General features: G+C 43.1%; 3 protein-coding genes and 1 long non-coding RNA gene across 4 annotated transcripts; 2 read left to right on the forward strand and 2 right to left on the reverse strand.

Moving 5' to 3' along the window:
• Positions 1-422: 422 nt before the first annotated feature.
• hnrnph3 (heterogeneous nuclear ribonucleoprotein H3 (2H9)) lies at positions 423-4,917 on the reverse strand. Its single transcript, XM_038992066.1, has 11 exons — positions 4,820-4,917; positions 4,040-4,138; positions 3,761-3,916; positions 3,178-3,321; positions 2,525-2,663; positions 1,714-1,898; positions 1,499-1,591; positions 1,276-1,409; positions 967-1,102; positions 803-859; positions 423-697 (listed from the first exon to the last, which is right to left on the reverse strand). Exons 2-11 carry the CDS (start codon positions 4,125-4,127, stop codon positions 624-626), a joined length of 1,206 nt encoding a protein of 401 aa, XP_038847994.1. The 5' UTR covers positions 4,128-4,138; positions 4,820-4,917; the 3' UTR covers positions 423-623.
• Positions 4,918-6,847: 1,930 nt separating this feature from the next.
• Positions 6,848-10,114, forward strand: LOC120046669 (phenazine biosynthesis-like domain-containing protein). The gene is made up of 9 exons (XM_038992068.1): positions 6,848-6,991; positions 7,133-7,232; positions 7,484-7,582; positions 7,694-7,803; positions 7,943-7,972; positions 8,061-8,149; positions 8,225-8,400; positions 8,481-8,543; positions 8,904-10,114. The coding sequence occupies exons 1-9, from the start codon at positions 6,908-6,910 to the stop codon at positions 9,014-9,016; spliced, it is 864 nt and encodes a 287-aa protein (XP_038847996.1). The 5' UTR covers positions 6,848-6,907; the 3' UTR covers positions 9,017-10,114.
• dna2 (DNA replication helicase/nuclease 2) lies at positions 9,809-45,293 on the reverse strand. The gene is made up of 23 exons (XM_038992067.1): positions 44,944-45,293; positions 35,176-35,232; positions 33,491-34,542; positions 33,172-33,345; positions 21,203-21,386; positions 20,957-21,105; positions 20,145-20,276; positions 19,804-20,032; positions 19,569-19,686; positions 19,295-19,448; positions 18,987-19,181; positions 18,409-18,642; positions 16,736-16,852; positions 16,524-16,633; positions 16,260-16,369; positions 15,433-15,654; positions 12,545-12,738; positions 12,149-12,238; positions 11,785-11,992; positions 11,494-11,583; positions 10,823-11,005; positions 10,497-10,643; positions 9,809-10,293 (listed from the first exon to the last, which is right to left on the reverse strand). The coding sequence occupies exons 1-23, from the start codon at positions 44,971-44,973 to the stop codon at positions 10,240-10,242; spliced, it is 4,233 nt and encodes a 1,410-aa protein (XP_038847995.1). The 5' UTR covers positions 44,974-45,293; the 3' UTR covers positions 9,809-10,239.
• LOC120046670 lies at positions 30,063-32,362 on the forward strand. The gene is made up of 2 exons (XR_005476835.1): positions 30,063-30,538; positions 30,796-32,362. It is a non-coding gene; the product is annotated as an uncharacterized LOC120046670 (long non-coding RNA).
• Positions 45,294-72,089: the final 26,796 nt, after the last annotated feature.

Here is a 72,089-nt window from a genome sequence, read left to right on the forward strand (position 1 = left end):
ATATTATAGAAGTTCTTGCAGCCTTGTTAAATTCAAACACTCGAATTAGACAGAGGCATGTTTTCACATTAATTTGGATGGGGGGATTTATAGCCTAACATCAATGGTTTGACATTTTAGTCATTTCTATCATCGATAGAGCCTACACTTCTATCGCCGTTTTCAACTTCTAACATGGTAGAGATGAGGGAATTGTTTGACACGAGCAGCTGTTCACCGATTTGTCAGCTCATACCGCAGTGCCACAAAATCTGCTATGCAGATGTCGGCAGACACAGGTTAATGCTCAATCTGATTGAATCAAGCTGTAAAGCGTAGAAAAATGCAGACAGAAGTGGGGAAATTAGCTAACAATAGTAGTAATTAACTAAAATATGCATTATTGCTAATGGTCTTGAAATGATCTTAAACTGAGACACACAGAATTAAATATAAAATGTATTAAGTAAAATGTACAATAGTTGGTTAGCCTATGCAACTGCTCAAATATATACTTTTTATTCCACTCTTTGAGACTGGAAAATATTTTAAGTAGGTACTTTTTCTGAACATGTGAAAACATTCAAATACAAAACAAATCTTCAAGACTTGAACGTTTGGTTTAGAATGGTGATTACTCCTGTTTAGAACATCCCCCTCAGTCCACTCCGTCTCAAGCCCATGCCTCCTGAGTTACCATAGAAACCGCCGCCGCGGCCTAAAACCAACCAGGAAATAAATCCAGAAATGGCATTAAACATTGATTCAACCATTGTTGTCTGAGTGTTTTCTGAAATACAGGCAGATGAGAGAAGAAACTTACCCATTTCAGATGCTCCACTAGCAGTTGAGTTTAAGAAGAGCTCAATGTATCGATGTTCTGCAGAACAAAAACAAATAAATCACCTTAAAAATTGTTATATTTTATGGTTCATTTTGAGAGTGGGGTAATCATAACGGGGTAAAACAAAGTAGGGATCCACATACGCATGTGATTCTTGTCCTTCGACATAGCTGAAACAGCATCTTCATGAGACCTAAACTCAACATCGGCCTCGCCTGTGGATTTTCCATTTGGTCCAAAGTCGATATGAACTCGCACAGGAGTCAATGGGGAGAAGAACTAAACCAAAAAGGCACACGCATACACCAAAGAGTAAGGGGCTGCTCTGACCACCATGATTGTATAAATTCAAGTTACATAATTGGACTGTGAATATTTACTTTAAAATGTGTTGACATCATTGGAAAGAGAAATGGGAGTGATTATGGGTACTAGAGAAATGTGATTCTTACATTGGCTATGTCTCCCTCAGTGGCACGGAAAGGCAGGCCCCTCATGTGTACAAAATGGCCACTGTGGAAGCCGCTGTGGGAGCTGCTGTGGGAGCTATGATCACCTGCACCACCGTAGCCATGGCCACCTATAGCTGCAAGCCAAGCACAGAATACATTTTCCTGAGAAGGAAATGCAGGCACACCTTCAGTGTGACATTAAAAAGCAAAGAGCATATCTTACCTCTTCCTCTATCGCCCCTTATTCGGTCATCAAACATGCCATTGCCAAAACAGTAATTACTGAAGCCATTGTAGTTGTCAAATCCGCTATAGCCTACGTGAACAGACACAGAGAATAGGGAATCAATGATCATCTTTTCAGACCATTGGCCATCCTCAATCCAGTCCATTCTTAAACACTACATTGACTTCACTAACCAAAATTATTGCACATACCCCCACTGTAGCCTCCTCCACGCATTTGGTCCAAAAGAGCACCCCCCCGTCCTGGACCAGGGAAGAACCCACCTCGCTCCATCATGGGCCTGTCGTAGGGACTGGGTCTCTGCCCCATCATCCTTCTGGGGAGCTCATAGTAAGCCCGGATCTCATTCCGGCTGCTCTTAAAGATTTCTATGTACCTGAATGGGTTTAAATGCAGGTGGGGTTATGACAAGAACACTACATGGGACAATAGCCATATGGAGAACATCAGCAGACAAGACATTGTGCATGATTTCATATGGGCAACTTTATCTAAGCCAAATAGTTGGGGTCAAACAGATAGCTTTATTGTACATCTAGATGGGCAAGGAATAATACAATGTATTAATTTTAGCAATAGCAGTAACAATATGGCACAGCTTTCACATAATCTGCTAATATTGCAGCAGGTTTTGAATTTGCACTTTCATCATGATGCAGTATTAGAAGGCACTCTGACATAAATAGCCTAGTTCCCACAATTCAGCTATTAACAGCTCTATGGTGGTACTGTCATACAATATCTATTGTACTGTCAAGGCTCTCAATTCTGCAGCACTGATCTTAATTCCCTTTTCCCCCATTGCACTGCTTGACAAATCAATTCAATGGAAGACAATGCCCAGATTAAGCATGGTAACTGTCCAAGTAAAAAAAAAAAAAAAAGTATTCAAAGTGTGATTTATGAATGATCATACCATCTTTAACTTAAAGGAAAGATGCATGACCCCCCGCCCCATATTAGTCATAAAATTAATACCCAGCCCAGACTTTCCGTCCCCACCTGTGCCCTATTCTTTCCTTGTGTTTCCCCAGTGCCTTTTCTGCTATCTCCTTTGAGGCAAACTGCACGAAGGCTTCCCCTGTGCTCCTCCCCTGGTAGTCCATCGGCAATGTTATCCCATTTGGCACGATTTTCAACCCTTTAACCCAAGGACAAATAACCCCACAAGGGGAGACATGTTAAAAGCTGCAACATTCCCATATGTACAAAAGAAAAACCCTTTCCGCTTTTATTTGACTATTTCAATGTGATATCTCTTAGTGTTAGACACACCAAAAGACCCAAGAACATACTGCTGAACTTTATTCATGAACACATTGACTTCATGTTATTCAAAGAACAGTAACATCAGAGCAGCATCATGCCATCCAGAAGATGTGGTGACTTTGCATGTGGTTTTATAAACAGATATTTGTACATTTGTGTGCATGTATGTTATTGAACTATAAGAGATTGAATATCATGCTATACTAAGTCACCACATTCTTATAAAGCCAAATACGGATTTAATTATTTTGAATTGTATTTGCTTGTCATGCACTTACTTGAATGCCTGAAAACTCTAATCCATCAATAGGCCTGTTTTTGCATTCATAGTTTAAGACATACACTTTGTTCATAGACACCTTACTAAAGTAACGCTATGTATGTACCTGCAAAGAACTGCACTATCTCCTCCTTACTGCAGCCAAAAGGAAGTCCCCGGAGACGTATCATACACCCGCTGCAGCTGTCGTAGTCAGTAGGACCGCTGCGTTTCAACACCCAGTCCATCTCGCTACGGTTTGACTTGAAAACTACAAGACCGGACAGGAACGGCAAGGATTGACATTAAGGTCTGAAAGGTACTCGGTCACTGGGCAAGTTTTGGGGCTTTTTTGGTTGCCTGTCATGGGTATTCTTTGGTTGCCGAAGACTATGATCACTTGCCCGAAAGTATAAAATTAACTATTTCCACAAACACACTGGGGAGGAATCAGAAAGACCAGACTACTGAAATACTTTGTATTTTGGTTATCGTCAGTAAAAATAAATAAATAAAATCACCTGCCCAATGGGGCAACCTCTGAGCAGGCTCAACTTGTGCAACTGCTCAGGTCACTTGTCCCGGACAACCCTTAATGTCAATCCTTGAGCGGGCAACATCAGTCATAATATACTGAATCACAACTAGCTGACTGATTGATAAGTCTAAATGTGACAACAGACAGATTAGAGATCTGTCAGACAAAATACCTTCAATATAGCGATGACCCATGTGTTTCCTATCCTTTGCTATGGCTTTTTTAAAATCCTCTGCTGATTTCAGCTCCACGAAAGCTTCTCCACTGGGCCTTCCTTCTTTGGAAAACGTGAAGCACACTCCATTCACTTTCCCGACGATGTTACAATCTGCAAGAGATACACAAGATTAACTTCATTGGTGCCTTCTTCATTGACCAGCCAGGTGCAAACAAACGATAAAGTGACTATTGAATGCCACCACTTTCAGTTTTATGAACGTGGCCTACTCACCAGAGAAGAACCCTGCCACCTCTTCCTGGGTGCAGGACCAAGGCAAGCCCCGAATTCTCACCACATACCCATCATCATTCACAGACATAGTCTCTTCCTCTGGACCATGGTTAAAAAGGGCAATACAAGTCTTCATTAACGTTAGTAATACTGTGCATAAAACTTACAACATTACTAAAGTACTAGCTAGGCCTACATGTGGAATTAACATGAGCTAGCTAACGTTAATTGTTAACTAGTTAAACCAGCTAATGTTAGTTGTTTGCCTCAAGGTCGATTGCATCTTCTTCGGACTTTGGCGAACCTCGCAATTATTGACTAGTTTAACTTAACTAGTTACAAGGTTACCGGTCTTTTTTTGACTATACAAGTATTGATAGTTAACGTTAACTATAATGAAATCAGAGAGATTAATTTCTCACTCAAGCGCTGTTAATTGGGTTCTGTCATTATTGATGTCCTTGATAGTTTACTGACTGTGGCTAAATCACCAATTTCCATAAACTATCCAGATGGATAATGGTATGTTTTCGAGAATACATTATTAGCTATCTAGCTAGCCAGTCTTGTTCCGGAGTAGACGCTAAATACCGTTAGCTAGCTAGCTAGCCAACTCTTGCTAAGCTAGCTAGCTAGGACATCGCAACGGTCTAGGTCAGAAAACAAAACTGTCCATCCAGTTCCGAAAATATATCAATTTCAACGCGAATAAAAAAGCATTATATATTTCAATAGGAAGCCACAAAAATGTTGGGAATAAAATGATAAAACGCGTCTTACAATTTATTTTCCCCGGTCTCAGTTCTTCTCAGGTGACAGGGAGTTCCGCAGCAGGTAATGTCGCGAGAACATAAAATCTCTTCTACCAACAGCCGCCCTCTACCAGTTTCTAAACGCAGAGGCGCAACATCGCGAGACTTCTGGGAACGCTTACCAAATTTACCAAAGGCCCAGATTCACAAAACGTTCTTAATTGCAATTTTCCCTTAACTATACACTTAAGAAGAAAGTTAAGCAAAGTTGCTATTCCTCAAAAAGGTTCTTGGAAATGTTCTTATGTTTCTCCTTAATTAAACTAAGAAATTAGATTATTGAAAATAAAATTATTAATTCCAAGAAAGCTAAACCCTTGTCTTAAGCAGGGCAGTGAGAGAAAAAGCTCCTGAAAGCCATTGAACATGTTTAATTCACACAAACTTTATCTGAAAGTTTCACTATTGATTATTTTACACCCAAGAACATGTTTTAGAACAATACTAGATAAATAGCTAGCTAAAACGGTTGCCCAGCAACAACCACATAAGATTTGTAAGAAGATATTTGAGAAGTTCCTAAAAAAATCATTCAATATTAAGATACTGTTGAGGAATTGCACTTAAGAACTATTTTATGAACTATTTTATGAACTTCTTAAGTTTTTGCGTAAGAAGTGTTTGTGAATCTGGGCCCAGGTCGGGATTTGGGGTTTGAGAAGTCAATAAGAGAAGTGAAAAATTATTAATTAGTTGTTTATTTTATCTAAATCTAAAGGCACAACCTAGATTCGAGCCAATGTCTTAAGTAGTTGAACATGTTATCACTCCAACCTCGTTAAAGTGACAAACTGCCAAGTTTTCATTTTCGTCAAAAACAACTCTATATCGAAGGAGTGACTTTGATTTGATGATTTGCACATGCGCAGTTCGGCGCAAGACGACCGTTGGACCCGATGACGTGTTCCAACGAATGTTATTTTTTATATATTTTTTATTAACAAAATCAATACAAAAAGTACATGGGGGAACACAAGAATATAGAAAGAATATAGAAAAGACAATTGGGCTAGGGGGTACAATATCACATTACACAAGGACCTTAAGGGACATGCACACACTTAATTATAACAGCTTTTTTGTTGGTAGAATATTTAATTGTCTTAAAATTTTGTTCATTTTATTTTGTAAGGTAAGAAAATGTGTTTTATTTGTAAATTTACATTTGTGAATATGACATTTGGCCAAAAGAATAATTAAATGAATTACCTAGAATTGTTTCATATTGGCACTCCCCAGTAGGCGCAGTTCTCCATAGGAATTCATGGAATTCTACAGTATTTCAATTAAAATGTTTGAAAGACAAATTTACATGTATTTAGGTATATGTTTGTTGTAATGGGGACAGTACTTTTTCATGTTTTATTTTTATGTTTAGCTCACAATATGTAAAAGTATGCATTAAGGTATCTGTAATAGAATACATGTGGCAAAAATGTATGTAGACATTAATAAATATATTTCTATAGCCTCCAAAATATATATTTTTTACAGCGGTGAGGGAGTGCCAAGGTGGAGGCATGGTGGCTTTACACAATGCCCCCTATCTGTCATCTAGTGTATATATAAATAATTGACCGCAAAGGCTGTTGAAGAATGGTGCACACACGGTTTTGGGGAAATGTGTCTTTCAGGACAAACCGTCACATAACCTAGCAAATGTGGAATCAAACTGAACGCACCCCTGTTTAAGGTGGGTTGTTCTCCTTGTGATTTTGAAAAAATAAATAAAAATGAACCCAGGGCAGATGCGTACCGAGAGATAGCTACACCTGTCCGTTTCTATGAAATCAATGAAAGATCGTATTCATCTGCACTGCCTGAAAAGACAGACAAGAACAATATTTCAAGGTGGGCCTATTCTATGGGGAGATTTTTTAGCCAAGCCAGCACTATCAATTCAGTGCAGACGAAGGAAAGGAGAAAAGGAGAGGAAGCAATGGACTTTAGACTTTTGGGATGATACACCCACTGGTTAAAGTCCATTTGGAGGCGTGCAGCTGTTAAACTTCTGCACTTCTCACTGGGAAATCAGCATACGCCACTCTAATAAGTAATGGAGATTCCAGTATTCATTGTTGATGCATTTACCAATTTACCTTTCAAAGGAAATCCTGCAGCAGTTTGTCCCCTTTTACATGCAAGTATAATTTTTTATACATAATTACATCTTATTACATATTCTCATGTATTGCTGAATAATCAACATTAGTATTTGCTTTAAGTTATCTAACCAGTAATCATGCAAAAAAAATACTGTTGACTGTTCTCAACCAAACAGGAACTGCAGGATGATATGTACCAGAAAATTGCTGCTGAAATGAACCTGTCAGAGACTGCCTTCATCATAAGGCTAAATTCAAAAGATGACTTCAGCTCAGGTATCTTTTTCGAGACATTCTGAAATAGAGTTGAAACTGTACTCTATTTCTGTGCAGAAGTTTTCCAAATCTGCCATTTGGTGGTACTCTATTTTATTGCAATTAACCAAGAGGGGGTGATTGATGCCAATGAGAATGAGAGTAATGGAATATATGGGACTCAGGAAAGAAAAGGTAAATCAACTCATCACAACATCCTAAGATTACTGACATGGGAACTTGTATGTATTTTGGTATGTGTTGTATTGAAGGAGCACGCTTCCGCTTGCGTTGGTTCAGCCCCACCAATGAGGTTCCTCTGTGTGGACATGCCACCCTAGCTTCAGCTGCTGTACTGTTTTACAAAAAAAGTAAGAATGAGTCACATAATACAGTATCTCACATTTAAGCAAGTGAATGGCAACTAGTACAAACATATAGTGCAATTCAATTGTTTCTATCCCACAATTCCCTTCCTAAAGAAAATGTCAACACAACAGTGGTATTTGAGACTTTGAGTGGAGAGCTGTATGTACAACAACAGGGGGAATCTATAGTGATGGATTTCCCTCTGAACAAACCTACTCCGCTGGTAGGTGATGAAATCAATGTGGTACATTCATGTTCAACATATATATACACTGTACACGTTATAAGTATTGCATAAAAGCCTTTGCAAATTAATGTCAGAACTTCAGAATAACTTCAGAATTGAAACTTCATATCCACAGGGTCTCAATGAATTTAAAGACATAGTTAATGTAAGTGCATCATCCTTCTTACCACTGTTTCTATAATTTATGGTGAGGAATTAAGCTCATGTCCATCAGTCTGAATATGTATGTGCAGGCTGCTGTGGGAGACCAGTCAGTTGAAGAAGTGTGCCTCTGTGGCACTACCAAAAAGCTAATGGTGCGCCTTGCTGACACTTGTGACAGGTAAAAAAAATTAAAAACACTTTACTTTATACATTATCACTGAAAGCGATTGAAAAAGTGACTGTTTGGTTTTAGGTCAATGCTCACATCCCTGCAGCCAGACCCAGCAGTTCTTCTCAGTGTAAACACTGGCGGAAGGGTTAGGGGTCTGATTGTCACCATGATTGGAGCCCCTGGCTGTCAGCCTGGCTATGACTTCTACTCCAGAAACTTCTCCCCCTGGTTCGGGATTCCTGAGGACCCTGTGACTGGTCAGTACAGCGGACATTGGCAAGTCTTATTCTGTAGTCTTTTAGAAAGTTTAACTTAGTTTGTTTTTACATCATTGCAGGCTCTGCACATACTGTCCTTGCAGGCTACTGGTCTGAGAAACTGGGCAAGAAAAAGATGCTGGGTGGGTAACAGTGGAGGCTGCTAAGGGGAGGACGGCTCATGAAAACAGCTGGAACCGCACAAATGGAATGGCATCAAACACGTGGAAACCATGTGATTGATGTATTTGATACCATTCCACTTACTCCACTTCCAGTCATTACCACAAGCCCGTTCTCCCCAATTAAGGTGCCACCAACCTTCTGTGGTGGGTAATGTAAACAGCATTGCAACATGGAGTTCAAATTCCATTGCACAGAACCCAATCAATGAACAGATATTGATGGACAGGTACATCTTGAGTAAAATCCAATAAATAAATAATGTAAACATCATTCAAAGAACTACCACTAACACACTGCATTCTCCTCCTGTGTGACAGCCTATCAGTGCTCCAGTCGTGGTGGGGAGTTGGAGCTGGAGCTACGGGATGATGGCAGACTGAATATCGCTGGCCAGGCTGTAACCGTCCTGCAAGGGATTCTAACTGTGTAGAGGCTATACTGTTCACTTCGACCTAGCCAAATAATCTGTAGACCTAGCTGTGGCTACAGATTATTTGAGTTTGAGATTATTACATTGTATCAAGTTGTTATTAATTTAACAGATGCTCTTATCCAGAGCGATTTACAGGTTTGGGTTAAGTGCCTTGCCAAGGGCACAGGCAGATTTTTCACCAAGTTGGCTCAGGATTCGAACCAGCGACTTTTCAGTTACTGGCCCAACGGCCTTTAACTGCTAGTCTACCTGCCGCTCTAGTGAACATTCAGCATACAATCCTCACCATTTGTATTTGGACAGTAAAGCTTAACTTAAAATTTAGGCTCTATAGTCCAGCATTTTGGATTCAAGATCAAGTTTTGAATAGGAGGCGAGAATACAGAATGTCACTTAATGTGAGGGTATTTTCATACATATTGGTTGCAACACTATATACACTGAGAGCGATGCCATTCTTAAAATTACTTATTTAAGCTTTTGTTCATGTTGTATCTAAACTCTGGCACTGCAACATAAGCATGAGGAAGTGTATTGCTGGTTAGGGTAAGTTTCTGAAAACCAAGTGAAATCGCAAAAAAAGAAAGTGTCTGGACTACATAATGCAGATTTGGTTCCAATAAAGAAAACTTCTCCTTTAATAAGACAAAAGCCCTTCATGAATCGTGTCCCCCCCATTTTAAGAAATCAGAATTCGAATTTATAATTCATTTTCCAAATACATATGGTGAGGACTGTATTTCAACAGTCTGTAATTTTACTGACAGGGACACAAGGGAAACAAAAATGTACAACACTTAAAATGATTTATTCACGTAGACATTTTCAAAAATAACATCAATATAACAAGTAAAAGCTTGACAATCAGCACTGGCTCAGAAACAAGACTAATTACCAATCTTAATCTAACGGAGGTCTGTGAGGCAATGTCTGAGCAATTGCTACATTGCAGATTTACAGTCTAAATGGTGCCTGTACTTCAACTTTCAAATGGTCACATTCTGTTGTAATAAAAAGCATTAAAACAATAACACCAAACATAGCTGCCATGGATTCTTGTTAAAACATTAATTAAAAAAAATATATAGCATACTATCAACTATTTCAAGTCATTTTTCAAGTAATCAATATTGAGGAATCGATACATTGCTTGATCAGTCTAAAGGCTGATTTCCAGATGGTGAGTGGAGGAAAGGCACTGTTCTACCTCAGATGTTCTGTCACAGGTGCGTGGTGGGTAATACCTCATGGGCTGCTGGAGGGAGCTGGAAAACGTGGGCCAGTTAAGACAAACACCCTGAGTGGATTGAACAGTAATCATTATCAATCATCAAACAACAACTTAACACACATTGTTTAAACCTGTAAAACACGGATGTCTATACAATAAACATATTATAGCACCTCCACAGCATCCATTCACCACTGTATTTCTCTCAACCATGGTTAAGGCCATACTGGGCAGTGTAAAGGATATCATGCACTCCTGTGTGAGGTGGTTGAGGAGTTTTTCCAGGGGGGCGTAGCGGCGCAGGGTGGGGGCCGAGCCCACCATGAGGAGCTTGTGTTTAGCTCTCGTGATGGCCACGTTCAGCCTCCTCCAGTCCTTCAGCAGCTCACCCAGCTGCCAACAGACCAGGTCTCACACAGATCAAAAATGTCATGACGCATACAATATGTCCAATTTATATACAAATAACATGTTGAAATTTGCAGAAACTGTTTTAATTATCCATCCAAAAGTGAGGTACTTTGACCAAGGTCAAGATCTCAAGAGACATGGTCGGTTTAAGGTCCACTCACATTGCCTTCTGGGTGACTCCTGACAAAGGAAACGATGATGACGCTCTTGTCGCGGCCCTGGTACTTGTCCACAGTGTTGACCTCCACAGTGCTGAAGGCTGGCCCGGCTAGTAGGCCTGAGATGGCCTTCAGTTGTTGTCTGTAGGGAGCAATGACCCCGATGTCACTGGCCCTGCACCCAGCCTAGTAGAACACAAGGGTATAATTAAGCAGTAAGGCACGAGGGGGTGTGGTATATGGCCAATGTACCACGGCTAAGGGCTGTTCTGATCCACAACGTAACGCAAAGTGCTCGTACACAGCCCGAGGTGCCTTATTGCTATTATAAATTGGTTACCAACGTAATTAGAGCGGTAAAAATAAATGTTTGGTCATACCCGTGGTATACGGTCTAATATAACATGGCTTTCAGACAATCAGAATTCAGGGCTCGAACCACCCAGTTAATAACAGGTTAGTTAGTGTAGTACTACCTCTACATGTATCAATGCAGAGCAATCACAAAACAGAGCACTGAGTGACATTTTGAACCAAAGGGGTGGGGGGGAACAAAGACAGTTCTGCTGTTCTAACACAGTACATACAATCTTTGTCATTGCTGTGAGTCCAAGTAAATCGGATGAATTCATAGAAATTTGTGCATTTCATTTGACTTTTATTGAAGCTCCCACCTTCAATAGCAGACTGACTATGCCGTGCACCAGAGCAGCTTCTGTCTGGTTGCTGATTCCCCCTTGGTCAACCGTCTCCAGGGCTGGAACCTGTCAGTCAGAGCAGCAGTGAGGCACTCATAAAGAAGAGGCATGCATATACAGGTCGAATAACATACAAAGGTCCAACAACACAGTTACACACATCAAGCAAGCCACACTTAAATGCTTATTTAGGTTTGTGGTATCATGTAAAATATAGTAATCAAAATAAAGAGTATTGTAAGAATAACATTGGCGCAAGAGACTGACCTGGGTGGTGTCCAGGAAGCAGACAGGGTTGAGAGGCTCCAGAGCTGCCTGGACCCAAGCCAGGTCCTCCGGCCGGCCCAGACTCAGCTCCAGCTCCCTCTGGACAGAGCCCTGGGAGGGCAGGGTCAGCATGGCGCTGGCCGTCCTCTCTGAGCCACACTCCAGCCTCCCTCCGTACATCAGAGTGTTACTTAGGGACATGATTTTACTGTGGAGGCCACCACGAAATGAGTGTAAAAACGTTAGGTGTGACGAAAGGAAACAGTAACCATTGAGAAAAACAGATAAACAATAGAAAAACAAATTGATGCTGAAATAAATGTTTTAAATAGTTGACATGATTTTGTTAGAAAGAATAACCCACCTATTCATCCTGTACTGGACGTTCAGCTGGACTACAGCCTCACTTTTACGCTCGAGACGCTTGAATAGACTCTCGTCCATACCCAACAACCTGATGACGACTTGAAACATTAGAAATGGAGAAGAAACTCTACTCGAAGAGTCCACACTCTTACTGTACGTTTGGTTTCATCGACCCTGAAAGGTGGGGTCGGTGGTGGTTGTAGGGATGTGTCTACTAGGGCTGGGAATTACTAGGGCTGGGAATTTGTCCTCCATTTAAAAAAATGGACGACAAATATTTGCATTTTGGTGAAGGTACAGCAAGCTAGAGCAAAAATAATATTGCAATCTTGTCAAAACGATAACATCCCGGTGTAACTATCGATTTTTGACCCCATCACTAGAATCTACTCACCTAGCCTCTCTGTTCTGGACAATGGGGGGCAGCTGTTGGTGGTCCCCCACCAGGACAAATCGCTGGGCATAGAACAAGGGCCCAAGGCACACTGGCTGACTGATCTGGGACGCCTCGTCCACAATGCAAAAGTCAAAACGACGACGGGAGAAAATGGGGTGCTTTACACCCATGCACGTGGTGGCCACCACCAGCTATGGAGAGATGGGAGGGTTTATTACATAAAAGTTTTTGTATGAGAACTGTAGTCTCTCAATGGTTGTGTTCCGCCATCTTCTGAGAGTCCATTTGAACAATTGTAGATCATGGGATAGGACTGTGGCAGTCATAAAATTGTCAGCAGGTGATTGTCAAACAAATAACTGCCTGTCTCACAGTAATTGACAGTTAATTAACAAACACATTCAGGATCTCCTGGCTTCCACCCTTAGCCTACAAGCCACTGATGCAGACTTTTGGAAAATGTACATTTAAAAAGTCTAACAAATCCATGTAATATACCATCACAATAAATCCATTATTTCTTTAAGATTGGCCTAAGAAAATGTAGTCAATTTCAGAACAGAATAGCATACTCAGTTGTTATGTTAGGCCCTGATCTGGCTATGCCATATAGCTGTGGGCTACACTAGTTCATTTAGCAGACAAGATTTGCTTACAATTCCGTGTCATTATTTTATAGTATGAAGAATTCTAAAGGAAAAGGACAAAAGGAACACCTATGTGAGAATGCTATTCATTGACTATAGCTCAGCGTTCAACACCATAGTGCCCTCAAAGCTCATCAATAAGCTAAGGACCCTGGGACTAAACACCTCCCTCTGCAACTGGATCCTGACGGGCTGCCCCCAGGTGGTAAGGGTAGGTAACAACACATCTGCCATGCTGATCCTCAACACGGGGGCCCCTCAGGGGTGCGTGCTCAGTCCCCTCAAGTACTCCCTGTTCACCCGTGACTGCATGGCCAGGCACGACACCAACACCATCATTAAGTTTGCCGATGACACAACAGTGGTAGGCCTGATCACTGACAACGATGAGACAGCCTATAGGGAGGAGGTCCGAGACCTGGCCATGTGGTGCAAGGACAACAACCTCTCCCTCAAGGTGATCAAGACAAAGGAGATGATTGCGGAGGACCGAAGGAGGACCGAGCACGCCCCCATTCTCATCGACGGAGCTGTAGTGGAGCAGGTTGAGAGCTTCAAGTTCCTTGGCGTCCACATCACCAACAAACTATCATGGTCCAAACACAACAAAACAGTTGTGAAGAGGGCACGACAAAGCCTATTTCCCCCCAGGAGAATGAAAAGATTTGGCATGGATCCTCAGATCCTAAAAAGGTTCTACAGCTGCACCATCGAGAGCATCCTGACTGGATGCATCACTGCCTGGTATGGCAACTGCCCGGCCTCCGACTGCAAGGCACTACAGAGGGTAGTGCGTACGGCCCAGTACATCACTGGGGCCAAGTTTCCTGCCATCCAGGACCTCTATTCCACGCGGCATCAGAGGAAGGCCCTAAAAATTGCCAAAGACTCCAGCCACCCTAGTCATAGACTGTTCTCTGCTACCGCACGGCAAGCGGTACCGGAGCGCCAAGTCTAGGTCCAAAAGGCTTCTTAACACCGTCTACCCCCAAGCCATAAGACTCCTGAACAGCTAATCAAATGGCAACCCAGACTAATTGCATTTCCCCCCCCCCTTTTACGCTGTTGCTACTCCTGGTTATTATCTATGCATTGTTACTAACTCTACCTACATGTACATATTACCTCGACTAACTTGTGCCTCCGCACATTGACTCTGTACCGGTACCCCCTTGTATATAGCCCACTACTGTTATTTTACTGCTGCTCTTGAATTATTTGTTATTTTTATTTGTTATCTATTTTTTACCTGACACATTTTTCTGAAGTGATGGATAGGTAAAAACCTACAGCTGGCATTCCATAGATAAAATGTGGTGGGTGTCACCAAGATATAGATAGCCTGTAGGAACAGAACAAAGGCCTCAGTATTCCTAATTATCCTGGCATCTGGGAGACCACACAATAGGCAGATGACCACAGGATGTACCCAAAGTGACTTATGGTGCCCCCCAATCTATATGGAGGGGTGGAACCAAGCATTCTGGGTATCAGCTATATAAACTGCGCATTGTCTGTAAAGGGTAGGCTCTCGGCACAACAGTCTTCGGTTTCATTATTGCAATAATTAATCGATATTAAATAAAGATGATTGTTCGAAGAAATGACCAAGTCTCTCAGTACTGAATTTCCACGACAATAGCCTACAGAAATGTTGCGCAACATAAGCTCATGAAGTGTTTGATTAGATTTTTGATTACATTTTCTTGATGTCAGAGTGATTAGAGGTACAATAGAGTGCTGAGTACTAGGCAGTTAGCAAGTTTGGTAGGCTACTAATGACCATTGGGCTCCCGAGTGGCGCAGCGTTCTAAAGCAGTGTATCTCAGTGCAAGAGGCGTCACTACAGACCCTGGTTCGATCCTGGGCTTTATCACAACCGGCCGTGATTGGGAGTCCCATAGGGTGGCGCACAATTGGCCCAGCGTCGTCCTGTTTAGGGTTTGGCCGTCATTGTAAATAAGAATTTGTTCTTAACTGACTTGCCTAGTTAAACAAAGGTTAAATATAATAGATAAAAATGCAGCAGAGCTTGGAGAAGCCTAATTACCATGACTAAACGGGTCAAGCGGAATTTGACTGCCGTCATGACTCGTGACCGCCAGTGTGGCGGTAATACGGTCACCACAACAGCCCTAATCATGGAACTGCTCTTCCTTAGCCTGGGTTAAGTGCAGCATAGTTGGGTGGCAGAGCATCGCTCTAAGTTGGCTCTATCCCTCAGTTTAGCCCACTCACCTCCTTGTTGTAAAGATTCTCCAGCTCAGGGAGTGTGTGGATGCCGTTGGCCCGACACCTCTCCTCTGTGTAGGCCAGGATGTCTGGGTGGACCTTCTGGGCCCGGCCCAGACGCAGGAAGCCCACCTTGAACCTCCGGAGCTTTAGCAGGATGTTGTCCACAGCAGAGTGGGTGTAGCTGGTCAGCAGCACACTGAAGCCACATGCATGGAGAATACGCACCTGAGTAAGGACAGAGGAGACTCAACAACCATTCAAATGTTGATCATCACATTCACACATACATTGCACGAACAAGGGTCACAGAGGGTGTGTTCATAAATTCACTCTGGCTATCTACTCAGATTTCAGAGCACTCGTCTGAGTGTGCCAGAGTGCAGAATAACTGATGAATTTACAAAACGCTCAACACCCCTTGAATATGGCCGGTGTCATTAAACGTCGGCAAAAAAAAGCGTAATTAAATTGTTGCCAGCAGCACAGTTAATGCCACCAATGCTCTGGATAACATGAACAGCCTAACCAGCTCGTCTAGGGTGAGTAAAATGGTCAGTGAGGTGTTCTCTCATTTGTGTACGGAATTAGCTAGCAAGCTAGCCAACGTTAGCCAGTTAGCTTGGGTGCTTGACTGCCGTTGTGAGGTCAGAACGCTCGGGCCAACCCTACTCCTCGGGCAGAGTGCGCTCTGAACGCTCCGAGCTTAACGCTCTGAATTTACAAACTGACAATGTGACAACACTGAGCACACTCTGGCACTCCAGATTGAATTTACAAAATACACCCAGAGTATCTAAGTAGAACAGGGAAATTACAAACACTGCTCTTACCAGTGTGCATATAGTGGTGGTTTTCCCAGTGCCAGGCATCCCAACTATGAGCGTATAATCTTTGGAGAGCAAAACCTTCTTCATGGCCTGTTTCTGAGGTTTGTTGAGCCCTGAGACAGAGATGAAACACCAAGTTAGTGTTATAGTTCACTGGTGAGCTTTGAAATTAAGTTAGCAAATAAATTAAATGTTTATATAAAAAGGTAACAACTAAAGTGAGACAAAGGAGAGCAGGGAACAGGGGTAACCAATCAGGGGACACACCTTTCAGGATGTTGGCGACTGTGTCCTTAGCTTCCCTGGGCAACACACTGCTGAGGTTGTCAATGAACTGAGGAGGGTGGAAATCCACTATTAGCTCCCTTAGTCTTTCACTGCAAAGGAGGAGGTGGAGCCATGAGTTAATACCTACTATTAAAGAGGTATGAAGAAAAAATGTAAGTTATTTCCATTTCAGGCAGTAGTACTGAACAGACCTTGGAGGAGACCTTTCCATCATCTTGGAGAGGTTGACCAGATGGGTGCTCAATCCCATTACCCCTTCGTCCTGGTCCAGTCGGAACACAACATCAGAGGAACACTTCGAAAGGTCCCTATGGAGATGAGGGGAGCAGCTTCAACTCCAGAAGAATACACATACAAATAGCAACAAAAAAAACAAGCTAAAACAGATCTATATATACACAGTACCAGTCAAAAGTTAGGACAACTACCCATTCAAGGGTTTTTCTTTATTTTTACATCGTAGAATAACAGTGAAGACATCGAAACTATGAACATATGGAATCATGTAGCAACGAAAAAAAGTTAAACATTTGAGATTATTTGAGGTTCTTCAGAGTAGCCACCCTTTGCCTTGGATGACAGCTTTGCACACTTGTCATTCTCTCAACCAGCTTCACCTGGAATGCTTTTCCAACCGTCTTGAAGGAGTTCCCACACACGCTGAGCACTTGTTTGCTTCTTTTCCTTAACTCTGCAGTCCAACTCATCCCAAACCATCTCAATTGGGTTGAAGTCGGGTGATTGTGGAGGCCAGGTCATCTGATGCAGCACTCATCACTTTTCTCCTTAGTCAAATAGCCCTTACACAGCCTGGAGGTGTGTTTTGGGTCATTAATCCTGTTGAAAAAACAAATGATAGTCCCACTAAGCGCAAATCAGATGGGCTGGCGTATTGCTGCGGTAGCCATGCTGGTTAAGTGTGCCTTGAATTCTAAATAAAATCACTGACAATATCACCAGCAAAGCGCCATCACACCTCCAGTTTCACGGTGGGAACCACCCATGCGAAGAACAACCGTTCACCTACTCTGCGTCTCACAAAGACACGGCGGTTGGAACCAAGAACCTCAAATTTGGACAGATTTCCACCGGTCTAATGTTCATTGCTCGTGTTTCTTGGCCTTAGCAAGTCTCTTCTTATTGGTGACCTTCAGTAGTGGTTTCTTTGGAGTAATTCGACCATCAAGGCCTGATTCACATAAGTTCTTAAAATGTTCTGGTTTGACTGACTTTCCATGTCTTAAAGTAATGATGGACTGTAATTTCTCTTTGCTTATTTGAGCTGTTCTTGACATAATATGGACTTGGTCTTTTACCAAATAGGGCCATCTTCTGTATACCACCCCTACGAAAACGTGGATGTCGATTAAGACAGTCCCCCGCACCTCTCTGATTCAGAGGGGTTGGTTTAAATGCGTAAGACATATTTCAGTTGAATACATTGTTGGACAACTGACTAGGTATCCCCCTTTCCCTTACCTTGTCACAACACAACTGATTGGCTCAAACGCATTAAGTAAAGAAATTCCACAAATGAATAATTAATTGAAATGCATTCAAGGTGACTGGTTGAGAATGCCAGTGTGCAAAGCTGTCATCAAGACAAAGCATGGCTACTTTGAAGACCCTAAAATATAAATATATCTGATTTGTTTAACACTTTCGGTTACTACATGATTCCATACAGGTTATTTTATAGTTTATGTCTTCACTATTATTCTACAATGTAGAAAATATTTTAAATAAAAATCCTGGAATGAGTAGGTGTCCAAACTTTTGACTGGTTCTGTATATAGAAACTCACTAAACCTCCCATTCCCAGATTCCCATAGTGTTTTGAAAGACATTGATACTGCCATCTTACCGATCCAGCGAGCAGCTTACTGCAGTGCTGCTCCCGTCTGTGATGTATCCAGCTGCCACACCAATTAGCTGCAAATCATGGTCGCTCACCACAACTCTGTCGCCAACAATCAACCCCGTCACACCCTGTTCCCCGCCACGACGGCGCTCAAAACGGTGGATATACACACCGTCTGACTGGTTCTTCACTGGGCCAATCAGCTGCATGTTTCCCATACAACCCCCACTCTTCTCCCTGGACACCAAAAACAAATTAGACAGCGGTTCCCAATAAAAAATAATAATTCAGGGACCACCAAATCACTAGCAAAAGCTCGAGGACCACCAATAGGGGAGTTGAGTACATTTTGTCAGTGAATGTAACAGATTAAAGACCTACTATTACATATATAAATTGTTCAACAAACATCCATAGTGAACACTCATGTAATTTTTTCTAACAATTATAGCCCACCCCCCCAACACTATATTAGCTCACATATGTCACTGTCAATGTTCACAGTTCTGTAAGTCACATTGGATAAACATCTGCTAAATGACCACATTATCTGATACATAGACACGTGATTTCTTCCGGACCTCTCATGGGCAGACTGCAGCCAGATGTTGTGCCGGCCTCCCTTCCTCTCCATGGTGTGGGTCTCCAGGGCACAGAGGAGCAGCCAGTGGCTGAAGTAGAGCAGGTGTGCCTCTGTCAGGTGCTCACTCTCCTGCTGCACCAACAACTGCTGTGACTCACTGGAGTAGTAGTCTGGAGCCCTGCTCTCAATGGCCCTGTGCGCACACACACACACACACCAGCTGATTTTTAAGGGCATGAAGTTGCTGTCGTCCTGAATCTCCTATCAGCATATAAGTAGTTCACTCTGGAAGGCAGGCAGTTATACCTGTCATAGAGAGCACAGTTCCTGATCTGGGGACACCACTTGCAGATCTGTCTGTCTGTGATGATCCCTGGCAGAGGTGCCATCCGTGTCTTGCCTTCCTTCTCCATGCTATTGCCAACGTGATGCGCCAGGGTGTTCCTTAATTTCAACAGCTCTGAGAGAGAGATAGAACATGAGTCAACTATGAGGTCCTGTATCAAAAGAAATTAATAAAAAACTATGTTCCCCATGGAAAATAAAGTTCCAAACACATATTTTTGTGATCAGGGCTTACCTCTTCTATCCATGTGGTTCCCGACTATAGGATGCAGGTTGCCAGTCTTCAGGTAGAGCAGGAATCCTGCCTCTGCATCACTTCGTCTCTCTAAGCTCATCAGAGTGTAAAGGATGACCTGGACAATAACAATAGCTTTTATTGGTTTGAGCACTGTTGCAGTCATAATGCATGTATGGTTAATAGAGCTCAGTATTTGCTATCTGACTGCGTGTTCGTTCCACTGGTGCAGTACCTGGCTGCGGTGTTCAATGGAGTTGGACTCTTTGCCAGTCTTCAGCTCCAAAGGCATTACCCTGTTGAGTGGAGGCCTGCCCTTGCGATGAATACGCACCCCTGCTGTCACGTCAATTTTACCCTTCAGGCCAAAACGTGGCGACCAAATGTTTTCCTCGATGTCCACAAAATCTGTGACAGCGATGCTGCATGCGGAGTCCTGCCAGCTCAGTGCCCCATCACTTGGCCTGTGGGTGGGGAGGACCAACATTTTTTTAACTGCCAGTCTGTCAAAGATTTTTAAAGATATAGAATGGAGAATCAAATTAGTTAGGGGTGGGGTGAGTTGGTACTACTCACAATTTGAGAGTTAACAGTTTCTTGCCTGCCTGTGGAGAGGTGTGAAGGTAATCTCTAGCCCATTCTGTCATTGCAGGCAGGTACTCCAAAATCTCCTGCTTCATGTCCTCCTGAGTCAGTTTCAGGGTGTACCTATGAGGGTTGAGAAGAATTACAATAAAACCCACACTTAAAGCTGCAAAACGTAACTTTTTGGGGTCACCCACAATACAATGTGAATTTGGTCAGATTATAGATCTGTCATCCTCATTGAAAGCAAGACTAACGTGGTAAATCTGTTCAATGAGCGCGATATCTATGCATCCCATGCTTAAGTTTAGTTATTGTGTCTTTTACTTTCAGTTTTTGGTCACCAGCTTCAAAACAGGTGAAAATATATTTTTCACAGCAGTTTAGATGGTACAATGATTCTCTACACTGTTGTTTAGAATTTTAACAACCAAAGCGATTTCTGCATATTTCACCCTTAAAGGGATACTTTGAATTTTGAAGCCCTTTATCTACTTCCCCAGAGTCAGATGAACTCATGGAGACCATTTATCTGACTTTGCGTGCAGTTTGAAGGAAGTTGCTAACTAGCGTTAGCACAATGACTACAAGTCTATGGTATCTACTAGCATGCTAACACTAGTTAGCAACATCCTTCAAACTACGCAGAGTCAGAAAAATGGTCTCCATGAGTTCATCTGACTCAGGAGAAGTAGATAAAGGGCTTCATTGGCAAAATCCTGAAGTATCCCTTAAACATTTCCTAAGAAACTCCCAATGTCAATGTATGATGGCATTGTATGGTATAGTATAATGACTCTTACATGTCTCCCAGGTAGTTGGGGCTGAGCAGGGCTTGGTTGGCCAGCAGTTGCAGCCTTTCCATAGAGAAGTCTCCAGACATTGCAGCTTTCTGGAAGATGTCATGAACTATCGTACCGTTCAGCATCTGTTTGGAGCCTCCGTCAAAACGCTAAGGCAAAGGTGAGGATTACATATCATTACAATAAGGTCAGTCAATCAATTCATAAACAGATAGGATAACTGAGCCTGGTATTTCATGGTCATACCTTGAACATTTCACCCAGCACGGCCCGTCTCATGCAGCGGATCCCGCTGGCGATGCTAGTCCCAGATATGAGCACGTCAGGGAGAAGCACCAAGAATCCTGACTCCCTGTCTATCAGCCAGGTACCTGAGACACATTGGCCCTCCAGGTGAACCACATCACCCGTGGACACTGGTGTTGACTCCCTAGAGAAGGCAAGACGTACTATTATTTTCACATTATTGTTTGTCTGAAAGTAAACTTGAGCAATATTACCCAGAATCACGTTCTAAAATGTGCAAAAAAAATATTGAGTTCGATAAACTGTGTACAAAACTTTAAGCACACCTTCCTAATATTGAGTTCTGCCATCAGAACAGCCTCAATTAGTCAGGGCATGGACTCCACAAGGTGTCGAACATGTTCCACAGGGATGTTGGACCATGTTGACTCCAACGCTTCCCACAGTTGTCAATTTGGCTGGAAGCTTCGAGGCAAGCAACACTGAAGCATGCATGAGAGCACCAGCTGTTCCGGACGACTGCGTGATCACGATCTCCGCAGCCCATGTGAGTAAGACCTTTAAACAGGTTAGCATTCACAAGGCCGCAGGGCCAGAAGGATTACAAGGACGTGTACTCCGAGCATGCGCTGACCAACTGGCAATTGCCTTTACTGACATTTTCAACCTGTCCTTGACCGAGTCTAACACAAACATGTTTCAAGCAGCCCACCATAGTCTCTGTGCCCAAGAACACCAAGGTAACCTGCCTAAATAACTACAGTCCTGTAGCACTCAAGTCTGTAGCCATGAAGTGCTTTGGAAGGTTGGTCATGGCTCACAAACACCATCCCAGAAACCCTAGACCCACCATTTGCATACAGCCTCAACAGATGACGCAATCTCTATTGCATTCAATACTGCCCTTTCCCGCCTGGACAAAAGGAACACCTACGTGATAATGCTATTCATTGACTACAGCTCAGCGTTCAACACCATAGTGCACTCAAAGCTCATCACTAAGCTAAGGACCCTGGGACTAAACACCTCCATCTGCAACTGGATCCTGGACTTCCTGACGGGCCACCCCTAGCTGGTAAGGATAGGTAACAACACATCTGCCACGCTGATCCTCAACAGGGGCCTCTCAGGGGTGCGTGCTCAGTCCCCTCCTGTAATCCCTGTTCACCCATGATCGCATGGCCAAGCATGACTCCAACACCATCATTAAGTTTACCGACGACAACAGTGGTAGGCCTGATCACCGACAATGATACAGCCTATAGGGATGAGGTCAGAGACCTGGCAGTGTGGTGCCAGGATAACATCCTCTCCCTCAACGTGATCAAGACAAAGGAGATGATCGTGGACTACAGGAAAAGGAGGACCAAGCACGCCCCCATTCTCATCGACGGGGCTGTAGTGGAGCAGGTTGATAACTGAGTTCCTTGGGTGTCAACATCACCAACAAACTATCATGGTTCAAACAGACCAAGACAGTCAAGAGGGCACGACAACACTTTTTCCCCCTCAGGAGAATATAAAGATTTGGCACGTGTCCTCAGATCATCAAAAAAGTTATACAGCTACATCATCGAGCGCATCCTGACTGGTTGCATCACCGCCTGATATGGCAACTGCTCAGCCTCCGACCGCAAGGCACTACAGAGGGTAGTGCGTACGGCTCAGTACATCACTGGGGCCAAGCTTCCTGCCATCCAGGACCTCTATTCCAGGCGGTCAGAGGAAGGCCCTAAACATTTCCAAAAACTTCAGCCACCCTAGTCATAGACTCTCTCTGCTACTGCATGGCAAGCGATACCGGAGCGCCAAGTCTAGGTCCAAAAGGCTTAACAGCTTCTACCCCCCAAGCCATAAGACGACTACTGAACAGCTAATCAAATGGCTACCCGGACTATTTTTATTGCACCCCCGCCATTGTTATGCTGCGGCTACTCTGGTTATTATCCATGCATAGTCACTTTACCTCTACCTACATGTACATATTACCTCAATTACCTCGACTAACCTGTGCCTCCACACATTGTACCGGTACTCCCTGTACATAGCCGCATTACTGTTATTTTATTGTTGCTCTATAGTTATTCATTTTCTATTTTCTTCTGGTTTAAAAAAATATATATTTTGTATTTAATTCAGTTCATATAGTAAATACATATGTTTTAAAGTTTCTTAAACTGCACTGTTGGTTAAGGGCTTGTAAGTAAGCATTTCACTGTAAGATCTACACCTGTTGTATTCGGAGCATGTGACACATAAAATCAAATGTTATGTCCTTTGGGTGGTGGACCATTCTTGATACACGCGGGAAACTGTTGAGCGTGAGAAACCCAGCAGTGTTGCAGTTCTTGACCAAACCGGTGCACCTAGCACCTACTACCATACCCTGTTCAAAGGCACTTCAAATATTTTGTCTTGCCCATTCACCCTCTGAATGACACACATATGTAAGATAGCCAACAGACATGGAAGCTCTGCTTCTAGCTCCTAAGCAACACTGCAGGATTTTGTTTTTATGTGTTATTTCTTACATTATTAACCCAGATTTTTTTATATATTACATACAGCCGGAAAGAACTTTTGGGAATCAGAGCAGCGGTAACGCACCTCACGGCATTACGACCAGGAATACAAGTTTCCCGAATTTGATCCTTTGTTTGTACTCCCCAGGGCAATTGAACTTATCCCAGAGGCTGCTCCAAGACAACGCCGGCGGAGAAGAGGTATTCGGAGTGGACTTCTAGTCTGACTCAGGAGGCGTGCACACCATCCACCACTTCAGAGAATATTACTCGCTAATGTTCAGTCTCTGGACAATAAAGTAGACGAGCTCAGGGCGAGGATCTCCTTCCAGAGAGACATCAGGGACCGTAACACACTTTCACAGAATCATGGCTCTTTTCGGATATACTGTGTCAGTCCATACAGCCAGCTGTGTTCTCAGTACATCGCGCAGAAAGAAATAAAGAACTCTCCGGGAAGAAGAAAGACAGGGGTGTATGTTTCATGATTAACTACTCATGGTGTGATTGTGATAACATACAGAAACAAGTCCTTTTGTTCACCAACCTAGAATACCTCAAATAGTCACAGCCGTGTATATTCCCCCTCAAGTCGATACCAAGATGGCCCTCAAGGAACTTCACTGGACTTTATGCAAACTTGAAACCACATACCCGGAGGCTGCATTTATTGTAGCTGGGGATTTTAACAAAGCAAATTTGAGAAAACGCTACCGAAGCTTTATCGACAAATTGACTGTAGTACTCACTTAGGAAAAACATTAGATCACTGCTACTTGCCTTTATGAAACGCCTACAAGACCCTCCCCCGCCAAATCAGATCACAACTCCATTTTGCTCGTTCCTTCCTATAGGCAGAAACTCAAACAGGAAAGACCCATGCTAAGGTCTATCCAACGATTGTCTGACCAATCAGAATCCATGCTTCAAGATTGTTTTTGATAACTTGGACTGGGATATGTTCCGTGTAGCCTCAGAGAATAAAATTGACGTTCACACGAACATGGTGACTAAAGACAATTACGTATTACAAATGGAAAACCAGCCAAGGCGTGGACACCGACCTCTTGCTTTCGGACAAACTAAACACATTCTTCGCCCGTTCTGAGGATAACACAGTGCCACTGACACAGCCTGCTCCCAAGTACTGTGGGCTCTCCTTCTCCGTGGCCAATGTGAGTAAGACATTTAAGTGTGCAAGGCTGCCGGCCCAGACGGCATTCCTAGCCGCGTCCTCAGAGCATGTGCAGACCAGCTGGCTGGAGTGTTTATATACATATTCAATCTCTCCTTACCACAGTCTGCTGCCCCCACTTGCTTCAAGTTGTCCACCATTGTTCCTGTACCCAAGAAAGCAAAGGTAACTGAACTAAATGCCTATCGCCCTGTAGCACTCACTTCTGTAATCATGAAGTCCTTTGAGAAGCTAGTTAAGGATCATATCCCCTCCACCTTACCTGACACCCTAGCCCCACTTCAAATAGATCCACAGACAATGCAATCGCCATCGCACTGCACACTGCCCTTTCCCATCTGGACAAGACGAATACCTACGTCAGAATTATGTTCATTGACAATAGCTCAGCATTCAATACCATAGTACCATCCAAGCTCATCAAGCTCGGGGCCCTGGGTCTGAACCCCACCCTGTGCAACTAGGTCCTGGACTTCCTGACGGGCCACCCCCCCCCAGGAAAAAACACCACTTCACTGACCCTCAACACAGGGGCCCCACAAGGGTGTGTGCTCATTCCCCTTCTGTACTTTGTTTACCCATGACTGCTTGGCCCCGCACGTCTCCAACTCAATCATCAAGTCTGCAGACAACAACAGTAGTAGGCCTGATTACCAACAATTACGGGACAGTCTACAGGGAGGTGGTGGGGGCCCTGGCGGAGTGGTGCCAGGAAAATAACCTCTCCCTCAACAAAAAGAAGCTGATCGTGGACTTCAGGACACAGCAGAAGGAGCACGCCCTTATCCACAGACAGGACCGTAGTAGAGAAGGTGGAAAGCTTCAAGTTCCTCAGCGTACACATCACTGACAATCAGAAATGGTCCACCCACACAGACAGTGTGGTGAAGAAGGTGCAACAGCGCCTCTTCAACCTCAGGAGGCTGAAGAAATTCGGCTTGGCACCGAAGACCCGCACAAACTTTTACAGATTGAGAGCATCCTCTTGGGTTGTATGACCACCTGGTACGGCAACTGCACCACCCACAACCACAGGGCTCTCCATGGGTGGTACGGTCTGCCCAACGCATCACCGGAGGCACACTGCCTGCCCTCCAGGACACCTACAGCCCCCAATGTCATAGGGAGGCCAAAAAGATCAAGTACATCAACCACACGAGCCACAGCCTGTTCACCCCCGCTACCATCCAGAAGGCGAGGTCAGTTCAGGTGCATCCAAGCTGGGACCGAGAGACTGAAAAACAGCTTCTACAGTATCTCAAGGTCATCAGACTGAAATAGCCATCACAAGCCGGCTACCACCTGACTACTCAACCATGCACCTTAGAGGCTGATGCCCTATATACAGAGTTGGAATCACTGGCCACTTTTATAATGGAACACTAGTCACTTTAATACAGTTTACATACAGCTTTATTAATCTCATATGTATATACAGTATATTCTAGTCAATGCCACTCCGACATGGCTCGTCCTAATATTTATTTTACTTTAAAATTTGTGTATTGTTAATACTGTTGGAGCTAGAAACACAAGCATTTCGCTACAGCCGCAATAACATTTTTAATGGAAGCCTCTCCAACATAATCCATGTAGAATCAGGAATTCCCCAGGGCTGCTGTCTAGGCCCCTTTTATCAATCTTTACTAATGACATGCCGCCCCTGGCTTTGAGTAAAGCCAGTGTGTCTCTGTGTATGCGGATGACTCAACACTATACATGTCAGCTACTACTAGAGGTCGACCGATTAATCGGAATGGCCGATTAAATCGGGGCCGATTTCAAGTTTTCATAACAATCGGAAATCGGTATTTTTGGGCGCCGATTTGCCGTTTTTTTTTTTTTTTTTTAACACCTTTATTTAACTAGGCAAGTCAATTAAGAACACATTCTTATTTTCAATGACGGCCTAGGAACGAGGCAGAAAGACAGATTTTTAACCTTGTCAGCTCGGGGGATCCAATCTTGCATTAATTACATTGCACTCCAGGAGGAGCCTGCCTGTTAGCGAATGCAGTAAGCTAAGGTAAGTTGCTAGCTAGCATTAAACTTATCTTATAAAAAACAATCAATGACTGTCATTGCTCCAATGTGTACTTAACCATAAACATCAATGCCTTTCTTAAAATCAATACACAAGTATATATTTTTAAACCTGCATATTTAGCTAAAAGAAATCCAGGTTAGCAGGCAATATTAACCAGGTGAAATTGTGTCATTTCTCTTGCGTTCATTGCACGCAGAGTCAGGGTATATGCAACAGTTTGGGCCGCCTGGCTCTTTGCGAACTAATTTGCCAGAACTTTACGTAATTATGACAACATTGAAGGTTGTGCAATGTAACAGGAATATTTAGACTCATGGATGCCACCCGTTAGATAAAATACGGAACGGAATAAACGTTTTGTTTTCGAGGTGATAGTTTCCGGATTAGTCAAAGGTATATGGTTTAGAGAGAAATAGTCGACGCGTTATAATTCCTGTAATAACTTGCGGCTGAATTTGAAAGGGGTTCCTTCGTTATTTTACCGTTCATGTCTTCCATAGAGAATGTCTTGATCTACTTCAAATAAGGTCTGTGTTTCGTGCAGGCTTAAACCGCCTCGACGTTTTGATACCCGTGTAAATCTCACTAGGATAAGGTAACGTTTGTCAACATATTTTCATAAATCCACTACAATTTTTTTTATCTTCGCTTATAATTAGCCAATATTGATCAGAGTTACCTTGTCCTATGGATATCTACACAGTTATAAAATTGGCACGGTGATGTAAGCCTACACGAAACACAGACCTTATTCTAAGTGAATCTAAAAATATCCTATAGAATAAATGAAGGAACCACTTTCCAGATTTTGCTAGATGTCATGGGAATTATGACTCGCACTTTGGTTGTCAATTCTTACCATGCCCATTATTAAAATAGGATTTCCTGCATATAGATTTTTCAACATTTTTTTTCAACATTCATCACAGGTAACTTAATTAAGGACAGGGGGTGCTGTTTTCACTTTTGGGGAAAATCGTATCCAATTTAAACGGCCTCGTACTCAATTCTTGCTCGTACAATATGCATATTATTATTAATATTGGATAGAAAACACTCTCTGGTTTCTGAAACCGTTCTAATTATTTCTCTAAGTGAAACAGAACTCTTTTTACAGCCCATTTCCTATCCGGAAGTGAGATTTCCAAAAGCGAGGTCTCTCTTCAAGAGCTTGTCTATAAAAGGGCATGTCACTTATGACTGTAGAAACACGTCATACACCTTCCCCTGGGTGTCATGCGGAAGTGAGAGCAGAAATGACTTGATTATCTCGTTCTGGGATTGAATACAACCTCTTGGAGTGAGAGGTCCGCCATTATTTTTTTTTGGAAGGCGCGAAGTTGGACCTGGAATCGCCTCCTGGAAAACCGTCGTTATAGGTGAATATGATCTCCGGCTTCGATTTTATTTGATACATGTCACAATATCATCCTAAAGTATGTTTTTTCAATATAGTTTAATTATATTATTGAAATTTATTCGGGACTTTAGACGTGATGCGTTGGAGGAATTTGTTCAAGAAGGAGAGGTTAACGCCGCACGGCCAGTGTGCTTGCTAATTCAAGAGGGAAATAGTTCGTTCTGGATCCAAACAAAGACGGTTCTGAACAAAGGACCCCTTGTACAACATTCTGATGGAAGATCAACAAAGATAAGGACCCAATTTGGGATGCTATTTCATATATCTGTCGAACTGTGCTATCGCTACCGTTTGCCTTGAATCAATGCTGTTGTGTGATAGCTATTGTAGTAAGCTAATATAACGATATATTGTGTTTTCGCTGTAAAACACTTCAAAAATCGGAAATATTGGCTGTATTCACAAGATCTTTGTCTTTCATTTGCTATCCACCATATATTTCTCTGAAATGTTTTATGATGAGTAATTAGGTAGTTGATGTTGGTGTCTGTATTTACTCTGGCTACTCCCGTGCTATTTCTGACTGTAGCTATGATGGTAGCAGTAATGTAAAACTGATTTATAGCTCAAATATGCACATTTTTTGAACAAAACATAGATTTATTGTGTAACATGTTATAGGACTGTCATCTGAGGGAGTTGTTTCTAGGTTAGTTAGGTTGGTTCTAGGTTAGTTAGGTTGGCTTTGTGCATGCTACCTGCATGCTACCGGTGCTGTGAAAAATGTCTGTCTGTCTTTTGTATTTGGTGGTGAGCTAACAAATATACGTGGTGTTTTCGCTGTAAAACATTTTAAAAATCGGAAATATTGGCTATATTCACAAGATCTTTGTCTTTCATTTGCTATCCACCATATATTTTTCTGAAATGTTTTATGATGTGTAATTAGGTAGTTGACGTTGGTGTCTGTATTTACTCTGGCTACTCCCGTGCTATTTCTGACTGTAGCTATGATGGTAGCAGTAATGTAAAACTGATTTATAGCTCAAATATGCACATTTTTCGAACAAAACATAGATTTATTGTATAACATGTTATAAGACTGTCATCTGATTAAGTTGTTTCTTGGTTTCTTTGGTTTGTTCTAGGTTAGTTTGGTTGATTTTGATTTTGCTACCTGTGCTGTGAAAAATGTCTGTGCTTTTTTCTATTTGTTGGTGAGCTAACATAAATATATATTGTGTTTTCCCTGTAAAACATTTTAAAAAATCGGACATGTTGGCTGGATTCACAAGATGTGTATCTTTCATTAGCTGTATTGGACTTGTTAATGTGTGAAAGTTAAATATTTCTAAAAAAATATTTTTTGAATTTCGCGCTCTGCCTTTTCAGTGGAATGTGGGAGGAGTTCCGCTAGCGGAACGGGGGGGCGAGACTACTGGTGCACAGCTCGGACACACATGCATTCCTAGGGCCAAATGATTTCCGATGCGGAAAACTGGGACGGAATCGATGAATTTTCTATAATTTGGCTGAAATTTATTTAAAAAATAAAACAAAAGTTGGCCTAAATATTGTAGTAACCTAAATGACAATTGTAAAATTACAGACAAGTAGGCCTAGAGAAATACTTCCGTTTTCGATTGCCGTGTTTTGAGAGGGGGTCGGTCAGGCGTATGACTCTTACGTCACCTCACAACTTGGCTGTCACTTTGAGAAACATGTTGAAGAGGACGTCTACGACGGCCAAGAAGTAAACTATGAGTCAGGCGATAAGCTGTTTTGAAAATTCTGTCAGCGTACTATTGATTGGACCCGTAAAAATGTGTGATGACCACTTAAAATCTAAAGCCCATGTGAAGAACAAGGAAAAGCACCGTGTTTGCCAGAGCATGCCTCTTCAAACTACCATTACTAGTGCAAGCGCATTTTCAGATTTAAGACAATTTATTTCAGGACTTTGTGGCTGTGTGCACCAAGTCTGACATACCCTTAGAAAAGCGAAGAAAGCTACAGATGTTTCTAGTGAAGCATTGCAAACAGGGAGGAGCGTTGCCCGAAAATGAGAGCAGCCTCGGTCAAACTCACCTGCCTTGTGTGTTCAACCAACATATGACTGTCGTTCTACAGAAGATCCGCAGGAAGAAGTTTGGGGTGGTTGTTGACAAGACAACAGATGCAAGGGATTGCAGCGGTCTAAACATTGTCATTGGTGAGTTAATTTAAACAGCCTATTGATATACCGTTGCATTAGCCTACATTTACATTCTGCAATGTGAATTGTCCGCATACAAATTGTGATATTCCAAACAACGCGCTATCGTGGTGAAATATAGCGATGTATGTCAGCAGCTGTCTGCCTCTCCATCTAGCTAACTATCGCTGTATCTATATTGTGTTTACGCTTGAAATAACTTATTTTGTAACTTATTTTAGGTTAAAACAGTGTTTCCTTATCTTTAATTGCAGGTGTTGAAATCCAGTACTTTCTGGTGGATGTCATTTTCATGGACAGATGCAACTACTCAACGTTTTCCCAAGCTATACTAGCCTCCCTCCACAGCAACCACTGAACCTGAATGATGCCTGGGCAGTGGTCACAGATAATGTCTCCTACTGCCTGAAGACATACAAGGAGGTTCTGAAAGGAGTGATGCCCAACAGTGTCCATGTAACCGGTCTCTGCCATGTCATTAATCTGGTGGGTGAGACCTGGCAGCACTACAAATACTTCTGAAGTTGCATCACTTGTGACATGGATGAGATGTCTTCTTCAAGAAGCCTGCCAGAAAGAGAAGATGGTTGAGCTTCCGCATTCTGAAGGAGTTTGTGCAGGTCAAGGCTCCTCCTGAAGCAGTGAGCTCAAGGTGAAATAGCTCCAGGTGTAGTACCATGTAGAGCATGTTCATCTGTACAGAGTTTTTGTTGGCAGAAAAGTCATCCCATGCAGTCACAAACATCCTCAGCCAACTGGAAACAGAGGAGAAGGTGCAGGCCCTCACTGTTAAACTAACCATCTTAGAGGGCTGCTCCAAACTGATGACAGCTCTATCAATCCTGGAAGGAACCCACAGCAGTGTCTGCATACAATGTCATGGAGAATCTGGGCTCTTATCTAGTGAATGGAACGGCAAAAACATGTGGGTATGGTGCCAAGACAGATGAGCTATTGAGAGGATGGGGATTGGAGAGAGGAGGGAGGTGCTTGACCATCTCCATGATGCATTCCACTTGGCCTTCAAAGTTCTCAAAGCACTGGGACACACATCCAGCCAGAGAGGTTTACAGGCTGGCTAGGGTGTTCGATCCTAGGCAGGCTCCAGCCATGGAAAAGCAGATTGAAGCCTACACACAACTGAAACCCATGGCAAGCCCATCAACAGAGCTCAGTGAAGAATGGATTGCCTATCAGGGAGCCCTCATCTGCTTTGGAGCTTGCTCATTACTGGTGGGGCCAGATTCCCAAGTGCAAGATTGGAGTGAGTGCAAGATTCCCAAGAGTTGCAGAAGTGACAGTGCCCTACATCTACTTCCCAGTCAGTTCAGTCAACAGAGGAGTTTCAGCAAATACAAGACTCTACTCACAGATAAGCGAGAGGCACTCACCGAGCTCAACACAGAGGCTGACAATCATGTACTTCAATGGAGATATCTGTGATAGATGGAAAACGTACAATGGACAGACATAGGAGCTCATAAGGTAGTTCCATAGGTTTTGCCTATTGCTGCATTATTGCCTAGATTCTTGCATGAATCTTTTTTTTCTTCCATTTATAAGTTTTTAAAAAAGTGCTTCACAAGTGTTACAAAAACAGAAAAAACGTATTTTCTTACATAAGTATAACTCTAGGTTTTGCCTATTGCTTGCTGCATTGTTGCCTAGATTCTTGCATTACTTTTTTTCATTTATAATGAAACACTTAGTAGAACTCTATTGAAGCACTTGCCTTGATAGAAAATGTGTGCAATGATGCGTTTCATCATTACAAATGTACTGTTATACATCTTATTAAAATTGACGTTTTATTCATTCACATTATTAGAAATGCTTTCTGATGATAAAATTAGCATAAAACACAGAATACAGAAGAAGAAAAAATTACAGAAAAAAATGAAATTTGGGATTTTAAAAAATTACGTATTAGATAAGGCCCTAAATACCCCACAAGACATGCCACAAAAGGTCTCTTCACAGTCCCCAAGTCCAGAACAGATTATCGGAGGTGCACAGTACTACATAGAGCCATGACTACATGGAACTCTATTCCACATCAAGTAACTGATGCAAGCAGAAACATTTTATAAAAATAAAAATATACCTTATGGAACAGCAGGGACTGTGAAGCAACACAAACATAGGCACAGACATGCATTCACACACGATAACATACGCACTACAAACACACGTGCACATGGAATTTGTACTGTAGATATGTGGTAGTGGTGGAGTATGGGCCTGAGGGCACACAGTGCGTTGTGAAATCTGTGAATGTATTGTAATGTTTTTTTAAATTGTATAAACTGCCTTAATTTTTCTCAACCCCAGGAAGAGTTGCTTCTGCCTTGGCAGCAGCTAATGGGGATCCATAATAAATACATCTGCTAAATGTGTATGTGACAAATAACATTTGATACACAAGCCATGTCTCAAGGCTTAAAAATAATTTGTTAACCTGTCTCCTCCCCTTCATCTACACTGATTGAAGTGGATTTAACAAGTGACATTAATAAGGGAACATAGATTTCACCTGGATTCACCTGGTCAGTATGTCATGGAAAGAGCAGGTGTTAATATTTTGTCCACTCATTTGGGTATATAAAATAATGTATTGTGCAGAATATTACCATCCATCCTTCAGAATACAGATCTCAGTAGGATGGGAGGTCTTGGAGGCAGTGATGGTCAGATGTTTCTCCACAGAGCCACGAGCACCATGGACCTCCTGCACATCTAGTATCCAGTAGCGGTTGTGCAGCCCAGTGGTCAGAATAATATGGTCTGGGATGCATTCCTTTTTACTGGTTCGTGAAAAACAACAAAAGGGTAATTTCATATGCACAAATAACACTCCATACCAGAAAAAAAGGCATTTCAGGCATATATAAAAAAAAAATCCATTTTTTTTTTATTCAATGCCTAGTAAGTTAGATGTGCTTATCATACCCAGCATTGGATTTCTCCTCCTTAGTGTTACTGAAGCTCTCCTCCATTTTGTCATCAAACCAGTTGTCCTCCAGCCCCTCCAGGTGGTCTTCTGATGTTACTCCTTTCCCGTCAGTGCCACGGTCTCTGACAGCACTGCTTTCAACTTCCTTTAAGCTCTTATTGGGATTGGGTGGACACGGAAGGCTAGTTTTTACACTACTAGGCTTCTCAAAGCTAGTAGAGATCACATGCCCACCGCTTGTATTCAAGTCTGTGGGGCAGCTATTATATTCTGTGGCATCTTTCTGTTCTGTAATGACAGTAAAAGCACACTCCTCTTCACATTCACTCAAGCTGCTGGGGAGAGAGCTCTCATTAGAGGACAAGGACGAAGCTCTTTTGACAGACAGTGGCTTTAATGATGGCATGACATTTCTAATCTTCTCCTTGGCTCCTGATGTCAATACACTGTAACCTAAGTGTATCTGACCAGCCTTGGATGGCTTTCTGCCATTCACAGCTTTGACAACTAGGCCTGTGCCCTGCTGGAATTTAGTACCTTTGGAGTTTTGAGTGTCACCAATGACCTGCAAGCATTCGCTCAGGAAGTCCTCTCCATGAAGGAGAGGCTTCCGCAGAGGGCCAATGGATGGCCTCTTTACTGGCATGGTTTTGGGACGCTTGGCAACGTGTACGTCATCGGGACTGAACAGTCTTTTCACAGAGCAACGTTGCATGTTACTGTTCTTGGTGCTCGTCTGTACCTGAGGTGGGGGACTGATCTTACTCCTCAGGGAGAACATAGCTGCCTTGGGAGAATTTTCCCTTATTAAGCTGACCCCTCTGGAGCACGGTCTGCGGCAGATAGGAGAGAGATGCCCATCTTCAGGCTTTCTGGCAGGGTGAGAGGTTCTGATCTGGCTGTCGGGGGTCTCTGGGACAGATAAGAGGTCAAAAGACAGGGGAGAATTTTCAATGCCCCCCAGGACACTGCGCTGGTTAGAGGTGACATTTGAGGAGTCCGTCTCAGTTATGCTGCATATAGTTCTCTTTGAGGGAGGTGTTGACTCCTGAAACCAACAAGGTCAGACTTAAGTTTGTCAACAATTGTACACAGAGTGAGGATAATTCAATAAGAAACGGTAAAGGCGTCAGCATGCTTCAGTTCAGTTGGTGCCTAGCCAACTCTGCTAGCCAAACGAGTGTGTTCACATACTCCCTTAAAAAGACTGCTTGAAAAACGAGAAAAAAGCAGCAATAGTAACATCCATTTAGACGCCATAGCCAGTATACACTTCTTTTAAATAGTCAGAATTACTCGAACTCAATAAATCTGTCATCCATTTTGACGTTTTTGCAGAAGATCTTAGTTGAATGTAAAATTGCACGACTAAGATGTTTGGTGCAGTTATGATTTTTTTTTGTGCATAAAATGAGTCGTCTCTCATTGAATGACAAGACTATTGAAGAATCCCTACTGATGACCAATCACCGAGGAAGGGGAGTAGACTTTCTCTGAAATTCTGCTTGCCTCCAGAAAAAAAAAGTACGCCCAAACAGCCAAATAAACTCACCTGAGTCCAAAAAGAAAAGATCATAGTATATGCCAAACTCTACCGAACTGTTTCGGCTGGGAAGCATGCGGACGCCTTAACTCAAAGGACAAGGCAACGGGGGGGGGGGGGGGGGGGGGGGGGGGTCACCTTGAGTTTGTTTGGGTAGAAAAATGAAGAGTGTGTCTTCTGATGGCCTCCAATTACCTATCGTTGGGACAAAGTACAGCAAATTAGCATAGAGCCTTTGTGGTGTTAGTACAACCTAGTCAGTTGTACAACAATGCATGTCTTTCGCATTTATCCCAACCCCTCTGAATCAGTTATCATACCGTAACGAGACAAAATATCCACAGAAAGTATTAAAACAGATTTGGTAAAAAAGCTGGTACTAGTGCGTTCAGACGTCTACTACCTAAAGCATGTGCAAAATGTAAACACATGCACGAGCTGCTAGTATGTATGAATTTCATGCATGTATTTACATTGTGTGCGCATGCTTCAGGTGAAATCTGAATGCACTACCAGCATTTTGAAAAGTATGTTTGGTAATACTTTTCTTGTGGATATTTTGTCTCAAATTTCCAGCAGCATTCCCCCCCCCCCACATTTATTTAACCAGGTAGGCTAGTTGAGAACAAGTTCTCATTTACAACTGCGATCTGGCCAAGAAAGCAAAGCAGTGCGACACAAACACATAGTTACACATGGAATAAACAAACATACAGTCAATAACACAATAGAGAAAGTCTGTATACAGTGTGTGCAAATGAGGTAGGATAAGGGGGGGTGAGGCAATAAATAGACCATAGTGGCGAAATTATTACAGTATGGCAAATTAAACACTGGGGTGATAGAGGTGCAGAAGATGAGTGTGCAAGTAGTGGTACTGGGGTGAAAAGGAGCAAAATAAATAACAATACGGTGATGAGGTAGTTGGATGGGCTACTTAAAGGTGCAGTGATCTGTGAGCTGCTTTGACAGATGAAGAAAGAATTTGCTTTGGGGGTGACCAGTGAAATATACCTGCTGGAGCGCGTGCTGCGGGTGGGTGCTGCTATGGTGACCAGTGAGCTGAGAGAAGGTGGGGCTTTACCTAGCATTGACTTATAGATGACCTAGAGCCAGTTGGTTTGGCAACGGATATGACGCGAGGTCCAGCTAACGAGAGCATACAGGTCGCAGTGGTGGGTAGTATATGGGGCTTTGGTGACAAAAACGGATGGCACTCTGATACATCCAATTTGCTGAGTAGAGTGTTGGAGGCTATTTTGTAAATGACATCGCCGAAGTCAAGGATCGGTAGGATAGTCAGTTTTACAAGGGTATGTTTAGCAGTATGAGTAAAGGATGCATTGTTGCGAAATAGGAAGCCGATTCTAGATATCATTTTGGATTGGAGATGCTTAATGTGAGTCTGGAAGGAGAGTTTACAGTCTAACCAGGCACCTAGAATATGTGGACAACTACAAATACCTAAGTCAGAACCGTGGGTAGACGTGGGCAGCGATCGGTTGAAGAGCACACATTTAGTTTTGCTTGCATTTAAGCGCAGTTGGAGGCCATGGAAGGAGAGTTGTATGGCATTGAAGCCCGTCTGGAGTTTAGTTAACACAGTGTCCAAAGCATAAGGACCAACCACCCAGACAACCAGTAGAGGAAGTAATTAAAAGAACAAAGTCAGAAAATTACATACACTTAAGTTCGAGACATTAAAACTTGTTTTTCAAACACTCCACAAATTTCTTGTTAATAAACTATAGCTTTGGGAAGTCGGTTAGGACATCTACTTTGTGCATGACACAAGTAATCTTTCCAACAATTGTTCAGACAGATTATTTCACTGTATCACAATTCCAGTGGGTCAGAAGTTTACATACACTAAGTTGACTGTGCCTTTAAACAGCTTAAATTCCAGAAAATGATGTCATGGCTTTAGAAGCTTTTGATTGACTCAAATTATGTCAATTAGCCTATTGGAGGTGTAGCTGTGGATGTATTTCAAGGCCTACCTTCAAACTGTGCGTCTTTCCTTGACATCATGAGAAAATCAAAAGAAATCAGCCAAGACACCAGAAAAAAAATGGTAGACCTCCACAAGTCTGGTTCACCCTTGGGAGCAATTTCCAAATGCCTGAAGGTACCACGTTCATCTGTACAAACAATAGTACGCAAATATAAACACAATGGGAATACGCAGCCATCATACCACTCAGGAAGGAGACACGTTCTGTCTCCTAGAGGTGAACGTACCTTCGTGCAAAAAGTGCAAATCAATCCCAGAACAGCAGCAAAGGACCTTGTGAAGATGCTGGAGGAAACGGGTACAAAAGTATCTATATCCACAGTAAAACGAGTCCTATATCGACATAACCTGAAAGGCCGCTCAGCAAGGAAGAAGCCATTGCGCCAAAACCGCCATAAAAAAGCCAGACTACGGTTTGCAACTGCACATGGGGACAAAGATCGTACTTTTTGGAGAAATGTCCTCTGGTCTGATTAAACAAAAATAGAACTGCTTGGCCATAATGACCATCATTATGTTTGGAGGGAAAAAGGGGGACGCTTGCAAGCCGAAGAACACCATCCCGACCGTGAAGCACAGGGGTGGCAGCATCATGTTGAGGGGGTGCTTTGCTGCAGAAGGGACTGGTGCACTTCACAAAATAGATGGCTTCATGAGGAAAGAAAAAATTATGTGGATATATTTAAGCAACATCAAGACAGTCAGGAAGTTAAAGCTTGGTCGCAAATGAGTCTTCCAAATGGACAATGACCCCAAGCATACTTCCAAAGTTGTGGCAAAATGGCTTAAGGACAACAAAGTCAAGGTCTTGGATTGGCCATCACAGAGCCCTGACCTCAATCCTAAAGAATTTGTGGGCAGAACTGAAAAAGTGTGTGCGAGCAAGGAGGCCTACAAACCTGACTCAGTTACACCAGCTCTGTCAAGAGGAATGGGCCAAAATTCACCCAACTTATTGTGGGAAGCTTGTGGAAGGCTACACGAAACGTTTGACCCAAAGTTAAACCATTTAAAGGGAATGCTACCAAATACTAATTGAGTGTATGTAAACTTCTGACCCACTGGGAATGTGATGAAAGAAATAAAAGCTGAAATAAATCATTCTCTACTATTATTCTGACATTTTACATTCTTAAGTGGTGATCCTAACTGACCAAAGACAGGGAATTTTTACTAGGATTAAATGTAAGGAATTATGACTGAGTTTAAATGTATTTGGCTAAGGTGTATGTACACTTTTGACTTCAACTGTATATGCGCTAGCTACTCCCGAAAGGTCGCCGATTTGAATACCCAAGCCGACAAGGTGAAGAGAAAAAAAAGGGGGAAAAATACGGTTTATGTGCTCGAGCAAGGCATTTAACCCTAATTTTCTCCAGGGGCGCTGTACTACTATGGTTGACCCTTCAGAACAACACATTTCACTGTATCCGGTGTGACTATAAAATCTACAGTGCATTCAGAAAGTATTCAGACCCCTTGACTTTTTCCACATTTTGTTACATTACAGCCTTATTCTAAAATAGATTAAATAGTTTTTTCTCCCATCAATCTACACACAATAGCCCATAATGACAAAGCAAAAACAGGTTTAGACTTTTAATTTATTTTTTTATACAAAAGTAGAAATAAATGTAGAAATATCACATTTACATAAGTATTCAGACCATTTACCCAGTACTTTGTTGAAGCACCTTTAGAAGTGATTACAGCCTCGAGTCTTGGGTATTATGCTACAAGCTTGGCACACCTGTATTTGGGGAGTTTCTCCCATTCCTCTCTGCAGATCCTCTCAAGCTCTGTCAGGTTGGATGGGGAGCGTTGCTGCACAGCTATTTTCAGGTGTTTCCAGAGATGTTCGATGGAGTTCAAGTCTGGCCTTTGGCTGGGCCACTAAAGGGCATTCAGAGACATGTCCCGAAGCCACTCCTGCGTTGTCTAGGTTGTGTGCTTAGGGTCGTTGCTGGAAGGTGAACCTTCGCCCCAGTCTGAGGTCCTGAGCAGGTTTTCATCAAGGATCTCTACTTTGCTCCGTTCATCTTTCCCCTGATCCAGACTGGTCTCCCACACCCTGAAAAACATCCCCACAGCATCATGCTGCCACCATCACCATGCTTCACCGTAGGGATGGTGCCAGGTTTCCTCCAGACGTGACGCTTGGCTCCCTTTCCCAGATCTGTGCCTCGGCACAGACTATGGACAATTCCTTCGACATCATGGCTTGGTTGAGAACTGTGGGACCTTATATAGACAGGTGTGTGCCTTTCCAAATCATGTCCAATCAATTGAATATACCACAGGTGGACTCCAATCAAGTTGTAGAAACATCAGCAATGATCAATGGAAACAGGATGCACCGGAGCTTAATTTAGTCTCATAGCAAAGGGTCTGAATACTTATGTAAATAAGCTATTTTTTTGCAAACATTTCTAAAAGCCTGTTTTCACTTTGTCCATGTTGGGTATTGTGTGTAGATTGATTAGGAAAAACATTTAATCAATTCTAGAATAAGGCTGTAACGTAACAAAATATGGAAGGGAAAGAGGGGTCTGAATACTTTCCGAATACATTGTATGTCCTCTCCTGGTTTTCAAATCAACTTCTTCATTGTCTAGCAGCCAAAGGTATTATCTTAGTCATAATAGCAACCCATGAAGGGCGCATCTTTTTCCAAATTTCCAACGGATATTTCCATCTCTGTCCATGAAATCACTCGCATGTGCAGTGCACATTTCAGAACTGTGTTTTCCTGCAAATTGCATTTGGGAATATTTGCTTGTAGGCCTAGCACCATGAGCACATCGCTGCACTTAATGTGAAGAAATAGTTTAGCAACATTTTAAGCTAAATATTCTGATCCATCAGCTTTATTAATTGATACAGCGTATCCCTCAACTACACTACTTTGATACGCACCCTGAGGATTAGGATTTTTTAAAACAGTTTTGATGGCCATGATTAAACACATGATTGCATGTAGAAATGTTACTCAATGATTGGGCATATAAAAGCATGTTTCATTCCAGCAGCAACGAATAAGCTGTTTGAGAAGTTAGAGCAGAAGCAGCTGTCTGACAGATTTTACGCTCATAGGCTCTGTATCTATATGCTGTGCGCGTGTGATAAATAGCCTACCGACTAACGAATATACACACGCGGCAATAAATGATGCAAATTAACCTATACACAGATAAGCATGACTGGGACTAATGTATTTACATCGACTGGTATTTCCATCAATGAATAGGCTAAAAAGCATTATTTAGCAATGGGATTTTTTATTTATTCTCCTGAACAATTGGCCAGCGAGTTTTATTTAAATCTGCTTTTCATTATAAAAATGTTTATCAGCCGAAAACCAGCCATTACCAGCTAACGGAAACCTAGCTGTCGAAAACTCTAGGCAGCATTCTGCCTTCGCCCTACGCTCCACTCCCAAACAAAAAATATTTTCACATGACCCTCCACTTGTACGGTAAAATAAATTGAACAACCTCCCCCCTCATAGAATTAACTCAAATAATGTTAAAAGACCAAAAACAACTTTAGCAACCCTGTGTTTATAAACTTTGCCACAACAGACTGTCAATATCAACCAACCAAAAATACACCACCACCACCACCTTGTAGGCCTACCCAGTATTGAAGGCTTGGCAATCTACAAATGTCATTAAACTTTGTGGTGTTTTCTAACAGATGTCTCTTTCCATTCATCAATTGGCAGCTGCACAGTTTGGATTTTTTTTTTTTACTGGCGAATAAAATCAAAGTTAAATAAACATACAAAGATTTGTAAAAGTGACCAGAATTGGCCAATACATTCAGGGACTTATTTCCATTGTGGTCCCAATTTTTTTTTTTTTTAACATAAAATACATATACAATAAGAGGGGGAAGTTTAAGTACAATTCTAACAAGCTTGTTGGGGTTGGTAGCTTATTGTGCTGGTAAACCCTGATCTGCAGGCATAATCAAAGTGACACTGGACTAGCGCACTTTAGGTTGTCTACAGCTAGGGTTCCATCCAATTGGCAACAGATTTTCATGCAAAAAAATTCTATAATCTTCATAAAAAGGACATGCCTTTTCATAGTTTCCTTTAAGCCGGTCAACATAACTTTAATTTACCGGACATTTGAGAAATTTCACAGACATCCATATGCATTCAGATCTGACCTGGCGCAGCCAGTGCCATCAGTAAACGAGGGATGATGGCCAAATTAAACATTTGTGTCCTTAAAAACAGCTATAACAAAAACACTATTCCTTGTGTTTCGATGTATAGCATAAGCAAAATTTCTTTGCCTTTAAAAAAAGTGTATTATTGGTTTTTAGGCTACTTTCCTAAAATACTAATTGTCCACCTCACAGTTCAGCTGTCAGAGATTTGAGTACTAAATATATATCAGAGCATTGCATGCATAGTCCTATAGGCTTAGGTGTCCACTGTATGAGATATATACAGTACCAGTCAAAAGTTTGGACACCTACTCATTCAAGTTTTTTCTTTATTTTTACTATATTGTAGAATAATAGTGACATCAAAACTATGAAAAAACATATGGAATCATACAGTAACCAACAACAAAAAAAAGTGTTAACTAAAATATATTTTTAATGTGAGATTCTTCAAAGTAGCCCCTCTTTGCCTTGACAGCTTTGCACACTCTTGGCATTCTCTCAACCAGCTTCATGAGGTAGTCACCTGGAATGCATGTCAATTAACAGATGTGCCTTGTTAAAAGTTAATTGTGGAATTTCTTTCCTTCTTAATGCGTTTGAGCCAATCAGTTGTGTTGTGACAAGGTAGCAGAAGGTATACAGAAGATGCCCTATTTGGTAAAAGTCCATATTATGGCAAGAACAGCTCAAATAAGCAAAGAGAAATGACAGTTCATCATAACTTCAAGACATGATGGTCAGTATTCGCGGAAAATTTCAAACACTCTGAAAGTTTCTTCAAGTGCAGTCGTAAAAACCATAATGCGCTATAATGAAACTGGCTCTCATGAGGACTGCCACAGGAAAGGAAGAACCAGAGTTACCTCTGCTGTAGATGATAAGTTCATTAGAGTTACCAGCCTCAGAAATTGCAGCCCAAATATATGCTTCACTGAGTTCAAGTAATAGACACATCACAACATCAACTGTTCAGAGGAGACTGCGTGAATCAGGCCTTCATGGTCAAATTGCTGAAAAGAAACCACTACTAAAGGACACCAATAAGAAGAGACTTGCTTAGGCCAAGAAACACAAGTAATGGACATTAGACTGGTGGAAATCTGTAATTTGGTCTGATAAATCCAAATTTGGAGATGGAGATCATCCATTCACCTACTCTGTCTCACAAAGACACGACGGTTAGAACCAAAAATCTCACATTTTTGGTTTCTACATGATTCCATGTGTGTTATTTAATAGTTGATGTCTTCACTATTATTCTACAATGTAGAAAATAGTAAAAAATAAAGTAAAACCCTTGAATGAGTAGGTGTCCAAACTTGACTGGTACTGTAAATATAAAGGAAGAGAAGCTGAGGCCTAACCCCAGAGAGAGAGCTATGCCGGTGGCATGCTACGACACAGACATGCATTTCTTTATCTCAGATGGCTACTGCGTCTGCTCTACAGATAAATGTACAGGAGGAAGCTAATTTGAAAATTTTCGATCAGAATATTTTTTTTATAAAGATAAGCATTATATTGTTAGATTATAGGAGTAACTCTGGTAGGCCTGATACAGAATTTTTCACCTCAAGTTCAACTGTCAGAGTTAGTTGGAGTGCCAGAGCACATTGCCTTCATATCATAGGCCTGCAGTAGCTAAAGTTTAATAATAACCATACCAAACATTGACAAACATTTATAACTTTATTAGGGTAATATCAATAGTAAGTCAAGCAATTATTTATAAGTAAATTATAAACTGGGTGGTTCGAGGTCTGAATGCTGAAAGCAGTGGTATATCAGACCGTATACCACAGGTATGACCCAAAAAATATTTATGTTGGTAACCAGTTTATAAAAGCAAAAATGCACCTCGGTGGTTTGTGTTATTTGGCCAATATACCATGGCTAAGGGCTGTGTCCAGGCACTCCGCGTTGCGCATAAGAACAGCCCTTAGCCGTGGTATATTAGCCATATGCCACACCCCCTCAGGCCTTATTGCTTAAATAATGCCCAGTTTACTTTGTGACGTATTTCATTAAGCCATACAGCATCTACACCTCGGGCCTTTTTGCTTAAATACAATCAGAAGAGAAAATGTAAACAAGGTAAACACACACATTACCATGCGCCCAATAGCAAAAAACAACCCCCCCCCCCCCCAAAGCAAAAACAAATAAATTTGACAACCCTTGGATCACCCCTCCCCCAGTAAATTTTGATATTTCGCTTACTGTTGCAGTTTTGCACAGATCCATACATTTAGGAGTTCCTCTATTGACAAAACTACACTTTCAGAGTTAGGCTTATACACAGGTGTTCGGAGAATGCAAGCCGTTTAGCACAGGTGGTCACCTCATCTTCCGTTTGTTTTCCATAAACATGTGCTGTAAAATCGATATATGGCCATGTGGGTACACTCACCCTAACAAGGTGTGTATCAATTATTTTGATTGAATTTGTGTGTGTATACATATAATATATATATATATATATATATATATATATATATATATATATATATATATAAAATTAAATTAAAATACAAACTTACAGACGCACACAATTAAGTGATAATGCCTGAGAGTGTTGCAAACTGTGCCAATATATCTTCCAAACGCCCCGGCTTTGACGGTATTATCACTTTTATACAACTGGTTACCAACATATTCAAATAATGATTGACATATTTTCATTAGAAAAGTCATTTTGATATATGTATTCATACTATTTCATCCTTCCACAAGATATAGTCCCAAAACAAATATAGGGTTGCAACCCTGGTCGTTCGCTCTATTGGTTCGGTTGCCAGACACACAACCCAGTCGTTCAGTCTTTTTGTTCTGTATTTATGGACGCGACCCAATCATTCGTTCTAAATGTTCCATTGCCATACTGGCTGGCAACGTTCTTATCCCTTGCTTGCTAGCTAGCCAACTACAGCAAATTTACAGTCACGTCAAACAGTGCAGCCAGAATAACAACAGTAGCTGCAATTGCATAAGCTGTTCACTAGTGACATTTATTTGGATACATCCATAAAAATGATGGCAGCTGATTCATGATTTCGACTAGCTGAGAAACGCTGCCTGCCTCTCGCCCCAACCATGTTCATTACTATGGGACAGCTAGAGGTCGAATTTGAATATTGAAACAATGTTGCAAATGTCGGAGATAGACAGCAAGGTCTACGATGTTAAAATGCCTGCGGTAACTTGTGGAGTAAACACCGTCTGGAATGCACTTTTAACCAATCAGCATTATACCCCCCCCCCCCCCCCGTTGTATAACTCAATAATTAGATTTTTTCATCGTGTTAATGATGGCGGATTAATTTACTTTAATATAACTTTTTTCAAGATGAGAAGAGAATCGTCCAGCCCATTGGCTATTCCACTACACCCCCATGTTTTAGAATATGCACAAGGTGTCTCAATTTAACCGGTAGTTTTTTGACAATCATTTCTTGCTGATATGAAACGTCCTTATGCTTACAAAACCATACCAAATGACGCGTGTTAATGTTCAGACTGAACTTCTGGGCTTTTAACAAATCTCCCCCATACAGAAGACGATTTAGTCCAATGACTGATTTAGCTATATGTAATGGAACTGGGAGTCATGAAGAACTAAGGGAAACCCTGCCAGCTAGCGAGCTAACGTTACGTATTAATGTGACAAGCTATTACTTTTACATGCATCATAAAAATTTGCAAATACTCACAGAGTTCTTCTTCAATTTGGTCCTCTGCATTGTAACGTTAGAGATCTGAAGACGTGCAGGTGTGTTTAGAGGATAGCTAACTTAGATGACTAGCTTTAGATAGCTGCAGCTAACCTGAGTGGCTAAATTACTTTAGCTAACGCGTTAACGTTATTGGTTTTAGTCAACTCAAGCTTACATATTTCGTTAGCTAGTTCCTAGCTGGAAAGGTATTACTTCACTAATCACACATACATCTCAAATGCCTACCGGTTACATATATAAAGGTAGCCAACCTCGTCAAAAGACTTAGCTAGCCAACTATTTCAGGTTATTTCATCCATTGTCAGCTATGCCTTCCTTCTTATTTTTCGCGCTAAAAGCATTAATGGTAGTTAGAATCAAGACACTCCCACTCCATAAGATTTTCTTCTTCTTCTGTGAGTTTTATGGCAGACTACAAACCAAAACGGTGTATTACTGCCGCTAACTGGACGGGTTTGAAAAAAAACAAGGTAAAAATAAAACCAATACGTGATAGGGAAAATGTACTTAACCAACCCGCAATAAAACAATAAAACAAATACATTGACAAAACCAAAACCCCAAAAGCTCCCACTTCTTCCTTACCTCAAATCTTCATATCTCCCTTCTCAGACTCTATGACCTGCGAGGGTGATACAGCTTGTGAAAATACTCTATGGAACTCCACCGCCGAGAAGTCTTTCAGTCCCTGGAACCGTTCTGCCACATCCACAATGATACTGTATATATTTTCCTGGACTTCCTCTCCACCTTGGCAGTGCCATTAATCACCATAGCTATAAAGGCCACAATGTCCACATTCTTAACTGTACTCCAAACATATATTGCAGCGGTTCCCAAACCGTGACACAACTTGATGGGATAAAAGATTATGTGGCACACCAGAACTTTTCAGAATAATTTATTTAGTGGTAATAACTTCCATCTTATCTGATCCATACAGCAAACCATCAATTTCCGGCTATTTTTTTTCAGAGATTAAATAGGGGTTATTTTCAAGTATTTTCATAGTTCCTTAGGTCTACTCATGGTGGTTAATTTGTGTGTACAGTGCCTTCAGAAAGTATTCACACCCCTTGACTTTTTTCACATTTTGTCGTGTTACAGCCTGAATTTAATTAACTGTAAGGTCCCTCAATCGAGCAGTGAATTTGAAGCACAGATTCAACTACAAAGACAATGGAGGTTTTCCAATGCCTTTTAAAGAAGAGCGTCTATTGGTAGATGGGTAAAAAAATAAATATTTAAGTACACATTTAATATCCCTTTGAGCATGGTGAAGTTATTATTACACATTGTATGGTGTATCAATACACCCAGTCGCTACAAAGATACAGGCGTCCTTTCTAACTCAGTTGACGGAGAGGAAGGAAACGTCTCAGGGATTTCACCATAAGGCCAAAGGTGATTTTAAACCAGTTACAGAGTTAAATGGCTGTGACAGGAGAAAACTGAGGATGGATCAACAACATTGTAGTTACTCCACAATACTACCGTAAATTACAGAATGAAAGGAAGGAAGGCTGTAGAGAATAAAACAATTTCTCTAATATGCATCCAAAACAAAGCACTAAAGTAATACTGCAAAAACTTTGGCAAAGAAATTAACTTTTGGTCCAGAATACAAAGCATTATGTTTGGGGCAAATCCAACACAACACATCATTGAGTACCACTTTTCATATTTTCAAGCATGTTGGTAGTTGCATCATGTTATGGGTGAGCTTGTCATAGGCAAGGACTAGGACATGTTTTAGGATAAAAAGAAAAGGAATAGAGCACAGGCAAAGTCCTAGAGGAAAACCTGGTTCAGTCTGCTTTCCAACAGACACGAACCACATTTCCACGGTGTTAATGCGAGTAAAGTCAAACCGTATTTAAAAAAAATCATGACACCTGTGATACAAACAGGAAGTTCGGTACAATTTTATAAAGGCTGACAGTTCATTTGTTCATTTGACATGGTGGGACCTTTTTGTGTCGGTAAAATTAATTATGCGAGAAATGGAGGTGGAAATGCCTTTATGCACAAATATTGATATAACAACCATCATATCGAAGTAAAATTGGAATCACGCAATGACATGGTGTGTGGTCCTCCCACTACGACTCTGGAAATCATGCAGTACAGGGTGGTGAAAGTGCGTGGTGATCTTTACACTCCTTAATAAATATACAGAGTCTTATTCTGGTGACATGATTGTTGTCTCCAAAAAACTTGGAGATGGCTGAGGCAGGCATCTTGTACACAGCAGTCTACTGAACACACACAAACTAAGCAAGTCATCCAAACTCACAACCTTCCATCACACCTCAATCACTAATCACAGAGAGTTCAGTGCAGCAGGGTCTGGTGGGTTTAATGGAATCCCTGATGAGCCCCCATTATGTTACGCACGCCTCTCGGCAGAGGGAACGCAACACCCTGCTACAACTCAACTCCCCGTGGTGCGAAAGATGTATGGGACTGTAGGTGCGAGTAAGGATGACAAAAAGCAGAGAATTTACCGTTTACTAGGAATGTATTCCTTCACACGGTAATATGGGGAACAGGGTCTGGATGGAACCAAAGCAAAGAAAGTTAATGTCAAAGCCCCCTCTCCTATCTTACCTGCCTACATACAACTTATCTAACTTAGCACCACCTGGTGCGCTAACCAAAATATGTATGCCCGCGGGCCTCTTGCCTTAGCACTCCCTAGGTGCCTTCCCCTTCCCCCCTGGGAACAAATGAAACAGAATATTACAAATTACTTCACAACAAAACTGAGAAAAAAAACTAACTAATGGACATTAAAGGAGCTCTCTCTGAGCAACAAACTAACACAGAACATTACAATCAGCTCTCTCAACAATCATCTCTCTCTGAAAACAACCAACACAGTATATAACCCTCAGCCATCAGCCTCCTCTTTCTTCTGATCAACAGAACACTGGCTTATATAGCTTCAGAAGGAGTTGGTAATTGAAGACAGCTGCGTCCTGACGAGGGGGCGGGGTCAGCTCTCCAATTATCAATGGGGGCCAACCAATCAGCTGCTCGGGGAGAATTTCAGGAAACCATTTCCTGAAATACATACATGCAAATACACAAACCACAACACAGAAACTGGGGAACGTAACAATGATGATCGATACTTGACTGCCGTTTGACAAATACAAATACTCTTGCTCTAATCCATAATAATTTCATAATGTAGATTAGCCTACCCGCAGTGCCTACCTGCAGTGTATCTGCGGGCTGATGGTTAGAGCGCACGTGCCAAGACCAGAGTACGCACATTTGCTATTTAATGCAATAGTTTTTGTTGAAAATGCAATGGAAACACATTGAACTTAAAAAAAATATTTGGTACATAAAAACTTAAGTGAAAAAGTAAATTGTGTGCAGTACGTCATCACACACAGATTGTTTTATCTGCAACAAGTTTGATGGAAACACACCACTGGTTGGAAAATGTGTATATTCTCTTTATTTGAATATTCACATGGAAATCTGTCACCAAATTAATGGAAACCTAGCTGGGAGACAAATCCACCTTTCAGCAGGACAATAACCTAAAATGCAAGCCTGTTATACACTGGAGTTACTTACCAAGATGACAGTGAATGTTTCTCAGTGACCTAGTTACAGTTTAGACTTAAATCAGCTTGAAAATCTATGGTAAGACTTGAAAATGGCTGTCTAGCAATGATCAACAACCAACCTGACACAGCTTGAAGAATTTCAAAAAGAGCAAATATTGTACAATCCAGGTTTGCAAAGCTCTTAGAGACTTACCTAGAAAGACTTACAGCTGTAATCGCTGCCAAATGTGATTCTAACATGTATTAACTCATGGGGTTGAATGCTTATCTTATCAAAATATATTAGTGTTTATTTTCTATTACATTTTAAAAAAGGTCAGATATTTTTTCTCCACTTTGACATTACAGAGCATTTTGTGTAGATCGTTGACAAAACATTGCAATTAAATCCATTTTAATCCCACTTTGTAAAAAAGTCAAGGGGTCTGAATCCTTTCTGAAAGCACTGTATTTACAGTGGCGTGAAAATGTATTTGCCCCTTTTCAAATTTTCTCTACATTGCATATTTTCGATACTGAATGTTATCAGATCTTCTACCAAAACCTAATATTAGATAGAGGGAACCTGAGTGAACAAATAACACAATGAACCATAAACAATTAATGAACATGCACCTGTGTAATGGTCGTTACGACACTAACAGCTTACAGACGGTAGGCAATTAAGGTCAGGTATGAAAACAGGTATGAAAACTTAGGACACCAAAGAGGCCTTTCTACTGACTCTGAAAAACACCAAACGAAAGATGACCAGGGTCCCTGCTCATCTGCGTGAACGTGCCTTAGGCATGCTGCAAGGAGGCATGAGGACTGCAGATGTGGCCAGGGCAATAAATTGCAGTGTCCGTACTGTGAGACGCCTAAGACAGCGCTACAGGGAGACAAGACGGACAGCTGATCGTCCTCGCAGTGGGAGACCACGTGTAATAACACCTGCACAGGATCAGTACATCCGAACATCACAACTGCGGGACAGGTACAGGATGGCAACAACAACTGCCTGAGTTACACCAGGAAGGCACAATCCTTCCATCAGTGCTCAGACTGTCCACAATAGGCTGAGAGAGGCTGGACTGAGGGCTTGTAGGCCTGTTGTAAGGCAGGTCCTCACCAGACATCACCGGCAACAACGTCCCCTATGGGCACAAACCCACCGTCGCTGGACCAGACAGGACTGGCAAAAGTGCTCTTCACTGACGAGTCACAGTTTTGTCTCACCAGGGGCGATGGTCGGGTTCGCGTTTATCGTTGAAGGAATGAGCGTTACACCAAGGCCTGTACTCTGGAGTGGGATCGATTTGGAGGTGGAGGGTCCATCATGGTCTGGGGCGGTGTGTCACAGCATCATCATACTGTGCTTGTTGTCATTGCCGGCAATCTCAACGCTGTGCGGTACAGGGAAGACATCCTCCTCCCTCATGTGGTACCATTCCTGCAGGCTCATCCTGACATGACCTCCAGCATGACAATGCCACCAGCCATACTGCTCGTTCTGTGCGTGATTTCCTGCAAGACAGGAATGTCAGTGTTCTGCCATGGCCAGCGAAGAGCCCGGATCTCAATCCTATTGAGCATGTCTGGGACCTGTTGGATCAGAGGGTGAGGGCTAGGGCCAATCCCCCCAGAAATGTCCAGGAACTTGCAGGTGCCTTGGTGGAAGAGTGGGGTAACATCTCACAGCAAGAACTGGCAAATCTGGTGCAGTCCGTGAGGAGGAGACTTAATGCAGCTGGTGGCCACACCAGATACTGACAGTTGCTTTTGAGTTTGACCCCCCCTTTGTTCAGGGACACATTATTCCATTTATGTTAGTCACATGTCTGTGGAACTTGTTCAGTTTATGTCTCAGTTGTTGAATCTTGTTATGTTCATACAAATATTTACACATGTTAAGTTTACTGAAAATCAACGCAGTTGACAGTGAGAGGACATTTATTTTTTTGCTGAGTATATATGTGTATGTGTGTATATACAGTTGAAGTCGGAAGTTTACATACACTTAGGTTGAGTCATTAAAACTTGTTTTTTTAACCACTCCACAAATTTCTTGTTAATAAACTATGGTTTTGGCAAGTCGGTTAGGACATCTACTTTGTGTACGACAAATGTAATTTTTCCAACAATTGTTTACAGACAGATTATTTCACAATTCCAGTGGGTCAGAAGTTTACATACACTAAGTTGACTGTGCCTTTAAACAGCTTGGAAAATTCCAGAAAATGATGTCATGGCTTTCGAAGCTTCTGATAAGCTAATTGACATAATTTGAGTCAATTGGAGGTGTACCTGTGGATGTGTTTCAAGGCCTACCTTCAAACTCTGTGCCTCTTTGCTTGACATCATGGGAAAATCAAAAGAAATCAACCAAGACCTCAGAAAAAATGTTTTAGACCTCCACAAGTCTGGTTCATCCTTGGGAGCAATTTCCAAATGCCTGAACACGTTCATCTGTACAAACAATAGTGCGCAAGTATAAACACCATGGACCATGCAGCCGTCATACCGCTCAGGAAGGAGACGCATTCTGTCTCCTGGAGATGAACGTACTTTTGTGCGAAAAGTGCAAATCAATCCCAGAACAACAGCAAACAACACGGTTTGCAACTGCACATGGGGACAAAGATCGTACTTTTTGGAGAAATGTCCTATGGTCTGATGAAACAAAAATAGAACTGTTTCGCCATAATGACCATCGTTATGTTTATAGAAAAAGGGGGAGGCTTGCAAGCCGAAGAACACCATCCCAACCGTGATGCACGAGGGTGGCAGCATCATGTTGTGGGGGTGCTTTGCTGCAGGACTGTTAAGATAATTATGTTCTCAATGTTCATAAACTGAACTTCAATTAAACTACCCGGTCTGTTACCAATAATTTGTAAGGTTCTTGTTGAAATGAAACAGACAGAGGCCAGTCTACAATAGTCAGAATGTTTATTTACGAGAACTCTGCTTATCATTTCCTGTACATTGGTCTATATACCTCACATTTCATCATAAGTGTCCCTCCTCCTCTCAGAGACAATGACAATATAGTTCACAAGTCTTATCCTACTCATACACTGTCTGCCACTTGTTATACAATCTACTACAAGCCCAAGGTCTCTCCCCTCCCTGGGTGGGGACAGAATGTCCTGAAAGGAACACAGTAGTACAGCTTGTCTGTCAATAGCTCCTCTTATCATTTTATCACTTATCACACTTGCACCCTGCTTACATACTAAAAAGGAACAAAAAGTCCTTGTTCTAATTTTGACTAAAACTACACACATCAGATTTATAGATTTATGATTCTAATAAATTTCATACAATCATACAGTGACAGGGTAGAATTCTGTTAGTTATAGTTCTACGTTAAATGTATACATCATTTAGTCATTATTCATAAAATTCATAACAAGGAGGGACTGGTGCACTTCACAAAATAGATGGCATCATGAGAAAGGAAAATGATGTGGATATATTGAAGCAACATCTCAAGAATCAGTCAGGGAGTTAAAGCTTGGTCACAAATGGGTCTTCCAAATGGACAATGACCCCAAGCATACTTCCAAAGTTGTGGCAAAATGGCTTAAGGACAACAAAGTCAAGGTCTTGGAGTGGCCATCACAAAGCCCTGACCTTAAACCTTGAGAAAATTTGTGGGCAGAACTGAAAAAGTGTGTGCAAGCAAGGAGGCCTACAAACCTGATTCAGTTACACCAGCTCTGTCAGGAGGAATGGGCCAAAATGCACCCAACTTATTGTGGGAAGCTTGTGGAAGGCTACCCGTAACGTTTGACCTAAGTTAAACAATTTAAAGGCAATGCTACCAAATACAAATTGAGTGTAATTGACCCACTGGGAATGTGATGAGGGAAATAAAAGCTGAAATAAATCATTCTCTCTACTATTATTCTGACATTTCACATTCTTAAAATAAAGTGGTGATCCTAACTGACCTAAGACAGGGAATTTCTACTTGGACTAAATGTCAGGAATTGTGAAAAACTAAGTTTAAATGTATTTGGCTAAGGTGTATGTGAACATCCGACTTCAACTGTATATAAGAATGCTGTTCATTGACTATAGCTCAGCATTCAACACCATAGTACCCTCCAAGCTCATCATTAAGCTCGTGGGCCCTGGGTCTGAACCCCGCTCTGTGCAACTGGGCCCTGGACTTCCTGACGGGCCGCCCCCAGGTGGTGAAGGTAGGAAACAACGCCTTCACTTCGCTGATCCGCAACACAGGGGCCTCACAAGGGTGCGTGCTCAGCCCGCTCCTGTACTCTCTGTTCACCCATGACTGCATGGCCACGCACACCTCCAACTCAATAATCATGTTTGCAGACGACACAACAGTAGTTGGCCTGATTACCAACAATGTCAAGACAGCCTACAGGGAGGAGGTGAGAGCCCTGGGAGTGTTGTGCCAGGAACATAACCTCACTGAATGTCAACAAAATGAAGGAGCTGATTGTGGACTTCAGGAAACAGCAGAGGGAGCACACCCTATCCACATCGACGGGACCGCAGTCGAGCAGGTGGAAAGCTTCAAGTTCCTTGGCGTACACATCACTGACGATCTGAAATGGTCCACCCACACAGACAGTGTGGTGAAGAAGGCAAAACAGCGCCTATTCAACCTCAGGAGGCTGAAGAAATTTTGCTTGGCACCTAAAACCCTGAACTTTTACAGATGCACAATTGAGAGCATGCTGTCGGACTGTATCACCGCCTGGTACGGCAACTGCACCGTCCGCAACTTCAGGGCTCTCCAGAGGGTGGTGTGGCCTGCCCAATGCATCACCAGCGGCAAACTACCTGGCTTCCAGGATACCTACAGCACCCGATGTCACAGGAAGGCCAAAAATATCATCAAGGACTACAACCACCCGAGCCACTGCCTGTTCACCCCGCAATCATCCAAAAGACGAGGTCAGGACAGGTGCATCAAAGCTGGGACCGAGAGACTGAAAAACAGCTTCTATCAGACTTAAATAGCCATCACTAGGCAGCTTCCACCCTTCACGTAACCCTGCACCTTAGAGGCTGCTGCACAATATACATAGACTTGAAATCATTGGCCACTTAAATAATGGAACACTAGTCACTTTAATAATGTTTACATATTTTGCTTTACTCATCTCATGTACAGTGGCAAGAAAAAGTATGTGAACCCTTTGTAAATACCTGGATTTCTGCATAAATTGGTCATAAAATGTAATCTGTTCTTCATCTAGGTCACAACAATAGACAAACACAGTCTGTTAAACTAATGAAAAAAAATTATTGGGTCACTATAACTATATCTATTTTGCCAATTGGATTGATCCCCTCTACCACACGGAACCTCACTAATCTACAGTCGGAAACGCACGAGGTGGCTAAAATCAGACTTCCATCCTATGCTAGCTTTCTACCGATGGCTCAGCTAGCTGTCTGAATCGCCGTTACCCCAACCAACCTCACTACTCACTGGACCCTTATGATCACTCGACTAAGCATGCCTCTCCTTAATGTCAATATGCCTTGTCCATTGCTGTTCTGGTTAGTGTTTATTGACTTATTTCACTGTAGAGCCTCTAGCCCTGCTCATTATACCTTATCCAAGCTTTCAGTTCCACCACCCACACATGCGATGACATCACCTGGTTTCAATTATGTTTCTAGATACAATATCTCTCTCATCACTCAATACCTAGGTTTACCTCCACTGTATTCACATCCTACCATACCTTTGTCTGTACATTATACCTTGAAGCTATTTTATCGCCCCCAGAAACCTCCTTTTACTCTCTGTTCCGGACGTTCTAGACGACCAATTCTCATAGCTTTTAGCCGTACCCTTATCCTACTCCTCCTCTCTTTCTCTGGTGATGTAGAGGTGAATCCAGGCCCTGCTGTGCCTAGCTCCACTCCTATTCCCCAGGCGCTCTCTTTTGATGACTTCTGTAACTGTAATAGCCTTGGTTTCATGCATGTTAACATTAGAAGCCTCCTCCCTAAGTTTGTTTTATTCACTGCTTTAGCACACACTGCCAACCCGGATGTTCTAGCCGTGTCTGAGTTCTGGCTTAGGAAGACCACCAAAAATTCTGAAATCTCCATTCATAACTACAACATTTTCAGACAAGATAGAACAGCCATAGGGGGCGGTGTTGCAATCTAGTGCAAAGATAGCCTGCAGAGTTCTGTCCTACTATCCAGGTCTGTACCCAAGCAATGTTAACTTCTACTTTTAAAAATCCACCTCTCTAAAATCAAGTCTCTCACCGTTGCCGCCTGCTATAGACCACCCTCTGCCCCCAGCTGTGCTCTGGACACCATATGTGAACTGATTGCCCCCCATCTATCTTCAGAGCTCATGCTGCTAGGCGACCTAAACTGGAACATGCTTAACACCCCAGCCATTCTACAATCTAAGCTTGATGCCCTCAATCTCACACAAATTATCAATGAACCTACCAGGTACCACCCCAAAGCCGTAAACACGGGCACCCTCATAGATATCATCCTAACCAACTTGCCCTCTAAATACACCTCTGCTGTTTTCAACCAAGATCTCAGCGATCACTGCCTCATTGCCTGCATCCGTAGTGGGTCAGCGGTCAAACGACCTCCACTCATCACTGTCAAACGCTCCCTGAAACACTTCAGCGAGCAGGCCTTTCTAATCGACCTGGCCGGGGTATCCTGGAAGAATATTGATCTCATCCCGTCAGTAGAGGATGCCTGGTTATTTTTTTTTAAATGCCTTCCTCACCATCTTAAATAAGCATGTCCCATTCAAGAAATTAGAACCAGGAACAGATATAGCCCTTGGTTCTCTCCAGACCTGACTGCCCTTAACCAACACAAAAACATCCTATGGCGTTCTGCATTAGCATCGAACAGCCCCCGTGATATGCAACTTTTCAGGGAAGCTAGAAACCAATATACACAGGCAGTTAGAAAAGCCAAGGCTAGCTTTTTCAAGCAGAAATTCGCTTCCTGCAACACAAACTCAAAAAAGTTCTGGGACACTGTAAAGTCCATGGAGAATAAGAACACCTCCTCCCAGCTGCCCACTGCACTGAGGACAGGAAACACTGTCACCACCGATAAATCCACTATAATTGAGAATTTCAATAAGCATTTTTCTACGGCTGGCCATGCTTTCCACCTGGCTACCCCTACAGCGGTCAACAGCACTGCACCCCCCACAGCAACTCGCCCAAGCCTTCCCCATTTCTCCTTCTCCCAAATCCAGTCAGCTGATGTTCTGAAAGAGCTGCAAAATCTGGACCCCTACAAATCAGCCAGGCTAGAAAATCTGGACCCTTTCTTTCTAAAATTATCTGCCGAAATTGTTGCAACCCCTATTACTAGCCTGTTCAACCTCTCTTTCGTGTCGTCTGAGATTCCCAAAGATTGGAAAGCAGCTGCGGTCATCCCCCTCTTCAAAGGGGGGGACACTCTTGACCCAAACTGCTACAGACCTATATCTATTCTACCCTGCCTTTTTATTTATTTTTATTTTATTTATCCGTTATTTTACCAGGTAAGTTGACTGAGAACACGTTCTCATTTGCAGCAACGACCTGGGGAATAGTTACAGGGGAGAGGAGGGGGATGAATGAGCCAATTGTAAACTGGGGATTATTAGGTGACCGTGATGGTTGAGGGCCAGATTGGGAATTTCTAAGGTCTTCGAAAGCCAAGTCAACAAACAGATTACCGACCATTTCGAATCCCACCATACCTTCTCCGCTAAGCAATCTGGTTTCAGCGCTGGTCATGGGTGCACCTCACGCTCAAGGTCCTAAACGATATCCTAACCGCCATCGATAAGAAACAATACTGTGCAGCCGTATTCATTGACCTGGCCATGGCTTTCGACTCTGTCAATCACCACATCCTCATCAGCAGACTCGATAGCCTTGGTTTCTAAAATGATTGCCTCGCCTGGTTCACCAACTACTTCTCTGATAGAGTTCAGTGTGTCAAATCGGAGGGCCTGTTGTCCGGGCCTCTGGCAGTCTCTATGGGGGTGCCACAGGGTTCAATTCTTGGACCGACTCTCTTCTCTGTATACATCAATGATGTAGCTCTTGCTGCTGGTGAGTCTCTGCTCCACCTCTACGCAGACGACACCATTCTGTATACTTCTGGCCCTTCTTTTGGACACTGTGTTAACAACCCTCCAGACGAGCTTCAATGCCATACAACTCTCCTTCCGTGGCCTCCAAGTGCTCTTAAATACAAGTAAAACTAAATGCATGCTCTTCAACCGATCGCTGCCTGCACCTGCCCGCCCGTCCAACATCACTACTCTGGACGGTTCTGACTTAGAATATGTGGACAACTACAAATACCTAGGTGTCTGGTTAGACTGTAAACTCTCCTTCCAGACTCACATCAAACATCTCCAATCCAAATTTAAATCTAGAATTGGCTTCCTATTTCGCAACAAAGCATCCTTCACTCATGCTGCCAAACATACCCTTGTAAAACTGACCATCCTACCGATCCTCGACTTCGGTGATGTCATTTACAAAATAGCCTCCAATACCCTACTCAATAAATTGGATGCAATCACAGTGCCATCCGTTTTGTCACCAAAGCCCCATATACTACCCACCACTGCGACCTGTACGCTCTCGTTGGCTGGCCCTCGCTTCATACTCGTCGCCAAACCCACTGGCTCCAGGTTGCCGTGTCTTTGGCTAGGCCAGATTAATTGCTATGACATGCTATTCTATAAAATAATTTCTCCGTAATTAATATTACCTGATTGAACTAATCATGTAAATATTAATTAACTAGAGAGGGACACCACGAAATAATATTTATAGAGCTGTTATCTTTCGAATAAACTCTTAAAGCTTTAGTAATAGTTTACATCCATAGCAGTCACCTTAATCGTCAGTTTATTCAGTCTCATCTGAAAGTTGTGAATCCTTGATTATCTGCAAGAATCCTGGCTAACAAGTTGAATCAGCAATACTGTCACGGTTTTCTAAATTAGAACCCAGAAGCAGACCAGGACAAGGAGAGTAGGACGAAGGTGAGTATTTATTTACAAGTTTAAACGTAGAGGTAGAATGATCCAGGTGGCGGAGCGGGCAGCGGAGGTGAGTTGATGGGAGTGAATAGGCAGATCCAAGGGAGTAACAGAAGCCACCGACGACCAGGCAGGGATGGGGTGAGTGTTCCGGGTGAATGACTGTAGACAGAACAAACGGAGGTAAGTTCAAGGCAAGCAAGACGTACAAAACAACAAAACAAACTCTATCAAACTGGAGGCTGATACGCTGGCACAACATACTGTTCATGGCTAACGATCCGGCAGGGAATGGATGTCAGGTCAGAGCTTATGAAGTGGAGGGGTGATGATCAGGACCAGGTGTGCAGATAGCTGATGGGATACAGGTGCGGGTAATCAGAGATCTCCCAACTAGCTACGTCGCCCGGCAACCAGACAGGGTGCGTTCCAGGACACCGGAAAAACACTCCAGGACAGAACACAGGCAAAAACAGACTCAGGAAGCGGGATTCGTGACAAATACAAAATTGGGTTTAATTATTTATTTACTAAATACCTAACTAATCACACAGAAACACACATACACAATTAAATCACAACTTGATTACAAAGTGCCGTCATAAAGAAAACGTCCCTAGCGGGCGGAATAGACATGACAGCTTGTTACACAAAGGAAAGGGGTGGGCTGGGTTTTAGTGAAAGAGCGGGAGACTGGAACATAGGCGAAGCTGTGTTATCGTAAATACAGTATCTTATGCATTCTAAATTACCGCCCATTTGAAAAGGAAAATGCAATAAATATTTACTCTGAGCTGCGCTTCAGTAGGTTGGTGGTAGATGGAAGACCGTATCGCCAACCCGAGTCCTCTGTCCTTTGAAGAATGTCTCTGGTGATCACTGGATACGTTGGAGTAACGTCGTGTGTAGTAGACGGGATACTCTGACTGTCCTTCCTAACCTACGTTTGTAGCAGCTGTTGCTAACTCAACGGCTAGGAGGTATCCCTTCTGTAGTGAATACGAGTTCAAAGTTCATACCATTCACAACCAAAGTCCATGCTGCTGTTGGCTTAGTTCTGTAGTTATTATCTGAACCATTCTGACACCGGATCGTCATCCTAGTGTACCCGGAACAGAAAGTTATATTCTTGTCAATGGCTTTTATAGTGGAGGGAGAGGGGTGTGTCTGAAAAGTTTATAACCCATGCCTCTTCACAGGGGCGGGCCACTGTGAGCAGAGGAAAACTTATGAAAGCCCAGATCTCTCATTTGGAAGCTAAAATTACATTTCACCTCTTCACAAATAATGTCATATTCAAACATTTGAATTAAACAACAATTCCATGTGAATCCGATACCTCTGACGTTTAGACTTTCCACAGTAGAGCTTATGTCATTCTATCATTGATGAGAATGTGTCAGAGGGCAACCGAACTGACAAAATATACCTTAAGTACCACCGCATATGTTCAGTTGGTCGGATTACCAGAATATAGTTCATTTCCCCCCACTTCTGATGTTCCCAGAATCTCTATGTTAACCAAGGGGTTTTCTTATGTCACATCAGTTATAGTAGGGAGAAGGAAAAGGGGGGAAAGAGGTATTTATGACTGTCATAAACCTACCCCCACTGCCAACGTCATGACAAGGTCATCTACAAGACGCTGCTAGGTAAAGTCCCCCCTTATCTCAGCTCGCTGGTCACCATAGCAGCACCCACCTGTAGCACACGCTCCTGCAGGTATATCTATCTGGTCACACCCCCAAAACCAATTCTTCCTTGGGCCGTCTCTCCTTCCAGTTCTCTGCTGCCAATGACTGGAATGAAATCTCTGAAACTGGAAACACTTATCTCCCTCACTAGCTTTAAGCACCAGCTGTCAGAGCAGCTCACAGATCACTGCACCTGTACATAGCCCATCTATAATTTAGCCCAAACAACTACCTCTCCCCCTACTGTATTTATTTATTTATTTAGCTCCTTTGCACTCCATTATTTCTATCTCTACTTTGCACATTCTTCCACTGCAAATCTACCATTCCAGTGTTTTACTTGCTATATTGTATATACTTCGCCACCATGGGCTTTTTTGCCTTTACCTCCCTTATCTCACCTCATTTGCTCACATTGTATATACTTATTTTTCTACTGTATTATTGACTGTATGTTTGTTTTACTCCATGTGTAACTCTGTGTTGTTGTATGTGTCGAACTGCTTTGCTTTATCTTGGCCAGGTCGCAATTGTAAATGAGAACTTGTTCTCAACTTGCTGACCTGGTTAAATAAAGGTGAAAAAATAAAAAGAATAATAACACACAAACAATTATAAGTTTTAATGCCTTTATTGAACACACTGTATAAACATTCACAGTGCAGGAAGGAAAAAGTATGCGAACACTTGGATTTATTAAATAGTTGACTATCCTTTGGCAGCAATAACCTCAGCCAAACGTTTTCTGTAGTTGCGGATCAGACCTGTACAACAGTCAGGAGGAATTTTGGACCATTCCTCTTTACAAAACTGTTTCAGTTCAGCAATATTCTTGGGATGTCTGATGTGAACTGCTCTCTTGAGGTTATGACACAGGATCTCAATCGGGTTGAGGTCAGGACTCTGACTGGGCCACTCCAGAAGGCGTATTGTCTTCTGTTGAAGCCATTCTGTTGTTGATTTACTTCTGTGTTTTGGGTCCACCATACTTTACAGATGGGATGAGGTTCTGATGTTGGTGTGCTGTGCCTTTTTTTCTCCACACATAGTGTTGTGTGTTCCTTCCAAACAACTCAACTGTAGTTTCATCTGTCCACAGAATATTTTGCCAGTAGCGCTTGGAAGATCCAGGTGCACTTCAGACGTGCAGCAATGTTTTTCTTCCGTGGTGTCCTCCCATGAACACCATTCTTGTTTAGTGTTTTACGTATCGTAGACTCGTCAACAGAGATGTTAGCATCTTCCAGAGATTTCTGTAAGTCTTTAGCTGACACTCTAGGATTCTTCTTAACCTCATTGATCATTCTGCGCTGTGCTCTTGCAGTCATCTTTGCAGGACGGCCACTCCTAGGGAGAGTAGCAACAGTGCTGAACTTTCTCCATTTATAGACAATTTGTCTTTCCGTGGACTGATGCACATCAAGGCTTTTAGATATACTTTTGTAACCTTTCCCAGCTTTATGCAAGTCAACAATTCTTAATCTTAGGTCTTCTGGGATCTCTTTTGTTCGAGGCATGGTTCACATCAGGCAATGCTTCTTGTGAATAGCAAACTCAAATTGTGTGAGTGTTTTTTATAGGGCAAGGCAGCTCTAACCAACATTTCCAATCTCGTTTCATTGATAGGACTCCAGGATTGCTGACTCCTGACTCTATTTAGCTCTAAGAGATGTCAATTGCCTAGGGGTTCACATACTTTTTCCAACTTACAAATCAAAGTTTATTTGTCACGTGTGCCGTATACAACAGTGAAATGCTTACTAACCAATAGTGCGAAAAAAAAGGTATGTGTGTGTGTGTGTGTGTGTGTGTGTGTAGGTAAGTAAAGAAATAAAACAATAGTAAAAAGACATTTGAAAATAACAGTAGCAAGGCTATATACAGACACCGGTTAGTTAGGGTTATTGAGGTAGTATGTACATGTCGGTATGGTTAAAGTGACTACGCATATATGATGAACAGAGAGTAGCAGTAGTGTAAAAAGAGGGGTTGGCGGGTGGTGGGACACAATGCAGATAGCCCGGTTAGCCAATGTGCGGGAGAACTGGTTGGTCGACCCAATTGAGGTAGTATGTACATGAATGTATAGTTAAAGTGACTATGCATATATGATAAACAGAGAGTAGCAGCAGCGTAAAATAGTGGTTGGGGGGGGGGGCACACAATGCAAATAGTCCGGGTAACCATTTGGTTACCTGTTCAGTCTAATGGCTTGGGGGTAAAAACTGTTGAGAAGCATTTTTCTCCAAGACTTGGCACTCCGGTACCGCTTGCCATGCGGTAGTAGAGAGAACAGTCTTTGACTGGGGTGGCTGGGGCCTTTGACAATTTTTATGGCCTTCCTCTGACACCGCCTGGTGTAGAGGTCCTGGATGGCAGGCAGCTTTGCCCCAGTGATGTACTGGACCGTACGCACTACCCTCTGTAGTGCCTTGCGGTCGGAGGCTGAGCAATTGGCGTACCAGGCAGTGATGCAACCGGTCAGGATGCTCTTGAAGTTGCAGCTGTAGAACCTTTTGAGGATTTCAGGACCCATGCCAAATCTTTTTAGTTTCCTGAGGGGGAATAGGCTTTGTCGTGCCCTCTTCACCACTGTCTTGGTGTGTTTGGAACATTCTAGTTTGTTGTTGATGTGGACACCAAGGAACTTGAAGCTCTCAACTTGCTCCACTACAGCCCCGTCGATGAGAATGGGGGCGTGCTCAGTGCTTCTTTTCCTGTAGTCCACAATCATCTCCTTAGTCTTGGTTACGTTGAGGGATAGGTTGTTATTCTGGCACCACCCGGCCAGGTCTCTGACCTCCTCCCTATAGACTCTCATTGTTGTCAGTGAGTGTTTAAATTATGCAATCAATATAGACAAGAAAATATAAGAATTAGTGTGGTATTTGTTTAAGCACACTATGTTTGTCTATTGTTGTGACTTAGATGAAGACCAGATCAAATTTGATGACCAGTTTATCAGAAATCCAGGTAATTCCAAAGAGTTCACATACTTTTTCTTTCCACTATATACTGTATACTGTATTCTATTCTACTGTATTTAGTCTATACCACTCCGACATTGCTCATCTTAACCTGTCTAGGACTGGGGTTCCGCTAGCGGCACCTCCCCCCCCCCCCCCCACTGAAAAGCCAGGGCGCGAAATTCAAAAAAATTTTTTTTTTTTAATATTTAACTTTCACACATTAACAAGTCCAATACAGCTAATGAAAGATACAGATCGTGTGAATCCAGCCAACATGTCCGATTTTTAAAATGTTTTACAGGGAAGACACAATATGTAAATCTATTAGGTAAACACCTTAGCAAAAGAGACCATTTTTTCTTTGTCCACCAACACCACTAGCTATCACCAATTCGGCTAAACTAAGATATTGATAGCCACTAACCAAGAAAAAACCTCCTCAGATGACAGTCTGATAACATATTTATGGTATAGGATAGGTTTTGTTAGAAAAATGTGAATATTTCAGGTAGATATCATAGTTTACAATTGCACCCACCGTCACAAATCGACTAGAATAAATAGATAGAGCAACGTGTCTTACCTAATTACTAATCATAAAACATTTCGTAAAAATACACAGCATACACTAATCGAAAGACACAGATCCTGTGAATACAGACAATATTTCAGATTTTCTAAGTGTCTTACAGCGAAAACACAATAAATCGTTATATTAGCATACCACATATGCAAACGTTACCCCAGCATTGATTCTAGCCAAAGAGCGCGATAACGTCAACATCGCCAAAAGATATTAATTTTTTCACTAACCTTCTCAGAATTCTTCAGATGACACTCCTGTAACATCATATTACAACATACATATACAGTTTGTTCGAAAATGTGGATATTTAGCCACCAAAATCGTGGTTATACAATGAGAAAAGTAGCCGAGCTGGTCAGAAAATGCCGTGCGCCATATTAGACAGTGATCTAGTCGTATACATAAATACTCATAAACGTGACTAAAAAATATAGGGTGGACAGCGATTGATAGACAATTTAATTCTTAATACAATCGCGGAATTACATTTTTTAAATTATCCTTACTTTTCAATACAGTTTGCGCCAAGCGAAGCTACGTCAAAAAAGATGGCGTCCTAAGCCACTAACATTTTTCGACAGAAACACGATTTATCATAATAAATTGTTCCTACTTTGAGCTGTTCTTCCATCAGAATCTTGGGCAAAGAATCCTTTCTTGGGTCTAATCGTCTTTTGGTCGAAAGCTGTCCTCTTGCCATGCAGAAATGCACATTGCGTTCGGCATGAACTGGAACGGTGCCCAGAGATTCACAGTGGCTCAGAAATAAATGTCCCAAAATTGCACTAAACGGATATAAATTGCTATAAAACGCTTTAAATTAACTACCTTATGATGTTTTTAACTCCTATAACGAGTAAAAATATGACCGGAGAAATATAACAGGCTACACTAATGCTTGGAAAAACAGTAGGTCGGTATCCTCCGCGCGCATGACGCACCTAGAAAAGAGGTCCTACCTACAGGATTTTTTCATTTATAGTGGCTGTGATTGGGCAATCGATACCATTCAAAGCGTCATCACGTAAAGGCATCCAGGGGAAGACGTAAGCAGTGTCCGTATACTAATAGGAATAACAGTGGCCTTAAAACTGACTCCAGAACAGGGGCCAAAATGTGTGAAATCTGACTCCATGTCAGGGAAATTGCTGTAGAATGAGTTCTGTTCCACTTAGAGACAAAATTTCAACGGCTATAGAAACTATAGACTGTTTTCTATCCAATAATAATAATAATATGCATATTGTACGATCAAGAAGTTTGTAGGAAGCCGTTTCAAAAATTACACGATTTCCATAAATAGTGACAACAGCACCCCCTAGCCTTAACAGGTTTTAATATTTATATATCCCTTAATTCCATTCTTTTACTTTTAGGTTTGTGTGTATTGTTGTGAATTGTTATATATTACTGCACTGTTGGAGCTAAAAACACAAGCATTTCGCTACACCCGCAATAACATCTGCTAAACATGTCGACCTTACCGCATGGTCTGTCACATTGTCTGTCACATTGTCACGTGTGCTCCCTCTCCGGCCTCTAGGTCATCAGGCTGCTCGTTATGGCGCACACCAGTCACCATCGTTACGCGCATCTGCGCATAATGACACTGACCTGGACTCTATCACCTCCATGATTACCTGCCCTTTCTATGTCACTCCCTTTGGTTTCTTCCCCAGTTGTCATTGTTTCTGTTTCAGTTTCATGTCTGTGCGTTGTTTGTGTTTCTTGTTTTGTATTATGTTTTCATTTATTTATTAAATTATTCACTCCCTCAACTTGCTTCCCGACTCCCAGTCATTGTAGAATGACGACTCAACAAAGGGAAGTATCAGGGAGTGTTTTTTTCATTTTTTTGTGTGTTCTTGGTGATGTTCGGTCCGGGGGTTGGAGCCGGAGCTACCTGGGAGGTCTCAGCCGGTTTGTCGGATTCCCATGCCTTGGCGGGTTCGATGGGTTCCCCTGCCTCAGCTGGCTCGATGGGTTTCCATACCTCAGCTGGCTCGACACGCTCCCATGCCTCAGCGGGCTCGATGGGCTCCCATGCCTCAGCTGGGTGAACAGGTTCCCGTGCCTCGACTGAGGCAACCGGGGTGGTCTCAGCCGGCTCATCAGGCTCTCACGCCTCAGCCGGTTCATCAGGTTTCTGTGCCTCAGCGGAGGTGACCGGTCCGCTCCGGATACCTGGGATCGTCCCTGTGGTTGGCGTCCTGTGGCTGAAGCCGAACGCCCCGAAGAGGGGACACTGTCACGCATGCTCTCTCTCCGGCACTCTAGGTCGCCATGCTCCCGCGCCTCAGCTGGATTGACAGGTTCACGCGCCTTAGCAGAGGTGACCGGTCCGCTCCTGATCCCCAGGATCATCATCTTGGTCATCTTGGTACTGTCACGTGTGCTCCCTTTCCGGCCTCTAGGTCACCAGGCTGCTCGTTATGGCGCACACCTGTCACCATCGTTACGCGCATCTGCGCATAATGACACTCACCTGGAGTGTCTTTGGTTTCTTCCCGCGTTCTTCCCCCTTTGGTTTCTTCCAGCGTTGTTCGTGTTTCTTGTTTTGTATTATCTTTTCATTTATTTATTAAATTATTCACTCCCTGAACTTGCTTCCCGACTCCCAGCACACACATTACACACATTCACAGACTCGAATGTCACCTCTTTATTGTCCGTAAGGAGAAAGAGGACCTGAGTGGCTGGGAACTTGTGAGAAGATTGCCATGAAGTTACAGTGGATTTGTTACAGTGTGTGAACTGAAGGAGGGAGACACTGAGGATACAGTCTGAGGGAGAGGGTTATTGAAGGGCTAGAGTCATGTTCATGATCTATAATGTCATGTTTTGTCATTGATCATCATGTCTTGTCCCTGTGCTTCCCTTCTATTCGTTTCCCTCTGCTGGTCTTATTAGGTTCTTTCCCTCTTTCTATCCCTCTCTCTCCCCCTCCCTCTCTCCCTCTCTCGCTCTCTCTCTCTATCGTTCCGTTCCTGCTCCCAGCTGTTCCTCATTCTCCTAACTACCTCATTTACTCTTTCACACCTGTCCCCTATTTTGCCCTCTGATTAGAGTCCCTATTTCTCCCTCTGTTTTCCGCTTCTGTCCTTGTCGGATCCTTGTTTGATGTTTGCTGTTCTGTGTCCTTGTTCCGCCCTGTCGTGTTTTTGCCTTCTTCAGATCCTGCGTGTGAGCAGGTGTCTATGTCAGCTACGGCCTGTGCCTTCCCGAAGCGACCTGCAGTCTGTGGTCGCGTCTCCAGTCGTTCCTCTCTACTGACGAGAGGATTTCAGTTTTCCTGTTTTGTATTTACCTAAGATAATATCCAGGAGTATCGTTTTTGTTTAAGACTGGAATAAAGACTCTGTTTCTGTTAAGTCGCTTTTGGGTCCTCATTCACCAGCATAACAGAAGGATCCGACCAGTAATGGACCCAGCGACTACGGATTCTCGCAACACTGCCATCGAGATCCAGGGAGCAATGCTCGGCAGACACGAGCAGGAATTGTCTGCTGCTCGTCATGCCGTTGAGACCCTGGCCGCTCAGGTCTCCAACCTCTCAGGACAGTTTCAGAGTCTTCGTCTCGTGCCACCTGCTACTTCCTGGTCTTCCGAGTCTCCGGAACCTAGGGTTAATAACCCACCATGTTACTCTGGGCAACCCACTGAGTGCCGCTCCTTTCTCACCCAGTGTGATATTGTGTTCTCTCTCCAGCCCAACACATACTCAAGAGAGAGAGCTCGGATCGCCTACGTCATATCACTCCTTACTGGTCGGGCTCGGGAGTGGGGCACAGCTATCTGGGAGGCAAGGGCTGAGTGTACTAACGATTATCAGAACTTTAAAGAGGAGATGATACGGGTTTTTGATCGTTCAGTTTTTGGGAAGGAGGCTTCCAGGGCCCTGGCTTCCCTATGTCAAGGTGATCGATCCATAACGGATTACTCTATAGAGTTTCGCACTCTTGCTGCCTCCAGTGACTGGAACGAGCCGGCGTTGCTCGCTCGTTTTCTGGAGGGACTCCACGCTGAGGTTAAAGATGAGATTCTCTCCCGGGAGGTTCCTTCCAGCGTGGACTCTTTGATTGCACTCGCCATCCGCATAGAACGACGGGTAGATCTTCGTCACCGAGCTCGTGGAGGAGAGCTCGCGTTAACGGTGTTCCCCCTCTCCGCATCTCAACCATCTCCTCCCACCGGCTCAGAGACTGAGCCCATGCAGCTGGGAGGTATTCGCATCTCGACTAAGGAGAGGGAACGGAGAATCACCAACCGCCTTTGCCTCTATTGCGGTTCTGCTGGACATTTTGTTATTTCATGTCCAGTAAAAGCCAGAGCTCATCAGTAAGCGGAGGGCTACTGGTGAGCGCTACTACTCAGGTCTCTCCATCAAGATCCTGTACTACCTTGTTGGTCCATCTACGCTGGTCTGGTTCGGCTGCTTCCTGCAGTGCCTTGATAGACTCTGGGGCTGAGGGTTGTTTTATGGACGAAGCATGGGCTCGGAAACATGACATTCCTCTCAGACAGTTAGGGAAGCCCACGCCCATGTTCGCCTTAGATGGTAGTCTTCTCCCCAGTATCAGATGTGAGACACTACCGTTAACCCTCACAGTATCTGGTAACCACAGTGAGACCATTTCCTTTTTGATTTTTCGTTCACCTTTTACACCTGTTGTTTTGGGTCATCCCTGGCTAGTATGTCATAATCCTTCTATTAATTGGTCTAGTAATTCTATCCTATCCTGGAACGTTTCTTGTCATGTGAAGTGTTTAATGTCTGCTATCCCTCCTGTTTCTTCTGTCCCCTCTTCTCAGGAGGAACCTGGTGATTTGACAGGAGTGCCGGAGGAATATCATGATCTGCGCACGGTCTTCAGTCGGTCCAGAGCCAACTCCCTTCCTCCTCACCGGTCGTATGATTGTTGTATTGATCTCCTTCCGGGAACCACTCCCCCTCGGGGTAGACTATACTCTCTGTCGGCTCCCGAACGTAAGGCTCTCGAGGATTATCTGTCTGTTTCTCTCGACGCCGGTACCGTGGTGCCTTCTTCCTCTCCCGCCGGAGCGGGGTTTTTTTTTGTTAAGAAGAAGGACGGTACTCTGCGCCCCTGCGTGGATTATCGAGGGCTGAATGACATAACGGTTAAGAATCGTTATCCGCTTCCCCTTATGTCGTCAGCCTTCGAGATTCTGCAGGGAGCCAGGTTCTTTACTAAGTTGGACCTTCGTAACGCTTACCATCTCGTGCGCATCAGAGAGGGGGACGAGTGGAAAACGGCGTTTAACACTCCGTTAGGGCATTTTGAATACCGGGTTCTGCCGTTCGGTCTCGCTAATGCTCCAGCTGTCTTTCAGGCATTAGTTAATGATGTACTGAGAGACATGCTGAACATCTTTGTTTTCGTTTACCTTGACGATATCCTGATTTTTTCACCGTCACTCGAGATTCATGTTCAGCACGTTCGACGTGTACTCCAGCGCCTTTTAGAGAATTGTCTCTACGTGAAGGCTGAGAAGTGCGCCTTTCATGTCTCCTCTGTCACATTTCTCGGTTCTGTTATTTCCGCTGAAGGCATTCAGATGGATCCCGCTAAGGTCCAGGCTGTCAGCGATTGGCCCGTTCCTAAGTCACGTGTCGAGTTGCAGCGCTTTCTCGGTTTCGCTAATTTCTATCGGCGTTTCATTCGTAATTTCGGTCAAGTGGCTGCTCCTCTCACAGCTCTGACTTCTGTCAAGACGTGCTTTAAGTGGTCCGGTTCCGCCCAGGGAGCTTTTGATCTCCTCAAGAAGCGTTTTACATCCGCTCCTATCCTTGTTACTCCTGACGTCACTAAACAATTTATTGTCGAGGTTGACGCTTCAGAGGTGGGCGTGGGAGCCATTCTGTCCCAGCGCTTCCATTCTGACGATAAGGTCCATCCTTGCGCTTATTTTTCTCATCGCCTGTCGCCATCGGAACGCAACTATGATGTGGGTAACCGCGAACTGCTCGCCATCCGCTTAGCCCTAGGCGAATGGCGACAGTGGTTGGAGGGGGCGACCGTCCCTTTTGTCGTTTGGACTGACCATAAGAACCTTGAGTACATCCGTTCTGCCAAACGACTTAATGCACGTCAAGCTCGTTGGGCGTTGTTTTTCGCTCGTTTCGAGTTCGTGATTTCTTATCGCCCGGGAAATAAGAACACCAAGCCTGATGCCTTATCCCGTCTCTTTGGTTCTTCTGTGGCTTCTACCGACCCCGAGGGGATTCTCCCTGAGGGGCGTGTTGTCGGGTTGACTGTCTGGGGAATTGAGAGACAGGTAAAGCAAGCACTCACTCACACTGCGTCGCCGCGCGCTTGTCCTAGTAACCTTCTGTTCGTTCCTGTCTCTACTCGTCTGGCTGTTCTTCAGTGGGCTCACTCTGCCAAGTTAGCTGGCCACCCCGGCGTTCGGGGTACGCTTGCTTCTATTCGCCAGCGGTTTTGGTGGCCTACTCAGGAGCGTGACACGCGCCGTTTCGTGGCTGCTTGTTCGGACTGCGCGCAGACTAAGTCAGGTAACTCTCCTCCTGCCGGTCGTCTCAGACCGCTTCCCATTCCTTCTCGACCATGGTCTCACATCGCCTTAGACTTTATTACCGGTCTGCCTTCGTCTGCGGGGAAGACTGTGATTCTTACGGTTGTCGATAGGTTCTCTAAGGCGGCACATTTCATTCCCCTCGCTAAGCTTCCTTCCGCTAAGGAGACGGCACAAATCATCATTGAGAATGTGTTCAGAATTCATGGCCTCCCGTTAGACGCCGTTTCAGACAGAGGCCCGCAATTCACGTCACAGTTTTGGAGGGAGTTCTGTCGTTTGATTGGTGCTTCCGTCAGTCTCTCTTCCGGGTTTCATCCCCAGTCTAACGGTCAAGCAGAAAGGGCCAATCAGACGATTGGTCGCATATTACGCAGCCTTTCTTTTCGTAACCCTGCGTCTTGGGCAGAACAGCTCCCCTGGGCAGAATACGCTCACAACTCGCTTCCTTCGTCTGCTACCGGGCTATCTCCGTTTCAGAGTAGTCTTGGGTACCAGCCTCCTCTGTTCTCGTCCCAGCTCGCCGAGTCCTGCGTTCCCTCCGCTCAGGTTTTTGTCCAACGTTGTGAGCGCACCTGGAGGAGGGTCAGGTCTGCACTTTGCCGTTACAGGGCGCAGACTGTGAGAGCCGCCAATAAACGTAGGATTAAGAGTCCTAGGTATTGTCGCGGTCAGAGAGTGTGGCTTTCCACTCGTAACCTTCCCCTTACGACAGCTTCTCGCAAGTTGACTCCGCGGTTCATTGGTCCGTTCCGTGTCTCTCAGGTCGTCAATCCTGTCGCTGTGCGACTGCTTCTTCCGCGACATCTTCGTCGCGTCCACCCTGTCTTCCATGTCTCCTGTGTCAAGCCTTTTCTTCGCGCCCCCGTTCGTCTTCCCTCCCCCCCCCCGTCCTTGTCGAGGGCGCACCTATTTACAAGGTACGGAAGATCATGGACATGCGTTCTCGGGGACGTGGTCACCAGTACTTAGTGGATTGGGAGGGTTACGGTCCTGAGGAGAGGAGTTGGGTTCCATCTCGGGACGTGCTGGACCGTTCGTTGATTGATGATTTCCTCCGTTGCCGCCAGGGTTCCTCCTCGAGTGCGCCAGGAGGCGCTCGGTGAGTGGGGGGGTACTGTCATGTTTTGTCATTGATTATCATGTCTTGTCCCTGTGCTTCCCTTCTATTCGTTTCCCTCTGCTGGTCTTATTAGGTTCTTTCCCTCTTTCTATCCCTCTCTCTCCCCCTCCCTCTCTCCCTCTCTCGCTCTCTCTCTCTATCGTTCCGTTCCTGCTCCCAGCTGTTCCTCATTCTCCTAACTACCTCATTTACTCTTTCACACCTGTCCCCTATTTTGCCCTCTGATTAGAGTCCCTATTTCTCCCTCTGTTTTCCGCTTCTGTCCTTGTCGGATCCTTGTTTGATGTTTGCTGTTCTGTGTCCTTGTTCCGCCCTGTCGTGTTTTTGCCTTCTTCAGATGCTGCGTGTGAGCAGGTGTCTATGTCAGCTACGGCCTGTGCCTTCCCGAAGCGACCTGCAGTCTGTGGTCGCGTCTCCAGTCGTTCCTCTCTACTGACGAGAGGATTTCAGTTTTCCTGTTTTGTATTTACCTAAGATAATATCCAGGAGTATCGTTTTTGTTTAAGACTGGAATAAAGACTCTGTTTCTGTTAAGTCGCTTTTGGGTCCTCATTCACCAGCATAACATATAAAGCCTATACTAGACAGAGATCTGAGTGCTGTGTGCGCAAGAGCACACAGCACACACACTCGTACACACAATCGGCATCCTTCTACTCCCCACATGCACATGCAGACTAATTGATTGGTAGTTTCGGGTAAATGGGATAGTAGATAGAGGAACCTGCTATCCAGAAAATCAGACTGTACTTATTCATGTATCATGCTTGTTGGGCTATTTATATCGAGGGGTAGCGAGAGTGTGTGTGTTCATGCATGTGTGTGCGTGCGTGAAAGCGTGTGTGTTTAAATCTAAGTTGATTTGTTTTACTGTGTTACTGCCTGCTTACGTCAGATTAAATGGCTTTGGATCATAACGGTAATTGAGGTGTAGATTATTTGAAACAACATTATGGTCGGATGGTATCATCGCTAAGCCTGGGCTGCTTTACTATTCTCCATCAACGCACACACATACATGGATCAATCAGAGTAGAGGAGATAAAGAGGAGATGGAACAGTTAACCATCTCCTATCATCCCCCTACGTCCCAACCGCACCCCTCCGCGTCCCTCTGCATCCCTCGTCTTTGACGTCACTGTGCTTGGGCAGCCAATCAGGTTCCTGAGTCACACCAACCACCTCTCCTTAGCCCCTCCTCCTCCTCTCGGTCTCTTTAAACCTCACAGGCTGTGGAAACACAACACACAATGTGCTGCCGCCACTGCGAGGGCGGACGGATGCAATGCAGAACTCACACCACACCAAACACATCGAGACAGAGTAAGTGGATCCTCTTGCAGAGAGACTGCATACGAAGTCAGAGCTCATATCTCTTGCTCTCTCTCCCTTTCTCTTTCTGTCTCTGTTTGTCTCTTTGTTTTCTCTGTGTCTGACTTCATCAGTCTCTCTCCCCATCTCCATCTCTTTTTATTTATCTGGATAACTTCTTCATTTCCCCCTCTCACTCTCTGTCTCGCTTCTGCCTCTCTGTTTTTCTCCATATATCTCAGTGTCTCCCTCCTGATCTCTTCTCCCTGTCT

This window comes from Salvelinus namaycush, chromosome 4 (assembly GCF_016432855.1).
Source record: "Salvelinus namaycush isolate Seneca chromosome 4, SaNama_1.0, whole genome shotgun sequence".
In the NCBI taxonomy this organism is placed as follows: domain Eukaryota; kingdom Metazoa; phylum Chordata; class Actinopteri; order Salmoniformes; family Salmonidae; genus Salvelinus; species Salvelinus namaycush.

What these genes read in the sequence shown, in the direction of transcription:
- hnrnph3 (XM_038992066.1), bottom strand. Translation starts at nt 4,127, where the DNA reads ATGTCTGTGAATGATGATGGGTATGTGGTGAGAATTCGGGGCTTGCCT. An exon ending in GGTGGCAGGGTTCTTCTCTG is followed by an intron (nt 3,917 to 4,039) that starts GTGAGTAGGCCA and finishes TATCTCTTGCAG; the next exon opens with ATTGTAACATCGTCGGGAAA. An exon ending in AAGGGGCGATAGAGGAAGAG is followed by an intron (nt 1,410 to 1,498) that starts GTAAGATATGCT and finishes CTTGGCTTGCAG; the next exon opens with CTATAGGTGGCCATGGCTAC.
- LOC120046669 (XM_038992068.1), top strand. Translation starts at nt 6,908, where the DNA reads ATGGAGATTCCAGTATTCATTGTTGATGCATTTACCAATTTACCTTTC. An exon ending in TCCTGAGGACCCTGTGACTG is followed by an intron (nt 8,401 to 8,480) that starts GTCAGTACAGCG and finishes ACATCATTGCAG; the next exon opens with GCTCTGCACATACTGTCCTT. An exon ending in GGGCAAGAAAAAGATGCTGG is followed by an intron (nt 8,544 to 8,903) that starts GTGGGTAACAGT and finishes CCTGTGTGACAG; the next exon opens with CCTATCAGTGCTCCAGTCGT.
- dna2 (XM_038992067.1), bottom strand. Translation starts at nt 44,973, where the DNA reads ATGCAGAGGACCAAATTGAAGAAGAACTCT. An exon ending in GAGGAGAAATCCAATGCTGG is followed by an intron (nt 33,346 to 33,490) that starts GTATGATAAGCA and finishes TTCACGAACCAG; the next exon opens with TAAAAAGGAATGCATCCCAG. An exon ending in GAACCACATGGATAGAAGAG is followed by an intron (nt 19,449 to 19,568) that starts GTAAGCCCTGAT and finishes TCTCTCTCTCAG; the next exon opens with AGCTGTTGAAATTAAGGAAC.